Genomic DNA, 58006 nt, shown 5'->3' with positions numbered 1-58006 from the left:
GAAATTTTGGCGCCGGTTTCGTGTCATTCCGAGTTCTGTAGCTCGAGTTATGCACGTTTTAGCGAATAAAGTGTTTTTGTACAAAACTTGAATCGAGTCAAAACTCATCCATTCGGGGAAAGCCCTTCCATTCGTGCCTAAATGTTGTACTCTGAAGCTTCTTGAGCTTCGTCGAACATTAGTTAGGATTTTTTCGACTGTATCGACTTGTTTTGATTCATTATTGCTTTGCTTGCTCAAAGGTTCAATTGTGGAAACTTTGGGATTGACTGAACAAGCTTGTGAGCGAGACCTGCACCGCGAGACCAGAACAACTCGAGGTTAGGGCAACTTACTTACTAGCTAATGATTTATAGGTGTCGATAAATTCGACTTGAATATTGCTTGATATTGAATATTGCTTGTTATTGAATATTGCTTGGGTATTGTTGATCGTTTGAAATTGGAAAGTTTTTTTCAGGAGGCTTTGGCCGAGTGAACTTATATGAGACGTGTGTCTCCGTTTTCTGAGAGGCTTCGGCCGTTTACTGGTTTCTGTCTTATGATTCCCGCACCATACTCTTATTGCATCGCTCTTTAGAGCTGAATATTGTTGAATTGATATCGAATTGTGCGTGTTGACGCGATTGCGGAGCGTAGGACATTTGAGTTGATGTTGTTGATCTTTCGGGTTGAGAGGAAACCCTAGGCAGGTCCTGACCTTAGGTCTGAGATCTAGCCCTCTTTGAACACTTAGACTTTTCCGGGGATTATATTGGGGGATTTGGGAAACTTTGAATAGTTGGAATTTGGAACTTGAGAATTTATGGAACTTGGATTTCGATAATAAACCTCATAACTTGATTAACTCCACTTGAAATGCTTTGATTAATTAACGAGACCTTTAGGAAAATTTAAGATTTGGAAATGATTGTGAAAAACGGGAAATAGTCGAAAAGCCTTGAACTTGAGATGATTTGATGGTCGTCACGAGGATGAACCATAGTGACCATGGAAATGTCACTGAGTGCAATATGTACTCCGGCTTTTCACAGCCTAGTCGCAAGACGACTTTGATCTTCGGGTCCTTTTAAATTGAGACTTGTGGTTAAACTCGTACGTGTGAGGACGATTCGATGTTTTGTTAACCATATTGCATTATGCATATGTTTGGGGTTTGGGACGGTCAGAAGACTGGGCCTTCACTAAGAACACCAAGGGTGTATCTTCGACTTTGCGGTGCGAATCCGTATGTCCAAACCCGACGGGTTGGGCCGATTCGGCAATAATTGTTGACACGCGCGAATCCGTATATTCAATCCGATGGATTGGATCGATTCGGCGGTAGTCACTCAGGCACGCGTGAGTCCGTATGTTCAATCCGATGGATTGGATCGATTCAGCGATTGCCATTTTACCTCGCGTGAATCCGTATGTTCAATCCGAGGGATTGGATCGATTCAGCGACAACTTTTCGACACGCGCGGATCCGTATGTTCAATCCGATGGATTGGATCGATTCGGCGGTAGTCATTGGACACGCGCAACGTCCGTAAGTTCGACTCTTTTGAGTGAACCGACTTGGCGTTGTCATTCGTTGCATGTGCGAGTCCGTATGTTCAACCCGATGGGTTGGATCGACTCGACATGCCTAATTGTGGGAGTTGCGTGTGCGAGTCCGTATGTTCAACCCAAGGGGTTTGATCGACTTGACATGCCTAATTGTTGGGATAATCTTCTGAGTTGACATTGCATGCATACATGCACCCCTACTGATTTATTGAGTCATTGTTTATTGAACTGTTGAGATAGCAGATATCGAATTGTTTATTAGAGCCTTGATAACATGCTATGTATATACCTTAGGGTAGGCAATACATAAATTACATGTAGATATACAACATATATATATATATATACCCCCTTATTCTTCACATGTTGTTTGTATTATCTATTTTATTCCGTGAGTTGACCCTAGCGCCTTGGCTTTGTTTGTATGTTTGTGTTTGGGCGGTCGGCCTGCTGCCAGGCGTCCGTCAGTCGATTCGTGATGACTCGTCACTCGAGGAGGACCAGGAGCGTAATGATTATTACTGAAGCTTTCGACGAGGACCCGGACTGAATGCATGACCAGATGAGGGTCGATGATGGAAGCATAGGGTATGGGTGTTTAGAGCTTACTAAGGTTGGGTGTTAGTGTCATAGCTCTGAATCGTCATTTGTACTTTTGGGACAGGGTAGTTTCCGACAGATTGCTTTTCGGTGTGGTTCTCCGTTGATGGGAATCGCATGGAGTAGTCGGACGTAAGAAGTCTTTTTGGAAGCCGTTTTGGGCTGACTTACTTTTCGAATGACTGTATTTATAAAACTTATGACTCTATTTATGAGTCGCACTTGTTTGCCGTTGGGCAACACTTTTAGTTACTTGATGTTACTTTCCGTCACTTGAGGACACTCGTGACGATGTTTTTAGTTGCAGCGAGGGCTGTGCTTGTATTGTATATTAATCGCTGTTAATCGCGATTGGGTTGAGTCTTTATTTCGACAAGTCTTTTTATTTAAACAAAAACGAAAAAAAAATACCTGCTTTTCCACTTTACTTTATTTTATTTTCGAGTTACTAAAGTGACGCCACCGAAATCGGGGTGTTACACAGACTCTTCTGCACTTTCCTCTGCACTCTCGTCAGATCCTTCCTCCTCTTCATAGCTCTCATCCTGAGCAGCTGTAGCAGCAGCACTTTGCTCACCACCTTGGCGTTCTTCTTCTTGTAGCTTGAGTAGCAAAGCATCAACCTTGAGCTTCCTGAAAGTGCTCACCCTGATTGTCTCCTGCAAAGCCTTGGAGACTTCCTGTAATTAAGCAATTATGGTCTGAGTGCCAGATTCAGTCACAGGAGGGGCAGATGTCCTGATGGTTGGCATGGCAATGTCTAGGACATGTGGCTCCATAAACAAACGTTGATCCAAGGTGATTGGAACTCCACGAGACCTAGCCACTTCATCAGCCCTGAGAATCTGAGGATGCTGCTTGAGAATGATCTCAGTAAGAAGTGAAGGAAATGAAACAGGCAGCTTCACAGCACAAGTATCAGCATGCTTCAATGTCTGCTCAAACACAAAAGTTTCAAAATCCAAAGCAATAGACTTGCCAATCCTATAGATCAATTTGGCAAGGGTTGCAGAAACACCAGAGGTATGTTGTGTAGGAACCCAATTCACAGCACCAATCGTGTTAAGGATTGCATATTTCACACTAAGATTTCCAGTGGACAACAGCTTCTTGTTGGGCCACTTCTTCACATAACTAGCAGTAAGTTCCTTGGCAACATCATCCATGGACACTTCTTCATCAGCAAATTCAATAGCACTTCTTCCAAGTGCTTGATTGATCACAGCAGGTGAGAACACAACACATTCAGCCCTCACAAAAACTTTCCTGAATTCATCACTATCAGGAAGTCCAACATCAACAGAGAGATTCACCAAGAACTCTCTCACAAGCTTCTCATAGCACCTTCCAACATTCTGAATTGTCTTCATCAGACCAGCCTTCTCAATAAGAGCAATAACATCCTTACACTCAAGAACATCAGAACCAACTTCCCTTTCTTTGGCCATTCTCCTCTTGCAAACAAACTTCCACTTCTAAACATTCTCTTCTAAATGAAAAGACACTCTATCAATAGGAACAACAGGAACATTTTGAGGAATACGCTTACCGGAAAATCTCTTTTTCTCAGAGGGTCGAATGTCCTGGACATCGACTTCAACATCTGACTCAGAGTCTTCAACATCAACTGGAATCTTCCTCTTCTTCTTCTCACTGGGAGTCTTTTCTTCCTTTTGCTTTCCCTTACTCTTCACACTGGCCTGTCGTGACTTTTAGGTTATAGGTGAAGACTTGGATCTCTTTGATGGAGTAGGAGTGACTTCAGGAGAAGAAACCCTTCTTTTCTTCTTCATCCTCGCAGCAACACTATCAGCAAAGGACTCAGTCAGAGGAACATCATCAGAATCATCATCAGAGATGTCCTGAACAGGGGCTGGAGCCTGGATTGGCTCTTCAGAATTGGTATCCTCAGAGTTACCATTCTTTGGTTCAACATCCTTTGAAGAGGATGAAACAGAGATATCAGGTTGGGTAGCATCGCCTGAATCTTCATGAGAAGTGGAATCCTTTCCAGGATTTTCTTTAGCATAAATTTACTTAGACTCAGATGTCTCAACATCAGGCACAACATCAGGGGGCGATTTCACAGGAGAATCTTCATCATTGATTTCCTCTTCATCAGGAACATCCTCATAGAGAGAAACATTTGTGGGATCTCTGTTCTGAACTTGTGACCTGTAGACCTTACATGTTGGGTTTCTTGATCTCATCTTCTTGGGATCTTTCTTTGACACAGAAGATGGTTGAGAAGAGCCACTCTTCAAACCCATGCATTTTACTCCTTTAGCCGTTCTTTCTACCTTTGTCTTGACAGAATCATTCTTTCTTGGACTTTGAGACATGATGAACTGAGAACAAACACAAACGGAGCACAGAACAATGAAGAAGAATTGCAAATGAGAGATGATGAGTCTTGAAGAAGATAGATGCACAAGCGGTTGAGAGAACACAATTTGCCTGTTGGAGGTAGTTATAGGGCAAGTGAACCATAAAGCAACCTTCTCTCTGCTGATGTCACAATGACAGTTAATGATGACCAAAAATAAACTAGTCGTTGACACATTAGGGCGCGCTAATTGCTATGCATCAAAAAAATAAATCCCTAGATTTCCTCTTAATTTTTCAAAGGTAATTGCATCAAGGGGTTTTGTGAAAATATCAGCTAACTGCTTGTCAGTTGTAACATGCTCCAAATTGACAATTTTATCCTCCACCAAGTCTCTAATAAAATGATGTCTAATATCAATATGCTTGGTCCTGCTATGCTGTATGAGATTCTTGGAAATGTTGATTGCACTAAGATTGTCGCAGTACAATGTCATGACATCCTGTTCAACATCATACTCCTTCAGCATTTGCTTCCTCCACATGAGTTGAGTACAACTACTTCCTGCTGCAATATACTCTTCTTCAGCTGTAGACAATGAGACACAATTCTGCTTCTTGCTAAACCATGAAATCAAATTATTCCCTAGGAAGAAACATCCACCAGATGTGCTCTTTCTATCATCTGCACTACCTGCCCAATCTGCATCACAGAATCCAACTAAAGAAGAATTTGTATCATGAGTATAGAGAATACCATAGTCACTTATGCCATTGATATACTTGATAATTCTCTTGACTAGTAGCAGATGACTTGCCTTAGGAGCTGCTTGATATCTAGCACATACACCAATAGCAAAGGTGATGTCTGGTCTGCTAGCAGTAAGATACAACAAGCTTCCAATCATGCTTCTATAGAGACTTTGATCAACATCTTCTCCTTGCTCATCCTTGGATAGTTTGATATGTGTAGCAGCAGGAGTTCTGGTAAGACCCAAGATTTTAGAATTAAATAAATAATTAATTTCCAACTCACGCATAGGATTATTTGTAAGCGTGAGAGGAACTTGACTTGTGTTTAATGTTTGGATTAATATTATGAAGAAGAAAGTTCAGGAAATGGTTAAGAATAGTTATATAGTCGCTATAGGCTATAGCACGAGTTCATTCACTTCCGCCTTAGGGCGAAAACGTTAGTAAACGACTAATTTGCACTTAAAGACACGATGGAAACTAATTCCAAAAATCTTCAGAGAAATGTTAGAACTTCTCTTAATTCTTCCATGATAAGCGTTTCGATACGAAACCCTGGAATGTACGAACGTCCGATTCTAATTCTCGGAGATTTGCCGAAACCAAAACCCTGATAGCTCAAGAAACCTAGAATAAACGGTTGGTGAAGACTTTTTCTATTCGGAGCTTCAAACGAAGATTCCACACGCGTGCACCCATTTCTTTCAATGTTTCCAATCTTTCTTCAGAAAGAAGTTTTCTCATCCGAAATCAACTGCAAAAAGTAGTTTTTCGGGTAAAATAGATTTACACCGACTTTGGATCGTTTGTCTTAATTCCAAGAAACCTATTTTGAGTTCTGGAATTCTGTCGCCAGAACCTATCTTAGAATTCATAGAGGATGGCACAGGAGAAATCAGAATCGCGAAATTTTCATTTTTCCGCATTTTCCATTTTCTATAAATAGCTTGAAAAATGAAAAAAAAAAACAAAAAAATCTCACCAACACACACACCCAAACCCGCGGCCAAGGAGGAAGGAGGAGGAGAAGAGTTTTTCGCCGATTCTTGCCTGATCGTCCCACAGTTCGTTGCTACGCGTAGGCCTCGAGGTACTGATGCTTTTCCTTACCTCTGATCGTAAATTCTGTCGCTTTTCTCTATGTTTTTCTGTGCTCAAAGTTTTGAGCTTTTTGTAAAACTGTCCAAATAACTTGATTTCTCTGTCTAAACTTATTCCCTGCGTGCCCCTGAGCAAGCGGATTACATTTCGCCGAATCTCGTCGAATCGCCGTCGAACTTCAATTCTGCTCAAAATACCCATTTCTGACAAAGGTTCCGCTTTTTGAGTCAAAAACTCTCGACTGAGCTTAGCGTTAGTAGGATTAATCGTCATAATCGTCGTTGGTGTCGACCCCATCTAATTTGTTTTTCGAAATTCCGATTTTGAGTTTCTGAGCTAAAAATATTGACCAAAATACCCCTGCGACAGTTTTCGACCCGAAAATTTTTCTGAGAGTTTTCCTGACCTAGATATCGCCTAAGAATACCTAGGAATTGATTTAGATCGAAGAAAAAGTTCGGAAACCCTATTTTTGAGAGTGGCCGAAACCTATTTGTTAGGGTACCGTGTCCAAAAATAATTTTTGGGTCTCTATGACCTGAGCCATTACGTAGCTCTTTCAATTGTCGAAATTTTGGCGTTGGTTTCGTGTCATTCCGAGTTCTGTAGCTCGAGTTATGCTCGTTTTAGCGAACGAAGTCTCCGTTGTCAATATGTGCTTAAATAGGAACTCTGAAGCTTTAAAAACTTTTTTTACGATTTCGATTAGTGTTATTAGATAGTGTTATTTCTAGTGAGGCTTGTGTTGATGATTGTGTTTCCTTGTTCTAGGTTCACAACTTCCATGCACAACTTCTACTCACGAAGGTAAGGGTAACTCAGTTTTAGCGCGTCTTTGAGTCTTGCCTGCTTTTATCGCACTGCATGCGTTTGAGATGAAGATGTTTATATTGATTGGCAGATGATTATGATTATTATGTTGAACTGAGAAAATGTTTTCTGGAGGCTTCGGCCGAGTGAACTTATTGAGACGTGTGTCTCCGTTTTCTGAGAGGCTTCGGCCGTTTACTGGTTTCTGTCATTACTGCTTTCTAGTGGATATGACATGGTTATTGTTGATACTTGACTTGGTTATTGAATTTGGGAGTTGTGGATTGATTTTGGCATATAGGGCTGAAACTTAAGTGGCAGTGTAGTGGTTTTCTTTCCACATGACTGTCCCGTCTTTCATGGGCGTTATTAAGTGGCAGTGGAGTGGATATTTTCACATGACTGTCCCGTCTTTCATGGGCGTTATTAAGTGGCATTCAGGGGAGACTGTTCTCCGTCTGTCCCGTCTTTCATGGGATTTATTTGGTGATAGTTCAGGGGAGTCCGTTCCTCGCTCTGTCCCGTCTTGCGAGACACTATTGATCGATCCATTTTGGTAGCAGCATATAGTTGCATTATAGGGAACTAACACCTGACCCTATGTTGTTGGATTTTAGTTATTGGTTTATTATTATCTGATTTGATGTTAAATTGTTGAGGTTGTTGATATCTGATTTGATGTGATATTTTTTTATATATGATTTGATTATATGTTGTTGATTATGTTTATATCTGATTTAATTCCAGGTTGCTAATTTCTATTGATATTTATCTTGGATTATATTGTTAGCTTATCTATTTGTGGTATGAATTAAGTTGTTAGTTTATTTATCATGACATGCAATTAATTTTGATTAGCATGCTTTCTCTTTTATATGTGGTAGTTGTATGGAGTTAACCCTTTCTATTTGCTACTTGTTGTTTTGGGCGTTTAACGCTATTAGGCGATGAAGAGCCTTCTGGCGATGCTTAGCCATACTGAGATGGAGGAGGGATAGTAACCGGCGGAGCAAGGATGGAAGAAGCTGTATAGTTTCCTCTTAGTAGTTTATGCTTTGAGTCTTCTTCGTTATCTGAAAACTCTGTTACTAAAACCCTGTTTTCGCCACTACTTAAGTGTGCGTACTTATTTTGGGAACTTGCTTATGCTAATGTAAGACACTATTATTATATGTCGGGAACGGGTTGTTTAATTAAGACTATGTTATGTATTAAACTGTGTTTAGTTGTTTTGAAAAGGAAAAAAATTATCGTGTTTTCTTAGGATTACGAAATAGTCCTTAGACTTTGTTAGGTTACTAATGTGACTCCTCAGTTGAGAAATTGGGGCGTTACAGTTCTCTTGTGACCAGCCTTTTCAAGACCAAACTTCTTGACTAATCCTTTAGCATACTTACTATGTGATATGAACATAGAATCCTCCATTTGTTTGATTTGTAGCCCTAGGAAATAATTCAATTCACCAACTAAGCTCATCTCAAATTCAGATTTCATTTGTCGGACGAATTGCTCCGCCATCGAGTTCGACATTCCTCCAAAAACAATGTCATCCAGATAAATCTGTGCTATCATGAGCTTTCCTTTGTCATTCTTCACAAACAGAGTTTTATCAATTCCTCCCTTACAGTAACCATTGCTAACAAGGAACTCAGTTAACCTTTCATACCAAGCCCTAGGTGCTTGCTTCAAACCATACAAGGCTTTCCTCAGTTTGTACACATGATCTGGATGATGTGAATCTATAAATCCTTTAGGTTGCTCAACATAAACCTCTTCACTCAAATAGCCATTCAGAAAAGCACTCTTCACATCCATCTGATAGAGTCTAAACTTCAAAAGACAAGCAACACCTAACAAGAGTCTTATAGATTCTAGTCTAGCTACTGGAGCAAAGGTCTCATCAAAATCAACACTTTCTATCTGAGTATATCCTTGAGCAACTAGTCTTGCTTTATTCCTTGTGACTGTTCCAGTTTCATCTGATTTGTTCTTGAAGATCCACTTAGTGCCAATGATGTTTAATTCTTCTGGTCTAGGCACTAATTCCCACACTTCATTTCTCCTGAACTGCTCTAGCTCCTCTTGCATGGCATTTATCCAGTATTCATCAGTGAGAGCTTCATTGACATTCTTGGGTTCTATCTTAGAGATGAAACAATCATGAGCAATAAGACTTCTGGATCTGGTAGTCACCCCTTCTTGAAGATTACCATGATGTTTTCTTGAGGGTGATTCTTCTAAACCCTAATTGATGGAGCTTTATTTGATAGGATATCTTTGTCCTCTTTTTCATCAGCACTTGTCTCTGAATCATTGTCGAGGATGGTTGTTGGAGCATCGGCTGGAACATCTGCACCATCATCATCTTCATTCAAATTTGCTTCTTCCTTCTTGCTTGGTTCATCATCCACAGTCACATTCACAGATTCCATCATGGTACTTGTGCGAGAATTAAAAACTCTATAAGCCTTGCAGTTCATAGAATACCCCATGAAAATCCCTTCATCACTTCTTGGATCAAGCTTCCTCCTGGGATCACGATCTGCAAGAATATAGCATTTACTTCCAAATATGTGAAAGTATTTCTTCCTTTCCATAGCTCATACTGAGTAGAGGATGTCCCTGCCCTGATGGTGACTCTATTGTGAATATAACAGGCAGTACTCATAGCTTCAGCCCAGAACTGGTGTGGAATCTTCTTAGCATGTAACATTACTCTAGCTGATTCCTGGAGAGTTCTATTTTTTCTTTCAACAATTCCATTCTGCTGTGGAGTGATGGGGGCAGAAAACTCGTGATTAATACCTTCTGTTCCACAGAACTTCAAGAACTTAGAATTCTCAAACTCCCTTCCATGATCACTTCTGATTATCACAATCACACAGTCCTTCTCATTCTGAAGTCTCAAACATAGGTCCTTGAATATTTCAAACGTCTCTGATTTTTCTCTCATAAATTCAACCCATGTATACCTTGAAAAGTCATCTACACAGACAAACACATACCTTTTTCCTCCCAAGCTTTCAACCTGCATGAGACCCATGAGATCCATGTGAAGCAATTCCATAACCTTTGTCGTGGTCTGATGCTGGAGCATCTTGTGTGACACTTTGGTTTGTTTACCAATCTGACATTCTCCACAAAGCTTTCCTTCTCCCAAGCTTAAATTGGGCAGGCCTCTTATTGCTTCATCAGAAATAACCTTTTGCATGCTCCTGTAGTTGAGATGTCCTAGTCTTTGATGTCATACATTTACCTCATCTTCTTTGGTTAACAAACATCTAGAAACATGAGTTTTTTCTTCTGATGTCCACATATAACAGTTGTCTTTTGATCTGACCCCTCTCATCACAACTTTGTCATCATCAGTGGTCACAACACATTCTAACTTATTGAACTTCACATCATACCCTAGATCACACAGTTGGCTTATGCTGATCAGGTTGGCAGTTAAACCATTGATAAGTAACACATTATTCAAGTTAGGAGATTCTGTGCTAACAAGCTTTCCTACTCCCTTGATTTTTCCTTTAGCTCCATCTCCAAAAGTCTCCAAAAGTAACATAGTTGGTTGAGTGACTTCTGATGTCTTGTAAAAAGCTCTTGTTCCCCGTCATGTGCTTTGAGCAGCCACTATCAAAATACCAGTCTTCCTTTGATGATGCTCTGAAAGATGTGTAGGCTACCTGACACTTGATTTCACCCTTGGGCTTCCATTGCTTCCTCATTTGAAAAGGCTTTGTAGACTTGATATTATTGTGCATCTGAGGATAACCATATAACTTGAAGTAGTAGGGCTTTATATGACCATTCCTACCACAGTAGTGACACTTCCAAGGCACAGTTTTGCCAAACTTAAGCTGAGGGTTCACATGCTGAGGAACATGTCGTGGCAATAGGTCTGACAACTGATAATTCCTGGGCTTCTTGAATTCAGTTTGTTTTGTAGCATAAACAAATTTCTTTGATCCTTTCTGATTTTCTTTGTTAGATGTCATGTAGTCAAAGCCAATTCCCTTCAAACTCCCTCCTTGCTTGCTGGTTTCTTTCAGAATTTCATCAAGCATATCAGAGCCACTGTTCAGCATTCTAACAGATTTGTGAGTAGCTTCAAGCTTTCTTGTCAGAGTTGCCACTTCCTCTTGAAGTCTTGCATTAATCAACATTAGATTAGCTTTTTCCATAACATCAGCATTATTAAACTTACTTTGTCATTCCTCCAGATCTTCCTTAAGCTTTGTGCTGAGCTCTTTCAGCCTTTCATTCTGAGAGACAAGTTGTTCTATCTCACTTTGCTTTTCTCTCACAAGTTTACATTCTTCTTCCCACTTGATATGTAGCAGCTTGTAAGTCTCAGCCAGTTCCTCATCTGAAATGTCCTCATCACTTGTATCAGACTCATAGATGGTTCCAAAGAAAGCATTGACTTTGTTTGCAGATATCTCTTCCTCATCTTCAGTGTCTTCATCTGACCAAGTTACCATCATACCTTTCTTCTGCTTCTTTAGATAGGTGGCACATTCAGACCTGATATGACCATATCCTTCACATTCATGACACCGCACTCCTTTATTCTGACCAGATCTTTCTTCTTCCTTGGTCTTCCTCTGTGAATTAGAAAACTTGGGTTTGTTGTCGAACTTCATGTCTTGGACATTAGGCCTGATTCTTTTGTCAATCTTTCTCAATGCTTTGTTGAATTTTTTTGCTAGCATATATAGCCAGAGCCTCCGAAAGGTTTTCACCCTCACAATCTTCATCATCACCTTCATCAGTGTTAGACACTAAAGCAATACTCTTATTCTTCTTTTCAGACTTTCCACTCAGTTTCAACTCAAATGTCTGCAAAGAGCCAATAAGTTCATCAACCTTCATGTTCTCAATGTCTTGAGCCTCCTCAATCGCAGTGACTTTCATAGAAAATTTCTGAGGAAGAGATCTCAAGATCTTCCTTACAAGCTTCTCATTTGACATAGGTTCTCCCAAAGCAAATGAAGCATTAGACAAGTCACGGACACGCATGTGGAGTTCTGAGATAGTCTCTTCTTCAGTCATCATCAAATTTTCAAATTGAGTAGTAAGCATCTGAAGCCTTGACATCCTTACTCGAGTAGTTCCTTCATGTGCAGTTTTCAGAATTTCCCAAGCATCCTTTGCCACAGTACACGTATTGATCAGCCTAAACATATTCTTGTCAACTTCATTGAAGATAGCATTTAGAGCCTTTGAGTTTCCAAGAGCAGCTTCATCTTTAACACTGGTTCATTCCTCTTCAGGTTTGTCCACAACAGTAGTAGAGGTGCCTTCAACCTCAGGCTTAGTGGGGTGCTTCCAACCCTTGACAATAGCTTTCCAAGTCTTGTTGTCAATTGACTTGAGAAAGGCTGTCCTGCAAACCTTCCAGTAGTCATAGTTAGTACCATCCAGAATGGGTGGCCTATTGACTGATCCTCCCTCCTTGTTATCCATGAGAACTTGAATCAAACTCCCTGGAGCTCACCCAACCAGAACAGGGTGCCTTCTCTGATGCTAATTGTAATTCAGGTTCCCTGTAGTACGAATGTCCTGCACGATGCTAGGACAATAGGTTCGACAATCGCTTAACAGTAAAACAGAACTTAAACCAGAAACAACAAAACACAAGAATTGTTAACCCAGTTCAGTGAAAGACTTTCACCTACGTTTGGAGGGTTTGCACCCAAAGAAAGGAAATCCACTATCTCAAGATTCAGGAATTACAGACACTCATGAACACAACAGTTCATAGTTCACTTCCTAATCTACCCAGTGTATTTCTACTTAGAATCTCAACCTAAGTATGAGAGCCCCTCTCACTTTCTCTCAATCACTGTCACAGTGATTGGTGAACACAAAAAACAATCAGAGTTTGAACGCAAAAAAACACACAGAACCCTACTTTGCTTTATAGAATCAGTGAGCAAAGAGGATTCACAACTAACAAAGGACAAAGCACAATCACAAATCCTAAAACACTTGATCTCTCTCTTAGCTTCGGTGGTCTTCATGTTTTAGGTCTTCATCCTTTTATAGACTTCAGCAGCGGTAGCATGGGCTCTAGGGTTAGCATGGGCTGAAGTAACAGATTGTAGCAACAACAATTCAAAATGCAATCTTGATAGATTTTGTTTACTTATTGCACAAGTAAATATAGAAACCAATCTTTTATCAAAGATTGTTTCAACAAATATCAACCCATAAATAAAACCCTTATGGAATAGCTACTTGCTCCTCAAGTAACTAGAAAACATATCTTCAGTAAATCTTTAGAGGGCCCACGACAGAAACACAAGCTGAGGACTGATGCCCTAGCTTCGCAGAATCAGATGCCACGACATCTGCTTCGACAATCGGTTGTTTTGACAAAATGCAAGGCAACATGTTCCAACATACACAGTGAAAATATACAAAGCATGTGTAATACTTGATTTCCCATTCTATTATCTCATATTTTACTCTCATGTGGAGCAACCAGTGTTCTATTTATGCATCTTTCTCTCTTCCATTTTTTGCCCAAAATTTAGGTCAAAGTAAAACTAGGTTGAAAACTTATCCGGGCCTAAAACTTAGACACATTATATACAAACTATACAAATAATATGTAATTTTGACGTTTTCCTCTTCTATTATCTTGACCTTGACTCTCTTTTTGTGCATTTTGTGTCATTTTATGCATCTTTCTCTCTTCACCGTTTTACTTTCTTTCATTTTGCAGCTGCTCATTTTCAGGTCAAATGCTCATCAATGGTTGAAAATCTTATCCATGTCTAAAACTGACACGCGTCATTTACATGGTAAAATAATACTAAGCATATTTACTTGAAGTGTTTTCCTCTTCTCTTATTTCAATTTTCACTCTCATTCGGTGCATTGCATATCATTTTCTTCATCTTTCTCTCTTCGTTTATGAGTTGAAAATTAGGTAAAAATAAAAAATAGGTTGAAAACTTATTTGTGTCTACAACTGACACGCATCATTTACAAGGTGAAACTTTACAAAGCATATGTAATTTCGGTGTTTCCATCTTCTATTATCTCCGCTTTCACTCTCATTTATTGCATTTAGTGTCATTTTCTTCATATTTCTCTCTTCAAATTATTAACTTCTTTCGTTTTGCAACCGCTTCTTTTTCCATCATCATCATCACATCTCTCAACAGAAAGGTATCACATTTCTATCTATATTTCTTTTCATAAATGTTCACCCTCACAACAACATTTCTCTCTAGCCCTTTCTTCTTGCCCAGTCCCTAAATCTTTTTCAGAAGCTAGTCAGTTTGAGTGTTGGAGGAATGCTACTCAGGCTTAATTGCTGGTCTTAGAGATAAATAATACTTGGTTTCTCAGTACTAAACTACCACCAGGCAAAACGTACATATTGACAAAGCCATTAGCTCTTGACCCTTTTAACACAACCTGTCCAAGTTTGGAATGTTAGATATTCACATTCCAGCTTGAGGGGGTGTCAAAATTAAGACTCTGGCTCTATGTTGTAATTAACATAATTAGATAGTTAATTCTATTTTCTGTTAAGAAGTTAGTTATTTACAGTTTTTAATTTGTGTTTTTCTCAGCTTAGCTATTGGCACATGGTCATGGTAGTTACTAGTTAGTTGGTGTCATTGTGAAGTAAGCAACTATTATAAAGGTTGGACTCTCTATCTTTCATTTTCAATCAAGTAAGAATTCAGTTCTTGCTCATTTCAACTCTCTCTCTCTCTCTCTCTTAACTTGTCTCAACATTTTCACATGGGAGGCATGACAAGGAGTCATATGTTCATATGCAAGCAGCTCCATCCCAAGCTGAACTGAAGGTCATGAAGCAGAAATTGAACTCTCAATCCAGGGAAACTAATATTGTAATGCAGCTGATGAAGACAAACTTCCAAGTTCCAAGAATACTTGAAAACTCTGGCCAACCCATTAAATTTTCCTATAGGGCTCGGCCCAATAGAAACATCACCTAGAATTGAACTTTATATGAAGGAAGATGACAAAAACGTAACAAAAGCATGGAGCATCATGTGTTGGACCACTCTGTTCCCTCGGTGGTTCCTCTTGATGTGGTTTTATCAAGGTTTGCGCCTCTTACCAGTATTCCTTCTATGGAGAAGGAGCCTCTAAAGGCCCAGGTCTTTATGTTGGGAGAAAAAGAGGTAAGCCTAGGAAAGCCACTAAGAGGGGAAGGAAAAAACAAATGGTTCAGGTTGTTGGCTCTGATGTTGTAGAGGCATCAGGTGTGTCCGATGGGTCTGTCTCATTCTCAGTCCCAGGATTGCGTTTATGAGCGCGCTCAGAAGATGTGGACGGTTGACAAAGAGTTAGGTCTTGTTTGGGATGGTTCTGATGAGGAGGTCATTGAGGGATGTGTGTAGCATCTGAGACGTACTCACCCTGATAAGTATGGTTCCCCACGAGGCTTTGATTCTTTGTGGTTTGGGTTGTTTTCCTTTCGCCTTGTTTGTTTCAGTGGTGCTGTTAGGGTTGTTATTTTTTTATTTTGTTTTTTTGGATTATTTTGGTTATATTTAAGTTTTTATGTCTTATTGTATTGGTTTTTGCTTAGGGAGTTTCAAAGGCACATCTAGGGGATGTTGTACTCTTTTTCCTTCTCTAGGGTTTTTCCCAATGGGTTTTTCCTAGGAAGGTTTAAACGAGGCACTTGTCCTAGGTGTGGTATTTAAGGTGGTTTTGTTTGGTTGGGTTTGCTGGTTTGTCATATTCGTGAGAGAGTTATTCTCACGAAATCTTATTCCATAATATATATCTTTTGTTGTCAAAAAAAATTATCATTCCAGCCATAGTTTTAAAACTCGGCTCGGACCGGCCGGTCCGACCGGTTGGACCGGGACTCGGTGACCTGACCGGTCCGAGCCTCTGAACAGATCGGCTATGCAAGCAGCTCGGTTTGAACCGGCCGGTTCAATGGTTAACTCGGTGACTCGGCCGGTTTTTGGTCAGACCGGCGAGTCACCCATTTTATTTTTTTCAATTATTTTATTTCATTCTGCTAATGCAATGTGATATGGGCCTTTCAATTTTTTTTTAACTGCTCACATTAGTTTGATTACGTATAGTGGGCCTTATGTGTTTTTTTTATAAGTGATTGGAGTGGGCCTTTCATTTTTTTTTCCATAGTATGCCAACAATAGTTTGATAAAAACATGTAATTATATTAAAAAGTGGTTCCAGTAGGATTCGAATACGGATCCTGAAGGTAGTATAGAAAAGCCTTTGCCACTCTACCATGAAGTTATTTGGTGATATTGATATATTTTTCATTATTTATAACTTAACTTCATAGTGCAAGGATTTTTAATTTTTTTTAATATACGCCGAGTCAAGCATTCGACCCAGTGACTCACTGGTCCGACCAGTGACCCATTGACTCAGTACCCTCACCGAGTCGATGACCGAGCCGAGTTTTAAAACACTGATTCCAGCAACTAATACTTTAAGGCCCATTTTTCTACTTGTAGTAGTACGTTTTTTTTTGTTGCGCTAAGGTCTATCACCACCCGCATGGCTAATTGTCTTGTCAGTTGCCACAGATGTTTGAACAAAGCGGCAAACAGTTAGTCACAAAATACGCTTTATTCTCAAGAGCAAAACCTAACCTTATGAGCATGACTAATCGTCTTGTCACAAATATTCGAACTAAGCGGTAAACAGTTGGTCACAGAATGCGCTTTGCGCTTTATTCTCATGAGCAAAACACAACCTCATAAATGTGTGCTAATTGTCTTGTCACATATGTTCGAACTAAACAATAAACAATTAGTCACAAAATATGCTTTATTCTCATGAGCAGCCTTATGATTAAAAATCGTGGTGAGTTAACCGCACACACCTGGTCAAAACTACTCACGAATAAGAATTTCCAGTGCATGCATGTATTTGACCTGTAAATTAGTTGTTGACCAAAGGAGAGGAACCCCGAGACAAAACAAAAATAGATCAGAATCCACTCCCTTTCACCCACCGAAAAGGAGAAAAAGAAAACACATACAACCATGCTGCTTCAAGCTACTATAGGCTTCCATGCGCAGCAGAAGATCAATGAAGTTCAATTAATCACACACTGTACAAGATTCTTACTTTTCTCTGATACACCTAGCATGACTAATGACTCTTCACCTCACCCACGCCCGTGCCTATCTCTCTCTCACTAATAATTCAACACTGTGGTCCCTGTAAGACAACTTCTCACCAACACATGAACCATCCAAATATGAATAATCAACAACAGTTAGTAATTTTAAAATATCATAGAATACACCATTAACTTAACACATCACTTTCTCATATCATAAATGCGTGCATGCGACGTAAATACACAGACAAAAAGACAACAGTAACACCATCCACATTGAATAAAACAAACACCCAACCAAGAGATATTCATCCTTTTCTATTCTCTTGAAAGTAGTCCATACACAAATAGCAATACACACAACACAAGCCCATAAATATAACATGGCATTAACCAAACCCGAATATCTGTTTCCCATAGGCAAAGCTAAATCAAACCACAAAGGATTATAGTACATGACAAGAATACAAAAGGAGGAAGTATGATTGAAGAACCCCATATCAGCTAATAGGCGTGTTTGGGTCCCTTATCTGCAATTACCAGCTTTCTCTTACAAAATACCTCACATCCCATAATTTGGTCTGGTGTGAGTGCCACTTTTTCTTGTCATAAACCGTGGACTACAGATTCACACTTCATTTATTAAGCTTAATACAGGTATCATGATCCTCTAATGTGAAAACTCTCAAGCGCTTTTCTTTTACACTGACCATACCATACCAGCTGATTTTCCAGTTCCAACTTCCAACTCAATCACCAAGGAAGAGTTTCAGAAGTATAAGGGGTTCAGAGAACTATGCTTGAATTTCACACTTAACACTTACTTTGCTGAACACATCCTAATATATAGTTCCCCTAAAACATCAATTTTACCTTATTTATTCGACACCCTCCACAAACAACCAGCAAAAGACCACAACTTGCATGATGAAGTACTACTTAGGTGAAGAGTAATGATATACACCTGGCTAAGAACTCTCCAACTTACAGGGCATCGAGGCCTAGAGCTTTAGCCTTGTGTTTCAAGGATTTCAAGCAACTTATGGCATCTTCGAGAAGCATGACCGGGTTCTTATCCTTGCCACCGGGAATTATGCTCTCTAGAACGCTCAGGACATCTCGTATCTTCTCCTTTTTCATCTTCTTATTGCCTGATCCTTCAATGTTGCCATAAGAACATCTTGATTCTGCATCATTATCACCCACGGCTGGGGATTTTTTATGCTGCAGAGAATTAGCAGTATCCATGACTTGTATGTCATCATTATAACCATCCACTAACTTCCTCTTCTTGGCTTTCCCAGCAGAGCTCGCAACTTCTTCTGCAGTTCCCCTTAAGGTTTTGTGGTTATCATGAGTGGTCATTGTGCTGGGAGAGTGCCCTGTGCTAGTAACTTCATCATCGTCATCATCATCCTCGGCAGAGTAGGCCTCACTGTCTGAGTAAAGCAATGCATTAATTTCTTCTGTGTCTTCATGCATCTCACTTTCATTATCAGTTCCCTGATTCTCATCGACTTGATCGGCCAAAGTTGGCCCAGTCATCTGATTCAAATTCAAATTCAAATCTCTTCTAAAGGAAGGTTCATTCCCACTCCAATAGTTAGTACCATACAGTTTTGAATGCCAGGAGTCAAGGCACTCATTGGGACTCCCAAACCTAGAACTATAAACAACAGTTGTTCGACCACACGTCTGGTCAACAACAAGGAATTGTTTCTGAGGGGAGCTTGATTCATCACAGGGAGCAATTTTGTCCCTAAAACCTTTCACATGGTCAGCAGAGGGTTTTTCCTCAGCAGCGAAGCTTGGAGCAGGAATAAATCCTTGCCGAAAGCGAGGCAAACAATAAAACCAACCATGGGGTTCATAAGAATGTCCAAACTGCAAATGAGGCAGTGCTGAGGACCCAAAAGCTGGCATTGTATTTGGTTCAAAATTGACACCAGGAGGGTTCATATTTGCACAAATGCCATCTCGCTTCCCCACATCATGGGAACTCAAATTTGGTGATTGCCATCCAAATTGCGGATGCTGTTTCCAGGTTCCACAATGTTCTTCCATTCAATCCCAACAATCACCTAAAAGGAATAGAATTGCATATACCATGAAATCAATAACTAAACAAGACCGAAGAAATAAATGAACAATGATAATGCAAGCAGAACATACCTGAAGAAAAACGACTTCAATCCAAGAGCTATATATGTATTACAATAGCTAATTCTTTCTTTCAAGAACAAGAAAAACAACTAAAATCACCAGCTTAACTTAACCAACCCAATCCAAACGGAGCAAGGCAAAACAGTTACGTGACAGGTTTGAGCAACTGACGGAAATATTCAGCCTGGACAAGACAAAAAACAAAAATCAACAAGAGTTAATGTCTTGCTTTGTAGATAATGACATGAACTTCTAACAAAAACATTGGACAATCAACCGTGGATCGGTTCACGTACCTGGCATTCTCTGAGTTGTTGAAAGCATGCAATAATTCTAACTATAATCGTTGAACTCCCGGCACATCCATTTTCATGTTTCAATGCCCGAAATTTCGTCTGGCTTGCTGCTTGGCACACCATAACTACTTCCCAACCCTCTTCAATTCAATTCAATACACAACAATCACAATCTTGCTAATGACAACTAATCTGAACACTTCCACTGCCCAAAGTGCTAAACTACTTCACTCCTAGAGAGAGAAAAAGGCTAATTACTGAGACCTAAACAGGTTTATATGAGAAAACAGTGATTTTGATGGAATAATTTACTACCCTTCAGCTGATCTGACGAACGTAACAAGGAATGACAACAAAGAAACTGGATCCCATGGTAATAGTGTGAGAGAATATGTAAAGATGTTTAGAATTAGATCACAAAATCACAATTTACAGAATCACTTTGCAGTACAGATTCAATGAAATCCCTTTGCGAAATACATCAACACATAAACTCAGCCACCACATGCTTTTTTGAGATTTCACCTCACTCACACAGAAACCTATTCAACACCCTGCAATATAATAATAATTTCAACATAAGGAAAACGAACATAAAATCAGAACAAAACAACTAAAAGATTGAAACTTTTCATGAGTCCTGAAAAACCCATCAGGATTATTCACTAGACACACCTCAAAACCACGAAAAATGTTTCAATTCTAGAAAACCGAGCTCAAAAGTGAAAATTAACCCCAAAATATTATTGAAGAATTAAAGGAAAAAAACAACTCCCAGTACCAGAATTGTCAATGAATAAGCATTACTTGATGAAAAACAAGCGTGAAATGAAGAACTTACAGAGAGAAGAGATCGAAATTGAAGATGAATCGCAGAGAAAAAGGGGATGAAGCAGGTGAGTGAGGACAGAGAAGAGAGGAACAAGCAAGAGTGGCTACAGTTGATTTTGAAAGTGGAAATAGAAACTCCAACACACAAGATATCACGGGTGTTGAATTATATAGATCATGCATTGACATAAATGCCCCTTTGATTGAACATACTTATATTAATTAATCAATGGAATTGGGAAAAGACCAAAAGAAAAAGAAATTAAATAATTAGAAAGAATTGTGAGTGTGGATTATTGATTCATACGTGCGTGAGGTGTGAGGAGTGCACGCAAGGTATTAAGTTTTCAATGATGGGTCAGGGGTGTTGTTGAGAGGGAGGAATGTGTGGCCCCCTCTATGGTTGTATTTCTATCATCACATTACCTTCTGAATTGTTTTGTTAGGAAATTTCTTTAATTGCGTATTATTGTCGATATTAATGACTAATTCATTCACCACAGGTTCTTACATGAAACGGCAAATGGATGACAATAAACTCAATTCTCATGGGCATTGATTCATTGTACCTCTTACCTTATGATTACGAAATTAGATGAGCAACCATCACTCCACACTTATTTTTTGTTTTTGTTTTTGGGTGGGGTCGATCACACTTAACCCATGTTCTTGTTAACCACACCCTTGGGTTAGAACTCTGGTTAGCCTTGTCTCCTTTTCACTGGACGAACTAACCCATCATGAACTGTTCTTATTCACATGTTTATGGTGAATTGTCTATCATAGCCTCATCAATTACCATAATGGTTAGCTACAAGCACCATATATCAATCAGACATTATGTGGATGCCGGGTCGATTTTAATCTTGTCAAATCTTTGTTTATGGTTTTAATCAAAATTTGTATCATGCATTCTTCTATCACTTCATGTTCCTCGTATAAATTCAAAGATTGATATCAATATCATTTTCATGTGCAGCTCCCCTAGCACAGGCAGGGGCAATCACTCACTTCTTCATGTGGGCTGCTAGCTAATGCTCCACAGACCACTTATAGATTTTTTTTGTCTTTTGAAATAATTAAAATGGTAAGAATGGGCACTTCAAACCAACGAGTCAGAGCGCTTGACATGGTAGAAAAACTAACAGAGACTGATTGAGAATTATTGTTGGATTGATATTATCGCAAGTTACCGAGCCTAGCTACTCAATTAGCCCTAGAGTGCTAGATGATCAGTAAAGAGAATGTTGACATGTTGTCCACCAACTTAGGACCCATAGTACTCTTGGGAAGGTAAGACTTAATTAACTTCGATTTTTATGACTAGTATCAAGCCATATTGACATTCCACTTCTTAGTTGCTTTCATTCATCCAAACCAACACAGTCACCCCTCTATGGCAATATAATATGGCATAGTAAAACCTTCATATTACAGAGAATGTACGTTTGTCCTGGAAATTGAAGGCCGAAAGCGAGCGTTGTAAAAGTGAAATGCATGGAAAGAACAAGAATAGAAAGAAGATTTTTGTAAGAGCATGGAAGTATAAGGAAGTGAAATTAATAATGGGGACCATGAGGTAGAAAAAAAGAAGAGATAGTATAGTATCCAATGTTCAACATGAAGAATCAATGATTTTTAGCTTGACCGTTCAAACCACGAATTATACAGAGATTGAAATCATGGACCCACCCACGCACCCATGATCAAGTAAATGGTGTATTTATCATGTGCCCTGAAGCTAGCTATTATAGATATCTCTCACCTCACTCTCACCGTTTAGGTTTGAGGTAAAAAGGTGAGTAGCTGCATTAATTGGTCCCGCCACAGAGTACATGAATTATACTTTTCACCGATGTGATACATGGAGCAATCCAAACACTCTCCAACTTGGTTGGCCCATTTCAGGGTACCCTGCAGAGCATGCAATGCACCTCTTTGATTGAGTTTCATTTGCAGCACATCCATTCCCATAATTAATTACCAACTTAACACTATGTGTGCACCCTTTTTTGGCAAAATAAATAAATCAAAGCTTGTTTCACGAAAAGTCTAACCTTCAAGTAGTACTGACTACTGACAAAGGAAATTTATAGCTTGATTGTTGACTACTATATGATCGTAATGTATCAAATGATCTAGATAACTGTATGATGTTTTATTGCTATTGTTAAGATGAGTGAGTGCGGGTCTAAAATGGTTCTTCAAGCGGACAACTGATGGGAAGTGAGTGTGTTGTAGTCCAAAAAACTTTAATCAATTGAACTTTCAATGCTCGCTCTTATAAACTATAGTTTTGCTCTTCATTACAACTATGTGAGATTTCTTTTAACTTTTATCACCATCCAAGTTCAACTGGACTCGTCTTGCTATACATTATTCTAGCTGAGCTTGTACTTATATAAGCAAAACCTCGAAGATCATTTTGGTGTGCGTTTATGGTCATGATTCCTTTTTAAGATTTTGGGCCATTCAGTCACTTAGCTTTTGATATCATTTGTTGGACTAAGTGTGTGCGAACTCAAAATGGTTCTTCAAGTCTGTGAGAGCAATAGGCTTTGAAAATGGGTGTGGTAGTCCAAAATGATTGAGCTAATTAGACTTCTAACCTTAATTTTACTCTTCATTCTACCTATTTGGTACTTCTCTTCACATATATCAAACTAGTGGAGCTCATCTTAATACTTTCATGGTGTTTTATCACTATAAGAGCTCATGTTTCAAACTCAGCATCAGCAAACCTATTAGACTCATGTTTCAAACTCAGCATCATATCAAAATTTTAACATGAGGAAACTTAGAAAATTTTCATACGGGAGGATTTTAATTTCTACTCTAATACTTACTCATAAAAACCATGTCTTCGTGACAGCTGAGTACTACTCAAAAGAGATAAGAACCCCACAAATGTGTACTATGGAATTAAGACATGCGTATTGGCGCATGCCTAATTAAATATCATTATCATTAAATAACTTGATCTGAGAGACGAGTTGGACAGAGACTTGTTGGCTACTTAATTGTTAATAGAAGTTATGATTTGTTTTCAATCAACAGCAACCTACTACCAAAATCGTTTTATTTCAAATTTAGATAATACTGGTAAATATGTCATTCAAAGCATAGATATTTCTAAAGATTGCACAAAATATTTTAATTTTGGTCTTAACTAAGATATTTTACCATTGGTAGTCGTGAGACTTATTCTTCGCTCCACAGTTAGCACATTTAGGAGACTAACCATTAGGTTCTTTCATTCATAAGAGCTGAGATTCGAACCATCAACCACTTGCTTAAATATTTTAATTTATATTGACTTATTATATTTCAATATTTTTAAAAATAACTTAGATATAATATTTTAATAATCAGTGAATGAATATAAAAAAAAATATGAAGCAACAAGGGAAAAGTCACAAATTCTGTGAACAGAGGCAGTGTATATGTGGTATAACATTAGCACCCAAATTAGAAAAAATACACAAAGGCATGACCCATGATTTGGTCACCTGAAAGAGATCTTAAATACAGATAAGAAATCTCTAGTAGGTACCCATTTACAAAGGTAGGCTTATTAAATTGATAACAATATAATATGCATATTTTCATGCCATCTTGTTTGGAGTGGAGGGAGCAATAAACGAGCCCTATCAAGTTCTTTCCGTTTTGGTGGCCCTCAAATAGCTTCACCACTTACCAATTGAAATGCAAAACTTCCACTGTTTACTTATTCTAGAATTACTTTGGTATTAGATAACTTAAACAAACAATATGACTAATAAGAAATTAAAAGAATTCATCTGCACGTCTGTGTGTTATTTTATCATCATGGTTTTGTTTGCTATTTTCAAAATATAATTACTTTTAGACATGATGTCAACCAAGCCAATTATATTAATGTAACGTCACCAGCATGCTTATTAGTTGTGGACCACCTAACTAACTACTAGTAATTAACAATTCTAAATCTCCTGATTGTTATTCCTATGTCTTACTATAAGGCATCTTAAGAAAATAACATTAAAAATTTGAAATTATAAAAATTAATAAATACAACGGATATATATACTTAGAAAATGATAATAAATTATATTTCTAAAACTTAGTAAAATGTTTTATACAAAAGGACACCAAATATACCTCTTAAATAACTTATTATTTGAGTCAGTGTGTTATTTGTAAACTATTTTAAAGAATAATGAAGATTAGTGCCATTTATGATTTTGGGAGTAAAGTTAAAGAGAGTAAACTGAAATTTAAGTTTAACATAAGTACGTACTAAAGTTGGATATACTAAATTTATGTAGTATATACTCTCTTTAGAAGCATCTCATTTGGTCACACTATACATTGCATGCGCAAAGAAACTAATAGTATGATGTAAGCATAATATTCCCCTGCCTTCCCCGTTTAGATTTTTCCTCTCACCTTCATCTGTTTCAATGTGACGCCGTCGCAAGGCGGTTTCAAAAAAAATACTAATTAATTGGTGATTATGTTTAATTATGAAAATTCATAGTAAGTTCTTCCATTGACAAATTACAGTATCGGTGATTGAAATTTATTAATCATCTTCAAAATTTAAGCAACGCGACAAAAAAGAGGTCCGCGTGAGGAAGAGGATGGGATCACGGAAACATTAATCCAATCATTTTCTATCTATATTTTCAATAGTCAAGGACAATAAAATGTAGTAAGTGTTCAAAAAATAATCCTTCTCTTTCACAAACGTTTTTTTAATATTGGTAAAATAAATTGTTTTCAAGTTTTATTATTCCTCAAGCTAGCTCCTATGTTACTTTAGAATATTCATGAAGTAGTTCTCGAAAGATAACTCAAGTTGTATGAAATAGTAAATATATATGGGTTGGGAATGAAAAGGTCTAGAGATCAACCATAGAGAGCTATAATTTATTTTATCGATGTAAAAAAAAAACTTTTTTATATGAAAAAAAAGACATAATTTTCACTTTTTTTTAGTGTTCACTGAAATAATATTGAAAAATATTGATTTAATTAGTTAATTACTGATAGAACATGAGATACGACTTAAGGGCTCGCTAAGAAGCAGTATATATGGACTACACATTCTATTTTGTGTGCCTTCATCTACATACTCTCACTAGTCACTATATTGTAGGGAGATGTTATTTTCAAAATAGTTTTCTGTTTGTCACGCTTAATTAATAATGGACTTAGAGCAATGACTTATGATTCATAAATCATAATCACTTAGTTAAAAGAGGATATACACCATATGTCTTTCTCTATCTCTCTTTTTATTACTTCACATTAACTATATATTACACTCATTATGTAGAAAATGTATAAAAGAAAAAAGGATGAGAGCTAGAGGAGGAAAAAAAAGTTAAACAAACGTGCTCTACAAGGATTAGGAAAGAAAGTGTTTATGGCGTAGATAAACACGGTCTTCCATGTTTTCTGCCACTATGTTTGTATCCCGTTCAAAGGAAACCATCACTACTAGGATGAAAACTTTAACCAACCGTGGGTCACAAATAACTAGATTTATTTATTTAATACTTATATAAAAGCTAAAGAAGTATATTTATTAACAATGAAATCATCACAAATTTATATGACTAATTTTGATAACTAACAATTATTTATGTTCTTTTTTGTTTCAATTTGTATTAAAACCTTTACCTGATTACCCAATACACACGGTCACGGGGTACATGATTAATCACTTAAACTTAATCAATCACTCATGTATATAACTTGCGTGATCAAAGCACCAGGATGTGACACATATCAGGCTAGCATTGACTGGAATAGATAGTGTATTTCCCATTTACCTTTTAAGTCTCCTTTACCACTCAAAAACCAAGAAAACAAAAATAGGTGAAGAAGAAGAAGAAAATAGGAGACTATTTTTGCTTTGCTTTACATTAATATGCATTTGAGTTTGGTGGAAGTAGCGTGGGACATGAGAGACCATGGAGCCATTTTGTTGTGGATTCTCCAACAAAAACCTCCACGCTTGGAAAGCTAAAACCAACGCCACCACTAAAAAGCTTAGTGTGATTTCCTATTTAAAAATACCACAAACCAATGCAAAGTTTAGACCAAAAGCGAAGGAGGGGAATCCATGCCATTTCTTATACTACTTTATTTTATGTGCTGAATAAATACCATCCACTTTCTTAGACTTTTATGCCACACTAATCTTTCTTTAATGTGCATAAGTTCTTTTCCTCCAAAGAAAAAGGTTGATTAGAACTTTCATTCCTTTCTTTTCTGTATTTTAGAAAAAGTAGTTTTGTTGCTTATAGTGTTTGTTTTGCATCTGACATTGAATATGAAATTGAAGTTTACTATTTAAATTGCGTCTATTGATTTTAATTTTTTTCTTGTAAGTTACATTAAAATAAAAATAATGATTTAATGTGACTATTTCATGAGAGGTTTAGAGGAGGAGATGGGGTTTGGGGAAAGGGGAGGAGTGAGGTGGAGGAAGGGAGAAGAAAGTGACGGAGGGTGGTGGAGCCATGGTCTTCGCCGTTGCAGAAGGTGGGGTATGGTTAGGGTTTTGGGGCAAGAGGAAGAGAAAGAGGAGGGATGGGAAGTGTGATTAGAAAAATTTAAGGAGATAAAAATTGATGTGAAAAGTCTATGTGGCCGGTCATCTATCAGCGGATTAGACTCGCTATATGGACTGATGATCGGGGAAGTTCACAACATATAATTTGATTTTTTTTTTAAGTAGGGCACATTGAAAGCTATGACTTTTTTTAATAGACCAATTTAGATTCTTCTTTATTTATCCGAGATTAAAAATATACTTAAACTTATAATATTATTATATGGTGAAGTAAAATTAAAATTAAATTGTAACTTACGATTTTCAAATATTTCATCATATTCAAATAAACTTTTAATGGAAATGCAAGAGTGCTGGTTAAAAATGGGTCAATCAAGCAATTATGGCTTTGAATTTGGTTCAATTTGATATTTTCATCCTTAAATTCAACACAAGTGTGACAGGCATGCTTTTGATTTTCAAGATAATTTGACATTTAAACTACGACCTTTTCTTCCAAGGAATCTAAAATAAGAGCTACTTGAACATTCTCAAAAATCCTAATCCTCTATTATGTCTCAATAAAATTTTAATTTTCAGAACAATGCAAAAGTACCATAATTACTACCTCATTTCTTAACTATATGATCAAGATTCAATCTACGAGCATATGAATGAAACATGTGTTTCGTGATCTGTTGTTTAAGGCATATTGCTTTCCAAAGCATCATCTACTTTCTTAAATATTCAAAACTCAAAAGTTATCTAATATTCTGAATGTTTCTTTGCTTAAATTGGTGATCATGGCAGTAGAGGTGCAAAATAATTGAGATAGTTGTTGTGTGTGTAAAAGTGTCCCTTAGATGGCAAGAAAAGAAAATATCCTTAATCGGGTAATCTTAAACATGCGATGTTACAGGCAATAACTTCAAATCCCTTCCACCATGAGTGAGACATTGAAGTGGTGGGAGAGTTTCCTTTTGCGTAGAATCATACGGTTTGTGAAAAAAATTCAGTACTCGGCTGTGGTTCTAATCATGTCAACCCCCCACCTTCTTTGGATTGATACACACTAGGAATCCTTTTTGTAAGAGCATATATTCACCGTCAATAGTGTGACTAATCATCTCACTGTGGATACTCATATTAAGTGATAGATGCATGATTGACCATACAAAATGTGCTTCATTTTCATGAACAATTGTTGATTCGCGAGGACACTCTCTTCTCCAACCAAAGCCGTCATCCGGGTCGCGTTTGTTTAGCTAAGTCGGTGTTGGCAGCCATACCTACTTACACTATGCAGGTTTTGTGGCTGCCTAGGAGTGTTACCAATCGGATTGAGCAAATGGTTCAGGGGTTTATCTGGTTCAAGCCTGGGGGGCAGCGTGGTTGGCACTTTGTTAATTGGAACATTGCGACCAGAGATAAAACAAGCGGCGGTCTAGGCATCAAGAACATGGAGGCTTTCAACACAACACTCATGGGGAAGGCGATTTGGCATTTGCTGCAGCATTCCAACAAGTTATGGGTTCGGGCGCTAGAGCATAAGTACATTCGCAAGGATTCTGTGCTAAGTTTTGGGGTTAAGGGTAATCCTTCTCCGGTTTAGCGAGCCATTACTAAAGCGCGGGATGCGCTGCGAGAGGGTTTCTTTTCCTTAGATAAATTGGATAGAGAGGTTTTGTAGGATATCCGTGACTTGCTGGATAAGAATTGGCAAGCGTCGGTTGTGTTGGTTCAGCGCAATGGAAACACAGCAACGGTTATGCTCGCGAGGCGGGCTTCCAAGCCAGTTTTTACTGATTTGGTGGTCTTTGAGAATCCCGATCCAGAGCTAGAGACCTTCGTGTTGAGGGATTCTCTAGCGATCCCTTAGTTTTTGTTTGTCTTGTTAGTTTTCCTATGTACAAAAAAAATGAACAATTGTCGAACCTCTAGCCTTATAATTAAGAAACGAAGAGAACAACCATTACACCGCACTTTGTAGTTATCTACTACCTCTGTTCTTTATTAGATGTTTACTTTGAAAAAAAAATTAGTATTTCAAGAGAGTATTAAATGATGTTTTTCCTAATAGTGCCCTTGTAGGAGAAATAAATGAGGAAAGATAAAACACATTTTAGAGGATAAACTAGGAAAACAAGTAATAATTTTCTGATTTATGAAAATTAACAAAATTAATTGCTCTCTTTAATATGCGTGTTTCTTCTCTTTTCAGACAGTTAAATAAAAATAGAGGTAGTATATACTACCTCCGTTCTAAAATATAGATTGTTTTAGGTTATGCACATTGTTTAAGAAGATTGCAAACATAAGAATATATGACTATGCGGTTCCAATATACATTAGAAGATTGCAAACATTGGTCTTTTACTTTTCAAGAAACAGAATGCAAAAAAAGTAATTTATTAAATAGGTAAGAAGCAATTTATATAACGAAAAGATTGACAGATATACCATTCCGTCATACATTCTTTGGATATTCAACTTAGCGGTAATTTTTAACCGTCACAAAATGTCAAGGTTAAAAATCTCTCATAAGTTGTATGTGTGAAAGGTGTTTGAAGAAATGTTTATATCTCTATATATTCATACATGTTTCGGCCCAAGCTCAACTACTATATGAAAAACGTTTATTACCAACAGTCTTATGCCTTTGATAACGAGGAAAAACTGTCAGTTTTAACCATTTTTTAGATTATTTATAGGCTACCGATAGACAAAATCGTGGGTAATGCTTACTAATGTTTTTAACCTTTTTTTTAGAATATTTATAGATTACGATAGCTAAAACTGTCAGTAGTTCACGATAAAAATTTTAGAAGTTCACCAAATTATCGATCGACCAAAATTTTAATTTTTTGGCCGTTGATAACATATTTTTCTTGAAAAAAATGTTACTAATCATTAATAATAGTAAGATTTTGTGACGGTTTTCAATCATGCACTATGCACTGATACATAGACGGATGCAAGTAGTGGCTCATGAGGGCAAATGCCCTCACTTGAGTTTAGAAAAATACATTTGAAAAAAATTTAAGTAGTAAAAGTATGTGATTTTTTATGACTCTTTTGATGAAAATTGTCCTCACTTATATTTCACATTGTTAAATGTCCTCACTTATGTCTCACATTGCTAAATGTCCTCACTTGAGTGGTAAAAGTATGTGTTAGAAGTTGGTTCTAAATTCTCCAATTTTCTATGCGTGTTGCACCTCATGCTACTTGGTCCACCTCCAGCTTGTGATACATCATCAATTTAGGTGACTAAGCAATATCAAGATTGCTTCACAACATTACACCTTGCTGGTTGCTTCTTCCACCACATGCTTAGTAACCATGACAATGCAAGCCTACTTTTCCTAGCATTCCACCTCCTACTTGCAGCATGGTGAACGTGTCACTTGCTGGTTCATTTCCTTCACCCTTAAGCATTGGTTGGAGGCTATATATATGCAGCAATCTGGCTTCGTTGAGGGTATCACACAAAGAGTGGATATACATGAGAAGATTATGAGCAACACACATATACAAATCTCAACATAGAGAGTTTGTTAGTGAGTGAAATTTAGTGAGAATTCTTGTTCCATTTGAGAGAGTAATTAGTGCAAATATTGCTCTTTGTCCTCTTTTTTATAAGAGGATTTGTTGTACTCTCCCTTTTACATAGTGGAACTTTGCTCGTGATCGCCCGTGGTTTTTTTACCTCTCACATTGGGAGGGTTTTTCCACGTAAATCTTGTGTGTTCTTTTTCTTGCCACTTTACTTTTACTTCTCTTTAATTCTCAATTATCTCGATCATGTGCTTCCACATTGCGCTGATACCCTAACAAGTGGTATCAGAGCTCTTATTGAGAATTTCAAAATGTCTCCTAAATTTGACATCGAGAAGTTTGATGGCAAGATTAGTTTTTCTATTTGGCGAGTCCAAATGAAAGCCGTTCTTACTCAGGACGGATTAAAGAAAACCTTAGATGGAAAGGCGAAGAAGCCAGCTTCCATGATTGACGATCAATGGGACGAGTTGGATGACAAGGCGCTTTCAACAATCCAACTTTGCTTATCAAAAGAGGTTCTCCGCGAGGTGGCCAGTGAAGCGACCGCCGCCGCATTATGGCTGAAGTTAGAAGCCTTATATATGACAAAGAGCCTCGCAAACAAGCTTCGTCTCAAAGAACGCTTATACACCATTCGTATGGTTGAAGGTACTCCTATTCAATCTCATCTTGATGAGTTTAACTCTATAATTTTGGATATGGAAAATATTGATATTAAAATTGATGATGAAGATAAAGCTGTTTTGTTGGTTGTCTCTTTACCTTCTACCTACAAACACTTCAAGGAAATAATGTTGTATGGAAACAATGATACCTTATCCTTTGAGGATGTTAAATCTAATTTGTTGTCCAAAGAAAAGTTTGATCTTGAAGTTCATTCTGTGGACAAGGGCGAGGGCTTAAGTGTTCGAGGTAGAATTCAAGAAAAAGGGAGTACCAGTTACAAAAAGTCCAGATCCAAATCAAGGGGACGCAAATCCAACAAATTATGTCGCTATTGCAAGAAACCTGGGCACGAGATTTCTGATTGCTTTATCTTGAAGAAAAAGCAAGAAAAGGGGAAAACTCCACAATCTCCTGAAGCTGCCAATATTGAAGCTGATTCTGACGGTGACATTACTTTATGTGTTGTCTCTTCTAATAAGAGGAGTAAAACAGAATGGGTTCTTGACTCCGGATGTTCTTTTCATATGTGCCCTTATAAGGACTTATTTACCACTTTTGAATCTCTTGATGGTGGTTTTGTCTTAATGGGTGATGACACCCAATTAAAGGTTGCAGGAATAGGAACTATTCAGATCAAGACCCATGTTGGTGTTGTCAGAACCTTTGCTAATGTCCGCTATGTTCCTGATCTGAGGCGGAACTTAATTTCTCTTGGCACTCTTGAGTCTCTCGGGTGCAAGTTTTCATCTGAAGGTGGAGTCCTTGAAGTATATAAAGGTGCTCTTCCTTTATTGAAAGGTAACCGCGTAGGTTGCTTATATATCTTGCAAGGATCTACTGTGACAGGTTCAGCAGCTGTATCATCATCCATGCCTGATAATGATGTCACCAAATTATGGCACATGCGCCTGGGCCATATGAGTGAAAAAGGCATGCATCTTCTGAGCAAACAAGGTCATCTTGGTAAACATGGCATCGGTAAGTTGGAGTTTTGTGAACATTGCGTTTTTGGGAAACAGAAAAAGGTTAGTTTCTCCACTGCAACTCACCGTACCAAAGGTATTCTTGATTATATTCATTCTGACCTTTGGGGGCCTTCTAAATCTCCTTCCTATGGAGGACGCCGCTATATGATGACTATTATTGATGATTTTTCCCGTAAAGTTTGGGTTTATTTTCTACGGCATAAAAATGAGACTTTCCCTACCTTCAAGAAGTGGAAAACTCTTGTTGAAACTCAAACAGGGAAGAAAGTGAAGAAGCTCAGAACAGATAATGGATTGGAGTTCTGTAGTGGTGACTTTAATGAGTTCTGCGCAAATCATGGTATTGCTAGACACAAAACCATTCCAAGGAATCCCCAGCAAAATGGTGTTGCAGAACGGATGAACAGAACTCTACTTGAGAGAGCTCATTGCATGCTCTCAAATGCTGGGTTATGGCATCGACGTGATCTTTGGACCGAGGCAGCATCTACTGCATGTTACTTGGTCAACCGCTCTCCACATTCGGCGCTTGACTTCAAAGTTCCAGAAGAAATTTGGTCAGGTAATCCTGTTGATTATTCTAAATTAAGAATTTTCGGATGTCCTGCATATGCACATGCCAATGATGGTAAATTAGCTCCAAGAGCTGTTGAGTGCATATTTCTTGGTTACGCATCTGAATCTAAGGGGTATCGTTTATGGTGCTCTGATTCAAAGTCACAAAAGTTAATTCTTAGCAGAGATGTGACTTTTAATGAGGATGCATTATTATCTTCTGGAAAACAGTCTTTTGTGTCTTCTTCTACTAGTACAGATAAACTGCAGGGTACTAGCGAGAAGGTGGAGTTTGTATTAAAGCCTGCAGCTCCTGATGTCGATGTTCCATCTTCCTCTACAAATGAATCAAGCATCGATGATCAACATGCTGATGATGATCGTGATGATAGTACCACTTCTCCTATTCAACAACAAGGAGATGATTATTCTATTGCTCGAGACAGAACTAGAAGACAAATCAGAAAGCCAGCTAGATACACTAATGATGACAATTTAGTTGCTTATGCATTGTCTATTGCACAAGAGGTAAATGATGGCGTTGAGCCTGCCAGCTACACTGAAGTTGTTTCTTGTGTTGAGTCTTCTTAGTGGCTAGTGGCTATGAATGAAGAAGTTGAGAGTCTTCATAAAAACAGTACTTGGGCTTTGACAGAGCTTCCTAAAGGCAAGCGACCCTTAAGGTGTAAATGGGTCTATAAGAAGAAAGACGGCATTCCCGGGGTTGAAGATCCAAGATGCAAAGCACGACTAGTCGTTAACGGCTTTAATCAAAAGGAAGGTATTGACTTTAATGAGATATTCTCACCTGTTGTTCGTCATACTTCCATTCGTGTTTTGCTTGCTTTTGTTGCTTTGTTTGATTTGGAATTGGAGCAACTTGATGTAAAGACAGCTTTTCTACATGGAGAGTTGGAAGAAGAAATCTACATGGAGCAACCCGAGGGATTTATTGTTCCTGGTAAGGAGCATCTTGTCTGTCGATTGAAGAAATCCTTATATGGCCTTAAGCAAGCTCCCAGACAGTGGTACAAGAGGTTTGATTCTTTCATGATTGGGCAAAGTTATTGCAGGAGTCAATTTGATGACTGTATTTACTTTCAAAATTTTCAAGATGGATCCTTCATATACTTGTTACTTTATGTTGATGATATGTTAATTGCATCACGTGACAAGTCTTTGATCCGGAAATTGAAAACTCAACTCAGTAATGAGTTTGAGATGAAAGAATTAGGTGCAGCAAAGAAAATTCTTGGTATGGAGATTCGCAGGGACCGTCAAGCTGGTAAACTGTTCTTATCTCAACAGAAATATATTGAGAGAGTGCTTGATAGGTTTAATATGAATGATTGCAATCCTGTTTCTACTCCACTTGCTGCACATTTCAAGTTATCTTCAGAATTTTGCCCAGACACAGAGGAAGAAATGAAGCGCATGTCGCTTGTTCCTTATGCTAGTGCAGTTGGCAGTCTTATGTATGCCATGGTCTGCACTAGGCCAGATTTAGCATATGCTGTTAGCATGGTAAGTCGGTATATGCACAATCCTGGCAAGAATCACTGGAGTGCTGTAAAATGGATTTTTCGGTATCTAAAAGGTACTTCTCATATTGGCTTGGTATTTGACAGAAGCATGGCTACAACCGATGATGTTGTAGGTTATGTTGACTCGGATTATGGTGGTGATCTTGATCGAAGAAGATCTCTTTCTAGTTACATCTTCACTCTCTGTAATGGTGCTATCAGCTGGAAAGCTACACTTCAATCTATTGCTGCATTGTCTACGACTGAAGCGGAGTATATTTCAGCAACAGAGGGTGTCAAGGAGGCTATTTGGCTTCGAGGTTTGGTCAATGAACTTGGTCTTACACAGAGTGTTCTTACTGTGTTTTGTGATAGCCAAAGTGCTATTCACTTGACCAAGAATAATCGTTATCACGACAGGACCAAACACATTGATGTAAAGCGCCACTTTATCCGAGATATTGTTGTTGCGGGTGAAATCTTAGTTGAAAAGATTCACACGTCTGAGAATCCAGCAGATATGCTTACCAAGCCACTTCCATATTCCAAGTTCCAACATTGTCTGGACTTGGTTGGTCTCTTTAGTACTTGAGCGCCCTTCGGGGCTTTATTTGGCGATGAGCAATTGTCGAATTCGAACCAAGGTGGAGATTGTTAGAAGTTGGTTCTAAATTCTCCAATTTTCTATGCGTGTTGCACCTCATGCTACTTGGTCCACCTCCAGCTTGTGATACATCATCAATTTAGGTGACTAAGCAATATCAAGATTGCTTCACAACATTACACCTTGCTGGTTGCTTCTTCCACCACATGCTTAGTAACCATGACAATGCAAGCCTACTTTTCCTAGCATTCCACCTCCTACTTGCAGCATGGTGAACGTGTCACTTGCTGGTTCATTTCCTTCACCCTTAAGCATTGGTTGGAGGCTATATATATGCAGCAATCTGGCTTCGTCGAGGTATCACACAAAGAGTGGATATACACGAGAAGATTGTGAGCAACACACATATACAAATCTCAACATAGAGAGTTTGTTAGTGAGTGAAATTTAGTGAGAATTCTTGTTCCATTTGAGAGAGTAGTTAGTGCAAATATTGCTCTTTGTCCTCTTTTCTATAAGAGGATTTGTTGTACTCTCCCTTTTACATAGTGGAACTTTGCTCGTGATCGCCCGTGGTTTTTTTACCTCTCACATTGGAAGGGTTTTTCCACGGAAATCTTGTGTGTTCTTTTTCTTGCCACTTTACTTTTACTTCTCTTTAATTCTCAATTATCTCGATCATGTGCTTCCGCATTGCGCTGATACCCTAACAGTATGGGTTTTTTTTATGGCATGTCTGATAAAAAATGTTTTCACTTGTGTCCCATTCGATAAAAAATGTCTTCACTTATAATAATATATATATTAATTTTTTTATGAGAATGACTCAATTTACTCCCGGAGCAACTTAAAAAACTTACTCCAAGTCAATGCCATTGATTTTATTAGAATTTAAAGGCTAGGATTAACACTCATAATACATCACATGATACCTTCCCCCATTTCTTCCTCCATCACATAGTACTCTTTCCCCTCCTCCATCTATTCTTCTTTCTTTGCCTCCATGGCTACTCGTCGGGCAGCAGCAAGTGACCAACAACCACACCTCAAGGAGCAGCAATAAGATAACGACGCCACTATGTAATACAATATATTATTAATAAGATCTCTCACTAAATTGAATGAAGGAATTGAAATAGGAAAAAGTTGTTTGCCACTGCCATTGCTATGTAGCTGTATTGAAATTTTTCTGCACCATGGCTTAATAATTGTTAAGTTTTAACATAGCAATTGCATTGGACCACAATAAACAATTGTCACGATTCAAGTTTCACTTTGGCTGGCCAATATAATTAAGTGTGTTGCAATACTATATCAAGAATTCAATGGCTTGTGGGTGGTGAGATATGTGACTTGGTGAGGCATCAGATGCAATCTGTGTTTGTTAGGTTGGGTGAGGGTGAAAAGGTAGGAATTGGTTAGGTGTTTACGGCCTACAGGTTGAGAAGAATTAGGAAATAGGGTTTGATATTTGCTGCTACTATTTCACGAAAAGAAGGAAGAAGAAACAGGGAGAGTCTCACGTGATGTAGCATAAGTATTAATCCCAACCTTTGATTTTTAATAAAATCAATGGCTAAGATTTGGAGTAAGTTTTTTAAGTTACTCATGGAGTAAATGGAGTTCTCCTCTTTTTTTAATTACAAATTTATATGTATATATTGTCCTCACTACATAAAATTTCTGGATTCGTCCCTGCATTGAAAAGTGTTATCAAGGTAATACACAATAACCTATATTTAATCAAAATTAATCGCATTGATCAATGATCTAACTGGATGTCGCGTAAGTATTACAATTTACAAATGGTGTTTCCCCTTTTTTCCCGTGGGATGAGGGATGTGGTTCTTGAACCATAGTAAATCCTAATCAATATGTTGGACAAAAGAAAAATCCAATTCGATCACACGTGCGATAATACTTCATGAAAATTGCAATGTTTGAGGATGCATTGTGGAGCTCATTTTGGGGTTATTATTATAATGATTAGCAGTGTCTTTGGCAAATGTAGTGGAGAACACATAATGTAAATTATGTTGAGGTACTGCTTATCAAAAGAAAACTACTAATTATCATTATCAAGGACTGCAAGATTTGCACCGTGTGCTCATTTCCTCGCAATTATACATCATACTTCAGGTGTCGATTGCTTGTGAGTTGTGAGGAATGCAGGAAAAATGTTACCTTTTTTTGTTCGAAGGAAAGATTAATATGTTGTATAGATTCAATACGAGACGTTGGGCCAGGTGCAAGCCCAATCCAAAAGAATAGAGTTTTGACAACAACAAAATTCAAAAGAATAGAATGTATGGTAAAAGAAAAGATTAGAGTGCAAACCAAATCATTGACCCACAATCTGTTTTGGGCTTTTGACCATACACTTATTCCACTAAGGAAATGTGTTAGCGTCAGATTGGTCCGACATTTTATTTAGTTTGCTGTTTTTAACGGGTAGAAGATCTCTAGTTCATCTCATTTTTGTGGGTTAACGCAACCCATTTTTTTATGGGTCAATCCGCCTCAAAACATGATGACCAATAATGGTTTTTTTTGGTCAATTGAAGACCTATAATGTTCAACTAATTCCTTCGGTGGGTCAACTCACATTCCCCTAATTTTGGTGGGTTAGTGTCGGGCACTCAGGTTTAGGTGGTTGACTTGTTTTGCCACACCTAACTTTAGTTCATATTCCCTAAGATGACCTTCGGTTTTCCAACTTTGGATTCGATGAGCTCATTAACAATTTTAAGTATCAAATTTACCAAATTGGAATGTTGGGGGTTTAGGGACTTTCCCAGTGATAGACTGATAGTGATGAATGAAATTTTTATCCATTACCGAATTATTTTTTTTGTCAATTACCGAATTTGAATTTCATATTTATAAACTTTAAAAGACCTTTAACCCCCACCCAAGCTCGAAGCCCATTAGTTCTTGTGCAAAAAAGATTTATGACTCTTCCTATCCTATCATATACCGTATACTATTTTTAAAACCAAAAAGTGGCAACTCCAACAAATGCCACCTCCTCATTCTATGTCTTTCTTTATAAGCTTTCTCTCTAATACTATAATTAGTAGGTAGAGTATGTCATGTTTATATCTTCTAATTTTTTAGTAATTTAAATAATAAATAAATTCATATTTTCGAAAATTAATTAATGTTTTTTTGTCACAGAAGGAAAAGTACCAAATTAAAAACCAAAACTAACTAACTGCATCTAAGTACAAAGAAGCATAAACAAACGACGGGAGCGCCTTCAAATTCGTCTCTGGACTCCGAACAAACTAGCTTGACGCGCTAAACAATCCGTTGTATTATTCTTCTCACGCTGAACATGTAAGAATTGCACCTGCAAGACCATGAGAACCATATTTCGGATTCGCTGAAGGACATCTCTAGCCCAGAAAGTACTAAAATCAACATTGCTTTGAAAAGTGGCAACCACAATTAAACAATCAGATAAGCACACAACACTCTAACATCCCAATTCAAGAGCATGCTCCATTCCTAGCTTGACAGCCAACTCCTCCGCCATGAAAGCACTACCATTTCCCAAGCTCTAGGCAACCCCTAAAATCTAATCGTCATCCTTAATTAATATTGCATTTAATAGTTTTTTAAAGTTATTTAATGGTTATTAATGACATTAGAATAATTAACAAAAGTCAAACGTGACTTTTTTCAAAAAATAACTACTGTATTAATTTTTGATGAAACTGCTGTATTAATTTGACATTTAATTGTTTTAAATGACATTAGAATAATTAATAAAAGCCAATTGTAACTTTTCTACCATTAAGATGTATGGTGACAAAGTTTTTTTTATATGAATATGCTTATTTTTTATATAACAAAATAATAAAAAATTGAATGTAATATCTTACGTTCAAAATGATATTAAATATAGCATAAAAATTGATATCAAATAGTTTTAAATGATTGATTTGGAAATTAAATCAAAATTTTTGGATTTTATGTTTTTGTATATACATCTGGAAAATTAAAATGGTTTTGGTGTATTGATTCAAAACATAACAAATTAGAATAAAGGGAATTAGAATGTCACTAGGATTAGAAGAAGAAAAACTTAAATAAGTGATATACATATTTTAAAAAGAAAAATGAGAGAGGAAATATAAAAAGGCATATTGTATGCCGATAAAGTACTCTTATTCAATCCGTCAATACTAGTTAATACTAATGACAAAAATAAAGAAACCCTTTAAATCTTTAATACTCTACTTCCTTAATAAAACATTGTGACCTCTTAGCCCCAAAACCACAATAACCTAAGGAAGTATTATACCAGAAAAACAATAATGTTTGCCAATCGGTATCATGGAAATAGAATGGCATAAAATTTCTCCAAGGAAAATAATTACACCATCTTCCCAACTTTTTTTCTTTTTTTGGTCAAATCCCAACTTTTTTTTTGTTAACTGAATACTCATTAAATGAAGAAAATTGGGTCATAGGCCCAATAACAAACTTGCAAGACAGTTCTTTACACTTGAGCAACAACTAAAATAGTCTGCAACTCCTTAGTACGCCAAAACAAAGTTAAGGCATTGACAAAAAAAAACAAAGTTAGAGGCTATAGTGCTAACTGCTATGTCATATGGTCAACCAATTCCTCTTGATAGAACCTTGTCTCACCGAGTTGATTGGACCTCTTTAGGGTAGCTTTGTTCCAAGAAGTGATCCAGTGGACAACATTCAAATAGCTGAGGAGGTTGTGCATTTCTTAAGTAGAACGAAGTTGAAGAAATGTGCCTTAGCTATATGATAATACTAATTAGACCCATTTACAACGCACCTTGGTGCAATTATGTTCTCAAGTGTGCTCTGGAATGGAAGTCATCCTATGTATTTAAAATTTGTCCCTTATTACAGTCAAGGTTTGTCACATTTGTTTCTTTGCTGATGATACACTCATTTTCTCACATGCATCATCATCCCAAGTTAGGTTGATCTCTGAAGTATTTAAGGATTTTTCTAATTTAGAAGAAAAAAATCAATTACAATCAATTCGTAACTACCAATATTCAATCAATTCTGATTCAGACTTGGATGGAAGTTCTATTTGCACATTTGTTTCCGGTCTAACGGTTAGTGCATACGGAAAAGGGGTTAAGCAATGATCTTACCAATGATAAAGCAATGGTCTAACAGTCAAAGTCTCATGTTGAATTGCTAATAAAGCTTTCATGGCAGAACAACCACCCCATTTTTTGTATATAACTTTATCAGAATAAACATTAAACAACTAATGGAATAAAGATAATATCAATGAAAATTTTCCCGCAACTATACCATAGTGCTAGTAGCTCTGTCTCACTCTTTTTTATGTCTATTTTTCTCTCATTTTTAATTAAGAACAATTAACGAATCAAAAACATCGACTATACTTACATAAATAGCATATTTGAATCCGCTTCTATGTCATCAGAATCAATTCTGAAATCCAAAACAGAAACTTCTCTTCAAAATTGATTCTGTCTTCATAACCGATTGCAAAAGGGCTTCCAAACATGCAGAAAGACTTATTTTCCTCCTCCTCCAATTTCTCTTGCTGTTAAGAGAACTAAAATGTTTAACAGCTGGTGATCACACACTTCATACCAAGTGCATGGAATGTGTGTGGACAATTCATTTCATCACCCATCATCATCATCCACTCATGACCAACCTCATAGTTTTGGCATCCTTTTAAGATCCTTTTTTTTTGTTTAACTAATTCTAGCTATATCTCTTTTTTTTTGTCTCTTTTAGGTATTGTTTTGAGGGGCACCTTCCATAAAACACACATAATGTCCTTTTCTGGAAAAGCATCCTATGGATGAAGATAAAATTCCCAACCCACATAGCTATAGCTCTTCTCCACATGTTTAGTGTAGTTTCCTCCTTTTAGCACTTGGGCTATTATCTGAAGAACATGAAGAACCAGCATTTGTGTCAACATCACTTTTGTAGCTGAAGCACCCAGCCTCCAACACACCTATTGGGCTTTGTGGCACACAAGGTGCAGAAGCACTTGAATCCTTGTTGGATGACAGCTCATGAATCATTTCAACACACTTCATTAACCTCTCCTGCCAAACCCAAACAACACAACATAAATACCAATTCAACAACCATCATCAATTAATTGCAATCCATCAAACTCACAATTAGTGCATGTTTGGAAATTAGATTGAAAACCACAGAGAAGCAAAGATCATGGTGGGCAGAATTTGTTTCTGACTACCGTAATTTTGGTTTCATCATGGTTCTCGAATGAGTTTCCAGACATGAACTTAATCAACTTACAATAACAAGGTTGAAAAGTGAAATCATTGTCATTGGACCACCCTATTTACCTTTTCTACATGTTGAATCAGGATGGAAATTGTTTTGTCAGTGTCAACTGATTGGGTTTCCCCCACGACATACATTGCCACAGCTGCTGCAATCTCTGAAGGTTTGAATGCCAAGAAGTCAAGCCCTGCATTGAATTCACACCATCTAAATTACCATCTATAGTTCCTCCAATTCACAATTCTATTAATGCAGATATTGGCTATAGCAGCAAAACAATCCATTTCTGCAATAAATTTAGTGCTTATTTGGTTTGGCGTTAGGCATCAATGCAATCGGAAAACACACATCCCAATACATCAATGGAGAATCAAGATTGTCGTATCGGCAATGAGATCAGAGTCAAACCAAACAAACACTTAGCGATGAAAAAACACTTAGCGATGAAAACAGATAGGTACCTCTTATAGTGCTCAATATAAGTTGGGTGGATCGCGAAATTAAAGAACTTAATGAACTTCCATCATCATCGACCCTGCGAAGGTAGTAATCAATAAAAGAGAATGGAGTAATAGCCTGCATTTTCCACTTCAATGTGCTCAGGACCAGAAGCTCCATTCTTTGAATTGTTTTAGCCTCAAACAAAAACTTGGATTCAGCAACCTGCAGGAAAAACAACGATCAACACATGCAACACTAAAACATTGACTAAACAAACATCAATCATTTGAAAGAAAATTTCTTACCTGCAAATCAAGAGGCAGAGGAACATCAGTCTCTTCTATTTTGGCTGCCAGAGACAAACACGCCACAGCCAACAATTGCATTGTCCAAGCTCTTCCCTTCTGCAAGTGGAAAATCCAGATCAAAACCAGTCAACACAATGACAAAGCTTTTGGATTGATATGCATTGAACAAGATAACAAAACCAAAGAACATAAGAACAAAATAAGGGAAAAAAGCATTGACTTACGGGAAATTCATATACAGCAAGGAACCGGTCAAAGAAATTTATGGATAGATATGCACAGAGAGGACCAAAACCGAAATGCATCCGAACCTGAAAAACAACATCATGACCATAAGATTCAGACTATACAAGGACAATCCAGGAATTTACATCAATGGAACCATCATCAAACACTGAATGCAGTTATGATGAGTAAAACAAGTTGAAATCCAAACAAAACACTGTCTTTTTTTAGCAGACAGAAATCAAAAGTTCAGATTTCATTACAGACCATCAAAGGCAAACGCGATTGATGATTTCAGAAACACCCCATTTCATTATTCACTTCAAAGATTAGAGTTTTAGTATACTGATTAAGAAAAAGTAAGCAAAACCAATCAGGGTCTACTCTTGACTAAAACAGCAGATAGATGATAGAACACACACCTTTTGAATCCAATCAATGGCTTCCTTTCGAGCCCCAAAGTCCAAATCACGAGTCCGAAACTTGTTCAAGTAATCAGCACCAGGCCAGAACTGGCATTCCTTCTCCACCATCACCGCCAAGCACTCATCACTCAGCAATGGCAACTCATCAGGGTCACCAAACCCCTGGCTCCTCTGATGATGGTATCTAGACCGCCGCCATGTTTCATCGTACACCTCCGGCACCTCCGACGCCGCCGCCGAACCGGCATAATCGCCGTCATCGAAAACAGTGCTGTCCTCATCGGCACAGAGGAGGCTAGAAACGCAGTCAAAACTGGGTGCCATTGAAACAACTCAACTCAAAAATACCCAACAGAGCCTCTGAATCCAAATTCAGAAAATAAACACAAAAATTTAATCTTTTTTATGAATCAGTAAGTGGGGTGGGGAGTTTTTTTCTTTAGGAAGAAATGATAATCTGGTGAAAATAATAAGAAGAAAACCAGTTTAAAGACAAGGGGTTGTTTGTTTTCTCTTCCTCTTTGAGTCTGAGAGGTTTGTGGGTGAAAAGACTGCAGAAGGAGAGGGATGAGAGGGGGTTATGAAGGCAAACGAAGGCCTCTTTTTAGGGTAAAGGTAGAGAGAGAGAGAGAGAGAGAGAGAGAGAGAGAGAGAGAGAGAGAGAGAGAGAGTGGGGTTGGGGACAGACAGAGTGGTCTGTGTGTGTGTAGTGTGGATGGATGTATTTGTATATATGTATCAATGTATGTATCGATTCATAGAAAACAATGAAAGGAAAGGTGATTAATTACAACCATTTTGTGATCTTAAACGGTGTGAGAGAGAGAGGAATAGACACACCTCTTCAATCTTCATTTATCAAAATGGGAAGAATAATTAAGAAGATTTACTACTTGGTGAAAAATTGAATAGAAAAAACAAAAAATATGTTTGCCTTAATAATTAAGTAGAAAGAGACGTTGGAAGAAGTGCCTAAATGGAGTATTATTAAACATCGGTATTATTATAAGCTTAATCACAGAGGCGTTGTTCTAACTTAAACAGAAGTCTAGGATTTGAGTTTTGTAAATTACTTTGATACTTGTAGTGATAGTGGTACTATTCGGCTCACGCAATATTGTCTCACCGGTGAATATAAGGTTAAAAAAATATTATTACTAAATTTTTCTTATTTTCAAAAAGAAATATAACTATTTTTTAAATGCCATTCGCAATTCTATTAATTTATTCATAAAAATAAATAAAATTCTTATTTATATATGTATTAATTTTCTCAATTATACATTATTGTCTATCTAATTAGAGCTTAATTACTATTCGGAGAGTGTAATTACACATTCATCCAATTATAATTCACCAAATTTTCATGTCATAATTAAATTGAAAATTAAAAATACTTAAAATAGAAAATAGAGATATGTGATTGGATGTGTAATTTTTTTTATAGTGTTAGTCCATACAAATTAAATACATCAAATAATTATAAATTATGATAAATTAATTATTATTATTTTTTGAAATTAAATTAATCATTATTCAGAGGTTAAAATGTAATGTGAAAAGTCCAAAAAGTAATTTCTTAAAAATAATACTACTACTACTAATTATTTTTATAATTATCTGAATTGAGATATAAATAAATGTAAGGTAAATCATATACGGCCTGCAAGAAATTTAAGGTTGGCTACAAATTTCTGAAGCCAACAACAAATTTATGAATCGAAATTGTGTCTGTAAATATTAAAGTCCTACTCCTACTCATTAAATTCACCAAAAATCATTCCTCCAATTAGGGTGAATGTATTAAAAGTACAAGCGTCAATTATGTCTTTGGCAGTAAATTTCTTTCTTTAATGGCCGTACAACTGACATTATATTTTATGATAATGCAATTTCCAAATATGCGGAGCGTTGTGACTGTTGGTCAATACGGTACGAACATTCATCATCCATCTAATCTAATGCCTTTCCTAAAACATCATTAATTTGGATTTTCATTATTTTTCAGCGTTTCAGAATTTAATTTTCACCACCGTGTCCCTCCGAGTATGTGAAAAATTTTAAAAAGAAATGTCAGAAAATATTTTTTAGGGTTGAGTAAGTTTCTAGTTTTTTTTCTTATCAAAAAGAAAGTTTCTAGTTTTTTTTTAATAAATGAATTTATATTTAGTTTTTTTTACGGGTAGAATTTTGATTTAGTTATTCTTTGGCCTAAATTAGGAAAAACATTTCTCACTTTAAGCAATAGTTCAATTCTAGTCCTCGTCAGACCTAAGTTATGGTCACACCGTCATGCGTCATTGCCGCTTATATATGACACATCCACGTGTAAAATGACAATGAAATGACATGCAAATGTAATTTTTAATTAATAATCAAACAAAAATTATTAATGAATAGTACTAATTTTTTGTTTTCTTGTTTTAAATTAATAAATATTTTTATTTTTATTTAATTATTAATTATATTTTAGATTTATTTCGAAAAAAAAATAGATGAAAATTGTATATCTTCCACGTCAACTCAATTTATATACATGTACAAGTCAAATAAGATCGATGAGGATACGTGGCAACCAGGCTCCGACGATGATGACTAAAATTTGGTTTTTTTCTTAAAATTGAGCGATGATTTTTCAATAGCAGAGAAAGAAAACACAATTTTCAACAATTTTTCTCTAGTTTGATATGCATAAATTGAGGGAGAGAATAGAGAACATTAATGGGATCTAGAGAAAAAGTTTTCTCCTCTTATGTGAGAAGAAAATGGAGTGAGGTTTAATTTTATACAATTTGACCAAATTACCCTTAAAGTACTTTTTATAATTAAGGGAACTTATGTCATTTTAGAAACATCAATCTTTCTTCTCACGTTTTTTATTCACTTCCGCTTCAACTAAATAGCATAAAAATAATTATATTTGTATTAAGGGTTGGAGTATCTCTTATACTCCTATTAATACATTTTTTTTCGCTTATAAAAAAGTATAACATAAAACTATTTCATTTTCTACTATCTTTCCTTTCTTTTCATTTTATTTGCATTCACTTATCTTTTACATACCAAATATATTCTTCAAGTACCAAATATATTACAAGGACCAGAAACTCTTTTTTAAAGGGAACAGAAACATAGCTAACCCATACTTAAAATGAACGTGAGGAATTGGTAAATGAAGGTAGTGAAAGGCTAATTACTATGGCTACAATGACATTATTATCTTAATAGATCTTGGTAAAATATGGTGTGAGGTGTGATCGATATTTAATTAGTTAATGGAGAAGAAAGTAAAAAGAAAAAAAAGAAAGAGAGGAGGGACAAATAGTAGAGTTCGTGCAGAGTGTGTTATTTTCTCCCGTGTCGACGCGTGTGTGTGTTCCGCTGACCGCAAGCGTCCGTTTCATTCTGGAATCACTTTTTATTTTCTGTGTACTACTTGCTGTCATTTTATTTCATTTCCCTCCACCATTCCCCGCCAAATATTAATATCTATTTTCACTTCAATTATCAAAAATCAAATTTGTTTTTTTGAAAAATAATGATACTTTAGCTAGCTTCTTTCGTTTCGCATAATTCTATCGCAGAGGACAACAAGAGTCATCACAACAAGTCATCATAATAAATGAAGTGTGAGCTGTGATATGTGCAACTTTAAATATATGGGGAAAATAAAAATTAAACAACGGTTCCAAACATGCAATGGTTGAGACTTGAGATCTATTTAAAAAAAATTAAATTGAAGTTTGATAAGTGAAATCATCGATGCCATGGTAAAAACATAATTCCATCTCATCTTCGAAAAAGAAAAAAAAAAGTTCATCTAAATAAAATTAAAGTAAACTTGAAAAGATAAGAGCAAATCAACTAAGAACACGTTTGGTAAACACATTTTTTCTTCGTTTTCCTACCCAAAATGGAAAAAAAATAACAGTTCAGGAACTTCTATTTACTATAGGATTATACATCCGTTTTTTTTTTAACAAAACAAAACCGAAGCAAACAGAGAACCTCTATAGAAAGAGAGGTCCAAATCTTCACTTCCTTCACCCTTAACTCCAATTTAGCTAACGAGTCAGCCACCTTGTTAAATTATCTAGAGACATGTTGGAAGATAACCTTCCAATTTTGTTGTATTAAGATTCTTGCTCCAGTCAGATACTCTACGCAAGAGTGGAGTTTAATTTGGGAGAATCATTGTGGTTGAGGCCATTGATGAGGTCTAACCATTCGAACTTGCACACGAGTACACGCACCAACACGCGAAGCCAACATAAGACCCTGGATAACAATCAGAAGCTCAGCAAAATTCCATTGTGAATCCCTTACTATAACTTCCATCAGTATTTAATTTTAACCATCCAACTATGGGCGTTGTCCATCCTCCATTGCTCTGAATCTACAAATTGACATCATCAACAAGACCATGAATCTACGGGGCCAAATTTTAGTACTCACCATCATGTTATTCCCCCATCTCCATGTCCACCACAAATGATGAAGGAACCATTTCGCTTTATAGTTTCTAATGATTGTTCTGTCAAAAAAAAGTTTCTAATCAATCTCAGCTATTCAGAGTAAAAAACAAAGGGAAGAGATCGTAGTCAGACCTAATCCAAACCTCTTCAGAGTGATGAGGGCAATCCCTCAATCAATTAAGGATATCTGTAGCAAGATGAGAGCATTGGGTACAGGCTGGAGAAGTCGCAATGTTACAATAAAAATTTAACGATGTGCATTTGAGGGTAAGACTTGATGCAAGGCTAGCTAAAGGAGAAACTTATATATCTCTGTCTTTAGAGCTTCCACATACAGCTCCACAACGCGGTGTTGTATGTAGGAAATAAATTATACTTTTTATAAATTAAACTGTTTACTATGTAAATACTAATTTAGAATTAAAAAACTTGTGTATATGTTCAACACAAAACACACTCAAGAAAAATGTGATTTACCCAAAAGAATACTAGCATGGGTATAAAGATGAAGTCTAAAACCTTCTAAATCAGTCAAATTACTATTCTCCCATGCTGGGAAAAAACTTTGCGTGTTGTGTTTTTTTACTTTTATGTATGGTTATGGGGCCAATTCATACAAATCACAAAAAAAGAGACCTACTTTTATTGTTTTCTCACTTTTGGGGATCTATCACTTACATTGGTTTGCAAGTACGAAATTGTTGTTAGCATTAACTGACCACGTTGAGCCTCATCTTACTAATTAAGGACTAATTAGCATGAACACTACAATGTGAATTACTGACTTGACAACAAGTAATCATTGGTCAGCAATGAACAATCAAAAAAGCAAATGTAAACGGTAAACCCTCTCTGCCAATCACATATTGCAATTTGGCTTAACCAGAGTCCATGGTTAATTACAATTGGTGAAGAATTGCCAATAGTTATATGCCATTGCAAATTTGCTATTAGCTAAACTTGGACTAGTGTTCCTAAAATTAGACATATATTGCCCCATTTTCTTGGTAATGTCACTTTTTTTGGTGTCTTTTATTGTTTGATAGAGAAAGATGTGGGGGCTTGATTGGTTTGTTTTTTTAATTTTGCAAAGGAATTGTGTTTTGGGTGTTGAGATTAAATAGAATTTGTGAATAAAGTTGGTCCAATTGAACGTGTTTTGGTTTCATATCACTAATCAGATGCGCCTCGACTAGGCAATGCTGTTCCAAATAATTTACATTTTCATGATATATATGTTCTTTGATTATTGTTTGTGGGCAAAGTAACCTTTTTTTTTTTTTATCTTGGTTGAAGACAAAGCAACATCTTGCGTTGGGTTTTTCTACGACAGAGTACCACCAGAAAGATTTCAAGTTGAATATATAAATGTGAAGCCTGCAGTGTCTGCGTGATGAATTGAAGTTATCAATCAATTTAGTTTAGTGTGGCTTTGAATACAAATTGAGTGTAACATGAATGAGCTTTCATCTTAATTATTAAATAATATTCACTTCAATATTCATCTTATAATGTGTGTTAATGTCTGTCTGCACCCGTGATAACAAATAATCAAATATCCAAATTAAGCCTTACTTACTTTTGAATGTTGAATCAGATTGCAGTGCACAGTGATTCAATGTTAGTTTACATTGAAGTTTCAATGAGAATCAGAAAAATGTGGCAGAACAAGTAGGGCTGCCCAACAGAGCCAGCTCATGAACAGGTTGAATTAATTGAAAATTATAAAAATTTACTACTTGTTAAGTTAATGAAGTTTAAACTATCACAAATTTAGTTCATTTTGACAAATATTATATGATTATTCTACAAATAATAAAGATAATAGTAAGAATGTACTTTCATCTGCCAAGTTTGTAATTATTGACCCTTCTACTTTGGGCTGAATGGGTAATTATTTACTTTTTTTTTGTTTTTTCCTCCTCAATATAAAATATATATATATATATATATATATTAAACTAATAGCAATGTCATCATAAGAATTGCTCAAGACTTGGTTTGAGTGGAAGAGGTTGGTCTTTTAAGCATGTGATTCTCGGTTTGATTATTGAATCCACGGGTATAAGGAAATAATGTTTAGTTGAATCTTCACTTCACTGTCTTATAATACCTTAATAGATTAATTACTCTCTATTATCATATGAGTGATACTCTCAAAAGAAAAAATAAGGAACTTTCAATTCATTTACCAATTTTGACCATTACTAATTTGTAGTCGTGAATCATAATCACTTATCAATCTTTCTACTTTCAATCAAGACACAAGGTGACAAAGTTGAAAACATGAGATCCACCCTTTTGTGCAAGTCTTGAAATTTTTACTTAAGATCCCCCTGTTTTATAGCCGTTTGACCGTAGATCATCATTTTGGATGACCAATAATGAACAAAACCAAATGGTAAAAATTGAGATTGAAATGAATTGGACCACAAGAACCATATAATATATCAAGCTCAGTGTTAATTTCTTAGGATGCCGGTTTCTTGGATTCAATAAGCAAGCAACAAACGTGCTTGAACGTGTATCTTCAAAAGAGACTTTAGACACAAATTTCTAACCCTTTTATATATCTAATCTTTGATTAAACTTTCCTTTTTACACTCTAAAAAATCTGAAATTCAACTTTTTCTGCTTTTTGCAGCTTCACTCTCTCATGCTCGTGGGAGTAACAAAGCACATATGCTTATCCTATCTGATTCATGTCAGTTTTTGTGCAAATTTCAAAGTCTAAATAATTCTTATATATTTTTCTTATATATGGTTCAAAGGAGTTAGGTTCTTTCTTCTTCACTACTGTTTGAGATCTGAGCTTAACAGGGTGTCATTTTTTAACCCATTTCCCTTCTTGTTGTTTCTCTTGGTTTCCGTTATCTTGTGCCACATGCCCGAGGTATAGTCAAACATTGGTGGCATTGGCATATGACATGGTTTTCTTTCAATTCTGATATACATATTTACCAAGCATAAGCATTGATTGCCAATTAACCTTCATTCAGAGATCAGAGTACTTTCTCTGTGGGCATGTTGTGCTGATATACATATAATTTTATGCCTATTATCTTGTGCCTACCTCCTGCACCGCCTATACCATGTGTAAAGATATAAGTTATGTACAAAAGTGTCCTTTTGCATATTTGGCTTTGCCATAAACTAAAGCTATAATCAATTTAGAATTGATTAAGCGTTAGACTCAGGGTTAACGTTAAACGACTTAAAATTAACAATTAGTATCGATCATGACGGTTAACGTTATATTTAGTGTCGTTTTAGCTAATTCTAAGCCGATACAACACAATCATTGTTATGACTTACGCTAAATTGTAATTATTAGCATCAGTCGTACAAGTCGACGCTAATACTATCCTCTTAGGCGAATGCTTGAATTATTTTCACTATAGTTACACTAAAATCAAGTTCAGATTGATGATTCTAAAATTCCAAATCCTGTTTATTTTTAAGTTGCTTCGGGAGGTGAATTATTTTACATGAAGATATATACATGTTGTGTACTAGTCGTCGAGTACTATGCATCGTCATTGAAGTCTTTGAGATCAATCACGTAGTTTGACTCTGTTGTCACTGTCATTTCCCTATCCATCATATGAGACATGAGATAGAGGCGCATAGAATAAGGAAAAGACAGTTATCAAATGACCAAATTACATTATTGAAATCAAAACTTTCAACGACAGTGCATGGTACTTGTTCACGAAGTGAACCAAGAAGACCTGAAACCGGGTCAAGAATAACTCGATAAACTATTTTCCTAGTCTCAAAGCCTAGTGTATGAATGTGAAAATAGGTCCTGCCTTCAAGCAGACTTTTATTATATACTCAAAGGAACTGACCATCGTCCCCTAACTGCCCTTGAGACGTATGTGGTCTTATGGTGCCACACTCAGGGATCGTGTAGGGCGCATAATATCCATATATTTACACCTTGTACCCTACGCTCCACAACAACCACCAGCTCCCACTAAAATACCACCCAACCCTACATCTCTATACCCTTCCCCTTCCTTCCCCGACATTAAAATAGTTTGCACATGTTTTCCTAAATGACTAGCAGGAGCACAATGCATTTGATAACACATTTTAACACAATTCAAATGTAAACATTAACACTGTGGAGGAGAAGAAGGAAAAAGAAGTAAACTTACCAAAAACAATACGGAAGCGACGACAATAGATGAGGTCAACGGAGGTGATGGCAGCGACGAGACGACAACATAGAATGTGAGTCGCGGCAAAAGGTATGGAGGTAGCTACAATAGAGGGGGTAGCGAAGAAGGTGATTCAATCAGTGAGACAACAACATTGGTTGTGGGTCACGACAGAAGGTGTGGAGGCGAGGACACCAAAGGGGCACAGAAGATGATTGTAGTGGCAAGAGGACAGTAAAGGTCGCTTATGGTAGTGGCAGATGCGGAAACCAGTAAAGGTGGTGACGACAATGAGATTTAGAGAGGGTAAGGGTAGGAATGATAGAGTGAGAGATGGGGGGGGGGGCGAGGCACGAGTGAAGGATGATTCACCATTGTCATGATGGCACCGGAGGAGGTGGTAGCTGTTAGAATATAATATAAAACAATTCATTTGACCCTTACCCAACAACTTAAGCTTTTGGGATAATTGGTTATCTGACATGGTATCAGAGCCTCTATGACCAAGCGGTCCAAAGTCTGACCCTTGCTGCCACCAATTCTTCTAAAAAAAAGGAAGAAATTAAATTTAAGCGCATGGTAGGTGGACCTGTACATTGTCCATGCTTCAAGCCCAAAGAACTATTGCGTGAGGTGGCACGTTAGAGTGTATAATATGAAACCATTTATTTGACCCTTATCCAACAACTTAAGCTTTTGAGATAATTGGTTATTTGATAGTGGCGACAATGGATTAGGAGATGGAGGGTACGTATGAGTGGAGAGTGACAGAGGAGGGGTGGCAAGGTGCCGATGCGGGTTGAATCACTACAATCGTGGTGGCGTCGGTGGGGGTAGCAAGGATTGAGAGTAAGTGATTAGGGTTCGAGTGGAGAGTGAGAGGGCTTATAAAGGCTCCCTTGCGGTGGTGACACTAATGTATGAGTTTATTAAATGGGTCAGATCCATTTTACAGCCAAGCTGACACTAACTTGGTCGGTGACTTTGTGGTCAGCCCAAAGCGTCAACATGACCAACATTAACATCACATACCAAACTAGAGTCAGCCAATGCCAATCTAAATTCACATCAACAGATGCTAGCTAAAATTTGATGTTAGCTAAATCAAACCTTTCTTGTAGTTATCAAAATATTGATTTCAAATTTTATTCTTTTTTTTTTTGAAAGAAATGTATTTATTGCACAAATTACGTAATTAAAATAAATGTAGCTGATCATCAAAAAATGAAATAAATGTAGATGTATAAGTATAACTAAGAGCTTTGTTTTAAAACATCTATTGTTGAGTCGACTTAAATAGCCCCTATCACTCTGATTTTGTTTTTATTATTAGTTGCCTGGGGTTACAGAGAATTGAATTCCCATCTACTACAATATAAATTCCGGAATGTGGAAATAAACATGTCAACTAGGTGAGACAGATCGTATTAGCCTCTTGTAAACAAATGATTTCCAACCATTGAAGCAACTCCTTGAGATTCAGTAACACCATCCCCTTATTATAATCTGAGATTCAGAGGAAATGCTTGCATATATACTGAGAGGGAATAATTAGATTAATAGTATTGTTGATCAGCAGAACACCAAAAATAACAGTTAGATGAATTGGCTTTATGCTTAAAAGTAGGTAGCTAAAGCATATGAGCATATGCAATAATGGAACCAATCCAACCCCGCGGAATGGCGGTACCTGATCCCTGAGTCACAAGAGTCCAGAACATATGCCGTATCTTCTGTGTCTCCATTAGAAACTCAAATCTCGATTCTTGATCATATAATAAAGTTAAAACACCGTACCGGTACAGATGTATAAATTAATGTAACATATGCCGCAGAATGGGTATATTTTACTACATGCTTCCTTTTCTTATTGCTAATGTACTTTTTCTTCCGACCACAACCATGAAACTAATTATCTTAAGACTCTGAAATCACATTAGTTAATAGATATTTTTTAATAAATTCTTCTCTATACACACCGCTTAGAAATCAAACCTCAACTAAATGCGTCAACCAGTGATCAATAAATTCAGTTTGGAGTTGTTGGTATATTGCGCGCATACTTGTTTTTATACTTAGAAAATAGGCTCCCACGTGGACTTAGATTGGGTTCACTCCCATCTCTCATATGCATCTTGATTCTTCACAACAGTCTTGTCGTCTTAGTTGGGGGTCGCAATTAAGTTATAATCAATATTGCTAATTAAATATAAGCTTAAATTTTTTCTGTGAAAATATAGCAAGTGTTATTTTAATCTAGAAAAATTACTTTTTACTTTTTAATCTTTAGAAATATTTATTTTTATTTTTGTCATTGTCATTAACTTTTTTTCATATTTCTATCTCAAAAAAAATTAACTTTTTTTCATATGACATACAAAATGAAGACTCACTTATTTTATATGACATTTTTTTAATCTTATTTGGCATCTACGTGTCAAATAATTTAATTTGAAAATAGTTACATGTAATATAATCCGATTATTCGATGTTCTATCGTGATTTATATGTTTTTCACACACGAAGTCCATCTGGGATTGCAATGGGTAGTCGATTTCACAACATTAAATCAGATAAAGTATTTTAAGTAGGAAGGGCGAGTCATCATTTTGTGAGCAACATAAACAAAACTTAATGAGATGAACTAGAAAAGATAATAGTGTATATTTTCAAGGATTAAAAACTAAGAAATATTTTTTTTTGAATACTAAAATGAACATTTACTATATTTATAGGGATTAAAAACAAAATAAATTCATAGACACCTAATTTTTATCCCCACTCAAAATAAAACAAGAAGTAGAGAGTTGACACGGGGTTGGTGGAAAATAAAATCTAAATATAAATCAAATTAATGGTATTGGTTTTACTCATTTAAGTTTTTTCTCGACAAATCCTAACCATTGGAACAGTTTTGATCACCAAGATTGTATATTGTTGAAAAGTTCAATATTGTCTAAAGATATGAACAAATAAAATGTTTATAAGGGCAGTGCAACTCTCGCCCCTAAACTAGCTTTTGGGATAGTTAAAGTTAGGTCTAATTCAAATTTTAATATATGTGAAAAATAAATCATTATTTTTCATTTTTTATCTCCATATATTATCATTTTATGTATAAAATTCTGAATTTATGCCGCAACAAGTAAAAAGAGTTTATTGTTTTTAGTAATTTATACAATAGTCAAATCATTTCTAAATTTTGATATGAATTTTAATAAATATTAATTATTTTTTGTAATTATAATTGACATAACTCCTTAGCCTTTTTTTAATATGATACTAACTAGACACTTGAAAACCAATGACAAAATTAAATTAAAATGATTTAAAAATTAAATATAAAATATTCATAAATTATAAAATTCAAATATATAAATTAAATATAAGGGCTGCCTCTTTTTCCTTTTGTCTTGTTTTTTAGCTTGTTCTTTTTCTCTCATCTTGTATATGGGTTGAAGTACCCCTAATACTTCTTTATATATAGTATTTGGCTTATCTAAAAAAAAAATTAACCGGGTAATTGGGTTAGTTTGAGTTCAAAAAGTAAATCGAACCAAAACAAGTACAATTAGTTTGGCAGGGGTGAAGGTAAAGAGAATTGATTAACCAAACAAATATGAACTAATTATATTGATTTGGATCGTCGAGTTCATCAGGTCACAATTCAGAGATGACATGCACGCGAAGATATAGTTAGTGATGTAATGTGAAAAGAAGCAAATAGCAGAAGAAACAAATCGTAAAATTGAGATGAAAGAGAAAATATGTCAATATATACAAAATTTTAAAAATAAAAGTAATTTATAATGCGTTTATTTTTTAAAAAATATTGTAAATTGCATTGTATTTTTTTCATTATTACTTCCCAATTTATCATACTTAATGGTTTGTGATCTCATAGAGTTCAATTTTTGTTCTCAATTCATGACCACTATGAGCTAGAAGCTTCCTTCATAACTTTCGAAACTTCTTCGTACTGGCTCCCCTCATTTCAGAGGTAAGGTCCCTTACCATTCAAATTGATAGTAAAGACTAGATTAGGTGGGGAGACCATACTAATAGAGAAATTGAGGAGGAATACATGATATCAAGAGATTCATGATCTTAGGTTTGAATGAAAGAGTCAGATCATGATACGAATGTATTTGTTGGCACCATTTAGCATAGCTATCTTATTAAGTTTAAACTTAATAACATTTGTAGTCCTATTAATTTATACTATTATTAGTTTTAGTCCTCTAGTTTTTCATTGAGCTAATAAAGCCCCTTTATTTACATATAAAATTAAGTAAATTTGGTCTTCAATTTGTCTAATACTTAAAAAAAATTATGCGTTGGATATATCATGTATGATACAATTTGAAAAGATTAATAGTAAATAAATTAGTGAAATTTTGATAAACTTCAAAGGATTTTATAGATGAGATTAAGGTTTAAGGAAAATAAAAACTTCGGACTTTCAAACTTTTAGTTGAAGTTTAATATTTTAATGGAAAGAACGTCTATAATGATCGAATGTATTCAATTTGTAAGGGTGCAAGGCATTTTGTGGACAGGGGAAGATGGTAATGCAGTAATGCTCTGACTTCAGAGCAAAAAGCACTGTGCGTGAGACTAGAGATGGCCTGGAATAAGGGTTATAGAAGAGTCATTTGTGAGAGTGACTGTGCAGCAGCTCTGGACTTGGTGGCAGACCCTAGTAGCTTCCGTTTTGTCGTGCTAGCAGCGGAGGTAGCTCAGTGGCTTGCTCGTGACTGGCAAGTAATTATCAGGCATATCCCTCGTGATTGTAATGGGGCTGCCGATTGCATGGTTCAACTGGCATCCAGGAGACAAGAGCTAGGACTTCAACCTTTGGATCAACCATTCCATGACCTCGACACCCTTCTTCTAAGGGATTCGTTGAGCATCCCCGTTGTGATGTCGTAGTTTGTCTTTTATTGTAATTTTCCGATGAATTAAAAAAATTGTGAATGTTTTTTAGTAAATGAGAATCTAAGAGCTCTAAGTACATAAATAAAGATTGAGGAAGGATTAAATCTATTCAAAAAAATACTAGAGGATTAAAATAAATCATAATCGAGACTACAACACTAAAAATGTCAAACCTTAAAATTTTAACTTCTTGAACAACATAATTTTTTTTTGGTTGTCAAAATTACTTATGAAGATTACTTTACCCCACATATTGTTATGATATCAAGTGTGAGTAAGTTTCACATTGGAATAATTGAAATGTATTGAGTAGTTTATAAGTGAGATGACTCATCTATCTAACACGTTAAAGTTTTGGATGAAAGATGTGGTATCCAACTCACTTGTGATTTGCTCTTTAACACAATGTGATAATCTTTGTGGTTTATATCATCTATTTTAGACCCAACAATGGTATCAAAGCCGATGGTTGTTTGAGTATGGTAACGACTTCTTGTATCGAAAGTCGTCATGACAATGTTGTGACAAAGCGACAAGTCTCATTGATAAACCCAACGACAGTGCAAGTATTTGGAGGTTTACGCTTTCATTTGAAATGTGCTCACACTTGAGGGGGAAATTATTGTGATATTAAGTGTGAGTGAATCCTACATTGAAAGAATTAAAATGTGTTGAGTAGTTTATAAGTGAGATGATTCATCCACCTAATGTCTTAAAGTTTTGAGTGAAAGATGTGGTGTCCAATTCACTCATGTTTTGCTCTTTAGCCGAATATGATGATCTCATAGTTTAAATCATCTATTTTATGCCCAACACATTTATGGACCAATAGGGATTTTTTTTCAAGAGATTAAGAAAAAGTTATAAAATTCTATACACATTTATTTTAAATTCTATTGGTCCATTTAGAATGGGTCAAACTCAAATCACAAACATAAGTGTTTTAAACAATTTCATTTTTTGTATTTCCAACTTAAACAACATATTTTGAAATTGCAATACCTCAGTTCAGTCAATTGGACCAAAGTTTTTTTCTTTCTATTTTACGTGAATTGGATCAAAGTGTGTGTATGTATGCATCTGTATACATACAATTGATCCTTTCTCAAAATGAAAATTGTAAGCATAATTAGAAGGATTAGTTTAATGATGAAGAGTAATTGAGGTGGCAACAACGTCGTTTGTCTTGGCTTAAGCATTGTCTTTTTATCGAAATCCACAAGAAAATGAAAGGCATTGGCGACAAACGGGGCCTATATGCCTGGGGAAAGGGGTGAGCAATGTGAGTGAGGTTAGTTTGGTTGACACTTTGGCAACCCAATTTTTCTTGTCCCCCTCCCCTTGTTGCTAATTAAACTAGTACTACATGCTACTAATTAATCTTTCATTTGATTTTGCAATAGTCAAATCAAACTAGTACTGTGTGTATTATGGACGGCTAAGAATAGTAGAATCCCAATAAACAAAATAAGTTGTGCTAAACAAGCGTGAAGCTCCTATCATATGTTCTTAGTGGGCATTGGTCACCAAGCGTGAAGTTCCTCTGCCATATACTGTCACAGAGCAACCAATTAAACGTTGGCAGTTCTAAACTTGTGCGCACGCTACTTGCCTTCTAGCTCAATGTGACAAATGACAATGGATCTTTACTATATGCTTTGTCCTGGATTATGATAATGTCTGGTATTAAGTGAAATATTGTGTCTATCTACTTCTTTATAAATATTTAAAAGTGCTTTTCCAGAAAT

At 36.4% G+C, this 58006-nt stretch overlaps 2 protein-coding genes across 2 annotated transcripts; both read right to left on the bottom strand.

The window, feature by feature from the left end:
• Positions 1–17527: 17527 nt before the first annotated feature.
• LOC130720500 (transcription factor bHLH143-like) lies at positions 17528–20709 on the bottom strand. Its single transcript, XM_057571151.1, has 4 exons — positions 20552–20709; positions 19711–20264; positions 19424–19598; positions 17528–19332 (listed from the first exon to the last, which is right to left on the bottom strand). The coding sequence occupies exon 4, from the start codon at positions 19313–19315 to the stop codon at positions 18236–18238; it is 1080 nt and encodes a 359-aa protein (XP_057427134.1). The 5' UTR covers positions 19316–19332; positions 19424–19598; positions 19711–20264; positions 20552–20709; the 3' UTR covers positions 17528–18235.
• Positions 20710–40269: 19560 nt separating this feature from the next.
• LOC130720463 (cyclin-D4-1-like) lies at positions 40270–43356 on the bottom strand. The gene is made up of 6 exons (XM_057571113.1): positions 42677–43356; positions 42254–42340; positions 42027–42125; positions 41742–41943; positions 41343–41467; positions 40270–41075 (listed from the first exon to the last, which is right to left on the bottom strand). The coding sequence occupies exons 1-6, from the start codon at positions 43001–43003 to the stop codon at positions 40872–40874; spliced, it is 1044 nt and encodes a 347-aa protein (XP_057427096.1). The 5' UTR covers positions 43004–43356; the 3' UTR covers positions 40270–40871.
• Positions 43357–58006: the final 14650 nt, after the last annotated feature.

The sequence above is a fragment of the Lotus japonicus genome, chromosome 1 (genome assembly GCF_012489685.1).
Source record: "Lotus japonicus ecotype B-129 chromosome 1, LjGifu_v1.2".
NCBI classification, from domain to species: Eukaryota; Viridiplantae; Streptophyta; class Magnoliopsida; order Fabales; family Fabaceae; genus Lotus; species Lotus japonicus.
Note: the sequence above shows the minus strand (reverse complement) of the source record. Positions and strands in the feature narration are given on the sequence as shown.

What these genes read in the sequence shown, in the direction of transcription:
- LOC130720500 (XM_057571151.1), bottom strand. Translation starts at nt 19,315, where the DNA reads ATGGAAGAACATTGTGGAACCTGGAAACAGCATCCGCAATTTGGATGG.
- LOC130720463 (XM_057571113.1), bottom strand. Translation starts at nt 43,003, where the DNA reads ATGGCACCCAGTTTTGACTGCGTTTCTAGCCTCCTCTGTGCCGATGAG. An exon ending in CCATTGATTGGATTCAAAAG is followed by an intron (nt 42,341 to 42,676) that starts GTGTGTGTTCTA and finishes GTTGTTTTTCAG; the next exon opens with GTTCGGATGCATTTCGGTTT. An exon ending in TGATTCAACATGTAGAAAAG is followed by an intron (nt 41,076 to 41,342) that starts GTAAATAGGGTG and finishes TGGGTTTGGCAG; the next exon opens with GAGAGGTTAATGAAGTGTGT.